The sequence below is a fragment of the Haemaphysalis longicornis genome, unplaced genomic scaffold (genome assembly GCF_048455015.1).
Source record: "Haemaphysalis longicornis isolate Haplotype H1 unplaced genomic scaffold, Haemaphysalis longicornis Haplotype H1 scaffold_1, whole genome shotgun sequence".
NCBI classification, from domain to species: Eukaryota; Metazoa; Arthropoda; class Arachnida; order Ixodida; family Ixodidae; genus Haemaphysalis; species Haemaphysalis longicornis.
The window spans coordinates 411400048-411472136 of record NW_027526203.1 but is presented as its reverse complement, the minus strand read 5'-3'; the positions used below and the strand labels follow the sequence as shown (position 1 = coordinate 411472136).

The window sequence follows — 72089 nt, the reverse complement described above, 5'->3', positions numbered from 1 at the left end:
AGCCACGGAAGCTACGAATGGAATGGAATGCGCCAGAATTCTGGCGTTGATAACGCTTGCTCGTCACGCACCGATCTTGCTGACAAGCCACATTATGCTAATACTGGATGCGATGTAACCAGAGCTCCCTCATTTAACTCACACAAGCTATCGCAGATCCCCGATCTCCCCGATGAAAGCCGAACAAGCCACAAATGGATGAGCGCTTGCGAACAGAAATAGCTTGCAATTTGTCGCAAGGCAACCGATTACCGTAAGTTAAAAAGAAATTGATTGTTTTCTGCTGAAAAGAACGACCCCAAACCACGCGAAGACGGACGCTGCCGCTCGCTTTCCGATGCTCCCTCGCGCTGCGTCGACGCCGATATCTGGCGAGCGTAGACATCGGCGTCGCTCGAGTTTCAGCTCGCGTCGCCATGCATTTCTGGCGACGCGACGTCGACGCGAGAAAACGCTGAACGTACGCTGCATGTTTAAGCCGAGTGAAACCGAATACACCGACGTACTTAAAAAAGTTTCGCGGATACATCCGACGTATCTTTAAAAAATCTTGCGGGTACGTCCGACGTATCTTTAAGAAATTTTGCGGGTACGTCCGACGTATCTTTAAGAAATGCTGCGGGTACGTCCGACGTACCTTTAGACACAGCGTTTCTTCTTCGCTTCTCCAAACGCGTCAGTGAATACACTGCGAGGAAAAACCAACTAAAATGGGAAAAGCTTTATGTGGTTTTAAATCGCCTTAAAATGCGAGGTGTAATACTGCGAAAAGCAATTCTTATCTTGCGGCTGCTATTTTCAGTGAGTTATATCTGGCGCACTGTGTTTGCAAGCATGCTTATAAGTGTTCTGAGGGTAAGATATGTTTCCTCATGAAAAAGCATGCGTCTCTGACTGCGCATTCTTTTGTATCCCCACGGTGCTATTTGCGTAGGTCCATGGAAACGTGAGACAGGGGGTGGAATTAAAAGAGATCACATCGACTACACCTTGCCGTTTCTTTTGGAAGCGGTTGTAAACCTGACTTTAGTTTCTTTCTTATTCCGCAGCTGTGACTCCTGGCAATTCTTTTCGACATTTCTTACTTCTAAAGTGCGTTAAGTTGCTGCACTGGTTACTCCTTGTGTTGTCAAAGCAGCTGTTACTGACAAAACGTGAGCAACATTATGGATTAGTTTCGTTAACCATGTTAAGTTATCACTTTTATCTTTTATGAAGTCCTAATGAATTATAGTTGCGCAGACTTTTTAATGATGTTACGGAAATGCATTGTACCTGAGATGGTTTCGTGACATCTTCTCTTTACCTTGTGGATTTTCACTGTTCAAAGTTTGGGGAAGAACGTTGAGTGTGTAGCGTAAACCTGTTGTGGCATGAGCACCCACCGTTCGACACGGTTAGTGTGTTGGCACGAGCTTACGACAGGTCACTGCAAATCAACTTAGTTTTAAAAATGACAATCCGTTAAAACGTTCTCCAGTCAGCATCTGAAAAGGAGGGAATTCCTATTACAAGTGCGTAAGCTGTAAATGCTGGTTTGAAGTTGGGAGGGCCTCTCTTGCAATGAGGGGTGTCAACGCTCATTGAGCTCACACTGGTAGTCAACTGCAACTTCGTGCAGACCGCAACAGCCTTGTCTATAACGCTCGAGCGGCGTGCCGCGGGCTGCACCGGCGACGCCTATCGGTGGCACCGATGCGACATCGGGTTCGAGATAGCGTGTCTGTGCGCGTGCGCGGCCACCCTGACATGATAGTGACACATGATAATTCGCGGCCACCCTGACATGATAGTGACACAACCTAAGTTACTTTGATTCAAGGTATTTGACTCTGATTCCACTTGATTCGCATTGATTCCTAGCTGCTTTGTCTTCGTAATTCACTTCGGTCCTTCTAAATTTAGTTGGGTTCATGTTAATTTATTTTATGTAACCTAATTCACTACTTTATTCACTATTACTTGCGTTGAATACTCACAATTTAATTCGCTTCGTATTCATTTTTAATACACTTGGTTTCAACTTAGCACACGTTGACATCTCCCAGTGAAGTTTGATTAATGTTTATTAACTCAAGTTACCTTGATTCACTCAGAAATCCACCTAATTTTATCCGTTTTTAACTCGCACTCATTCTTGTTATTTCCCGTGTCTTCTTAATTAACTTTTGTTCCGGTTATTTAACTCTGATGTCTCTTAATTCACTAGTATTTTTCTTAATTCGCTTTTTCATCCTCCTTAATTCGCAGTGCCATCGCCTAATTCTAAATCTTTCTTGGGTTCGGTCTAACGTCCTCTAATTCGCTGGAGTCGTCCAGGGGCTTTTTTATACGACGCCTGATGACTGGCGGTTTTCGCTCAATGGCTGTGAAGGTCGACCGAATGTGAAGGTCGACCGAATACGTTGATCACATTGATCCATTTTATCATATAATAAAGTTATCAATATAACAATGGTGTGCTCCAGCAGCTCTTTTCCGTCTATGCGAGATACGCAACATCATCCCGCACGACACTCCGCTCACTCTCCGTTCATTGCGCCCATTGACCTCAAAGCATGACCAGTTGAACGATAAAAGCCGCTCTAGGAAATCCAACCGTCGCCGCCGTCGACCAACTACCAAACCGGCGCATAAACTCGCAGCCCGCAACGCGCCATTACACGCAGCAGTTTTACAGAACCATGACGCGGCAGTTTCTTCCGAGCGGAGACGCACGACAGCAACAGTGACGCAGCAGCGACGCGCGCCTCACGAGCGGTGCCGCCGACAGCGCTCCGGGCGGCCAAAGCATCCTCTGTAACATCGGCGGCTAAAACCGCCGACAAAGACAAGCTGATCATGTCAATATAGTATTCTAGCACACTATAATGTCAGGGTGGCCGCGCTCGCGCACAGACACGCTATCTCGAACCCGATGTCGCATCGGTGCCACCGATAGGCGTCGCCGGTGCAGCCCGCGGCACGCCGCTCGAGTGTTATAGACAAGGCTGTTGCGGTCTGTACAACCAAAACGTGATTAGTTTGTGTTCGAGAACGTGTTTTCTACAAATATAACTATCTGCTTTGCGAAGCAGGTATGTAAAATGACACCTGACGTGAAGAGTCGCAAGTGACTGAGCTGAGGCTAGTACCCACGGGCTATTTCCCTGGCACAATTAAACCGGCATGCATGACGGCTTTAACGAACAAAGGAAGACAGCTTTCCTTACGAGCACTTAACTGAGTTGTATGTTCCCGTGAAATGTGTCCGGGGAGTAATCTGCGCTGTGTCTTTCGTGCCAGCGCCGACCCCCAAGGCCAAGCGCCAGAGAAACCTCCTGGACCTGAGGTACGTTCCCTGTCATTGCCCGTTGGAGATTCAGCCGCTTTCTCTTACCACTGCAAGCAATACGCATTTATCATACAATGCGACGCACGAGTCGTTCCATAATTATTCTGTCCAGGCAAACGCATGTGCCGTCGACAGTAATTGGTCCCCCACAACCATACCACCAAAACCAGCGATTGCTGGTTAGGGAGGGAAAGTATTTGGTGTGGTAACCACAATAATGATGGTGAAGGCGGTTTTTTTTTACACTAAAGTATTTTATTCCGGAATACACAAACATTTCACTGACGTCATCAGTGATGGAAGTGGCATTTTACTTCTTGGAGTAGCTGTTGGAGTGGGCAAAATTCCAGTTTGGAGCAGTCATAAGCCACTTTGGAGCAGATGCCAAAATACGCTCTTCAATACAGTTATAAGGGTGGATATAATTCATAAGGAAACCGTTAAAGTTTCCAATATTCATTACGCACCATACTGCATGTAAAAACCAACGATCAAATGCAGTAGGCACATCATTTCAAAAATTCCGAACAGGATCTCTGTTGCCTTCAACTATCGGATAAAAATACTTGAGGTACATCACTAAACTGTCCTAGTTTGAAGACATACATTTCCACTTGCAGCCAAAAACTAAAACAGGGTAAACACAATTAGAGCAAAAGCCACAAGACCACAGTCATCTTTACGTCACGTTTTAAAAAAATTGCACATTTTAACTTCCGGGTTTGTCTGTATATGTAGTTCGGGTATACCACAACAACGGAGTTGCACCAATGCAGCATGCAATAGAAAATGGTTGCAGAAAAACGTCTTGAAAAATATAAAGCCGAATAATACTAATTCTACAATGTTAACAACACTAGTACACGCCACAAAGAGCCGTTCATATCTTCTTTGTGACAAACATGGCAATGCCCCAGGGCGGCCGTAAAGCCATAAAAAAAAAGCCATGGAAGATCACAGATAAAGAAGGCCATGTCTATAGATGCGCAGACACATCGCAGCAAACTCAGTTTATAAGCGGGTTTGACTTGGATGTTTAAAGTAAGGTGATACTGAAGACAAGTTTATTTTCAGTTTCGGTTTTGCACGAGAGAGTTAGAAGGGCTACCACACGCTTATGCCCCTTCGGCGCACATTTGGAGCAAAAATCCCTTAAAATGACAATTGGGAGCAGCATGGAGCAGCAGTTTCGTCTTGGAGCAATTTGGAACAATTGGAGCAGCAATTCCATCACTGCATCATATCCGTCACGGAAATGACGCCAGTACTACGAAGCAAGAGGCCTGTAAAGGGTGCAGCCCTGCACACAGGGTCTTCTTGCGGGGAAGCAACCTTTAGAACCAAAGAGTACGTTATACTTAAAGTTTTTTTTTTTCGAGTTTATATTTCAACCCGAAAGTGTTTTATGCCGGGATACACCAAGATTTCACCGACGTCATATCCGTCACAAAAATGACGCCAGTACACCCTTGCCGAAGCGACCCGCCAGCAGGACGTCGCTCGCCAAGCACACCCACAAGACAGCCGCCGACCCACAAATCATGCTCAGCTGCAGATTTCGCTGCCCATTTAACTTTCGTCTTTTACCGATTCCTATGACAGAGGAATCAGCCACAATTTTTTTGCCTATTTATGCGGTGCATATTGTTACAAGACGACGACGAGAATGCGATCAACCGGCGCAGCCAGCGCCGGTTCTGCCCAGCTACTTGTTCCTCGTTGATCGCATCCTCGTCGTCGTCTTGTAACAATATCAACAAAGTTCCTACCGGGATATTAAGGGCTGAAGTTAAAACTCAGCTATGCCGTGTTAGAGGAGTAGTGATTAATTCAGACCAACCGGGGATACTTAGCGTGGGCTGCGACGCTGAACAGGCGGGCCTTAAGAGCCCCACTGGGTGAAAAGCCGTCGTCGTTGTTGCTGTTCTATACGGTATAGAAAATAGCTGCCGCTGTAAGGAGTAAATTATAAAACACATTTGAGTTCGTATGGAATTTCAACCCGTATCTTCAGAGGAGGATCCTCGTGCTGCGCTAACACAGCACATTTCCGGCGCCGAAATAGAGCTTAGCTAAGTTCGCGCGCGTGACAAGTGAACGTGATTGCGCGTGAGTAGAATAGGTGCATGCCAGCCACGGAGAATTCTGTGTGAAGTGTCACCAGTCTGCCGGTCGAAGTAATTCGCGCTAAAAGGCGAAAAGCGAAAAAAGAGGCGCAAATGCGACGTAGCAGTAACGAGGTATTTTGTATCACCAGGCTTTTGCCTTCATAGCCCGTAAGCTGACTTAAGTGCCCCGAGGAATCATTTGTTTGTCGCCTGCATCCTACAGAGGAACAGCCGCCGCTGCCGGTAATCGAACACGCAATCCCGAACTCAGTAGCGTGCATGCCTTAGCCACTGAACCACCATGGCACACGACAGGGCATACCGCGGCTGCCTTGGGTAACAAGCTGCCCTGCCAGTCGAATGTTCCTGGCAGATCATAGACACTCGATTCACGATTGTGAGTTAAAAAAGCTTTCCTTCGTATGAGGTTGTGGGAGCTGCAATATAGTCACACACAAATACACCAGAAAGTGGAGAACACTGCCGCCTGCATATATAGCTCAATTGGTAGTGTATCGGACGCGTTACGCGAAGCTTGTGGGTTGAGATGTCATCCAAGGCGCCCATTTTTCTACCTTTTCTTTGCCTAATATTTTAAAATTATTATTTTAAGACGAAAAATATATTTTCTTCCCCAATACGTTTCCTTGTGGCCTTGACTGCTGGCATGCACGTACACAAACGCAGGGCGAATCATATTTCCCAACCGCCACAAAATTATCAAAGCTACAGCAGCTACCCGACTGCCTGGTTTGTAGGTAGGTTTTGAGACTAGGAGAACGTTGTTTGCTATACAAAACGCATTTCCGAAATGATGCCTTACAAGACACTCAGAAATTAACTTTTGGGGAGATTAGTTGCAGTAATTCATTATCTCCCGCCAGGAAAATAGAGGTAATTAATAACCGTAACCAACCCACATAAAAAATTCCCGTCTGTCTTTTGGTTAGAGATACATCCATCCCTAAGTGTTCACTCAAGAAGATTGATCTCCCACGTCATATTTTAGAACTGACGTTGGCACTCCGCAATATGACATAGTAAGCTGGTGCGTTCGAGAATGCTGCAGGGCAATTTATGTCCTGACTCATGCCTCTCCGCTCCCTCCAGTCGAGGAAGGCCCTCCTAGGCAGCCTACATGCGCCGCGCCTTAGTCAAACGACGAAGGCGCGGCGCATGTAGGCTCCCTAGGCCCTCCGTCGAGGCAGGTCCCTCTACCGGAGGGACCTGCCTCTACGGAGGGCCTGCCTCGACCGGAGATTGTTGTCAATCATTTCATCACATTCGGCTGTCTTCCATGGCAAACTGCGAGAGTGCGCTAGAGCCACTAAATAAGCTACCCTTATTTAGTGGCTCTAGTGGCTCTGATCTACAGGATTTCCCGCTCAATATAATCCAAACGCCAGTGAATATAATCCCAGCGCCAGTGAATATAATCCAGGCGCCAACCAATATAATCCAGGCGCCAACCAATATAATCCAAGACCCACGCAGTGCACAACACATGACAGCGCTTGGTAATTTAGTTGGCAACCAATACCATTCGGGCGCAGTGTATTTTCATCCAAGTTAGATGAACTAGGTTTCGTGACCAGTTTAACCAGACGACCTAAGAACTGCGCAATAAAACAGTCACGTGACTATCCAGCACTCTCCCTAACTACTATAGTGAATACGAGGATGGTGTTATGGGTATGAATTATCGGATTTAAATTGCTCGCTTAACTCGAAATTTTAGGGGAAACTGCCACAATGCCTAACTCTCGAAACCCAATACGGGCACGTTCGGTTTAATTAATTACCCAATATAGCTACTTAATTGATTATTCGTTAGTCATTGATTTGGATAAAAGTCAAATTGATGTAACCAGGGCTTGTGAAGTACCAAAATAATGGTCTCCATAAGGGGAATCACGTGGGAGAAATAAAAAATTGCTTCCTGCTTATGGTCATGAGATAGTCACGTTAGTCATAGATTGCATTAAGTGTCAGAGTAATGCCACTAGGGCTTGTGAGGTATCAAATTAAACGTCTCGATAAGTGGTATCACGTGAGACAAATAAAAAATAGCTTCCCGGTTGTAGACATGAGAGTCACGTGAGCCCTAGATTGGGTTAAAATTCAAAGTGATGGCACTAGGGCTTGTGAGGTATCAAATCAAAGGTCTCGATGAGAGGAATTCTGTGAGAAAATTAAAAATTCCTTCCAGGTTAAAGTCATGATAACAGTCACGTGAGTCATAGATTGGGTTAAAAGTCAAAGATATGTCACTATGGCTTATAAGGTATCAAATTAAAGGGCTCGATGAGCGGAATCACGTTGTACAAATTAAAATTTGCTTGCTGGTTATAGTCATGGGATAGTTAAGTGACTCACAAATTGGGTTAAAAGTCAATGTGACGTCACTGTGGCTTGTGAGGTACCAAATTAAAGGTCTGGATGAGGGGAATCACGTGGGACAATTTAAAAATGTCTTCCTAGTTATAGTCATGATAATAGTCACGTGATTCACAAAATGGGTTAAAAGTCAAATTGACGCCAGTAGGGCTTGTGGGGGATCAAATTAAAGGTCTCGATGAGGGGAATGACGTAATACAAATTAAAAATCTCGTCCTGGTTATAGTCATGAGATAGTCTCGCGAGTCATAAATTGCGTTAAAAGTCAATGTGAGGCAACTAGGGCTAGTGGGGTGTCAAAATAAAGGTCTCGATTACAGGAATCACGTGACACAAATTAACAATTGCTTCCTGGTTATAGTCATGAGATAGTCACGTGAGTCAGATTGGGTTAAAAGACAACTTGATGTCGCTAGGGCTTGTGAGGTATCAAATTAAAGGTCTCAGTGAGGAGAATATCGTGGGAGAATTTAAAAATTGCTTCCTGGTTATAGTCATGACATGGTCATGTTAGTCGTAAATTACGTTAAAAGTCAATATGTGGCTTGTGGGGTATCAAAATAAAGGTCTCGAATGAGGGGAGTCACCTGGGAAAAAATAAAAATTGCTTCCTGGTTATAGTCATGAGATAGTCGCGTGAGTCATAGATAATGTTAAAAGTCAATATAATGCCACGAGGGCTTGTGAGGTATCAAAATAAAGGTCTCGATGAGAGGAATCCCGTGAGGAAATTAAAAATACCTTCCTGGTTAAAGTCATGATAATAGTCACGTGAGTCATAGATTGGGTTAAAAGTGAAAGATATGTCACGATGGCTTATGAGGTATCAAATTAAAGAGCTCGATGAGCAGATTCACGTAGTACAAATTAAAAATTACTTCCTGCTTGTAGTCATGAGATAGTTACGTGAGTCATAAATTGGGTTAAATGTCAATATGACGCCGCTAGGGCTTGTGAGGTATCAAATTAAAGGTCTCGAGGAGGGGAATCTCGTAGTACAAATTAAAAATCTCGTCCTGGTTATAGTCATGAGATAGTCACGTGAGTAATAAATTGCGTTAAAAGTCAATATGAGGCAACTAGGGCGTGTGGGGTGTCAAAATAAAGGTCTCGATGAGAGGACTCACGTGACACAAATTAAAAATTGCTTCCTGGTTATAGTCATGAGATAGTCACGTGAGTCAGATTGGGTTAAAAGTCAACTTGATGTCGCTACGGCTTGTGCGGTATCAAATTAAAGGTCTCGATGAGGAGAATGTCGTGGAACAATTTAAAAATTTGCTTCCTGGTTATAGTCATGAGATGGTCACATTAGTCGTAAATTACGTTAAAAGTCAATATCTGGCGACGAGGGCTTTTGGGGTATCAAAATAAAGGTCTCGATGAGGGGAGTCACCTGGGACAAAATGAAAATTGCTTCCTGGAAAATTGCTTTCAACACACCGTCAGCCTCAAGAAAGAGGCTGATGGTGTGTTGAAAAACTTGTTAATTGGATTTTAATGATGTCGCGGGACTCCTACGGATGATTAATCAGTCACGTGACTTACCATGACGTTTATTTTTCACGAGCAAAAGCATCTTAGGTATCAAATGATCGCCATTCATTTGCTTGTTTGCGGTATGTGCAAAAACTTGTCTTAGCAAACATTATTCCCAAAGATGTCGCATGTTTTCCATGCATCATGATTTAGTGACGTGACTCACCATGAGGGTAATTACATCACGAGAATTGGCATGATGGTTATGAAAAAAACACTGTTGAATTGCTTGTTTACGTGATGCGGAAAAACTTATTGTAATAGTGAACATGCCTCCTTTTGATGGCGCATGATTCCTATAAATCATGAATTGGTCAGGTGACTTACTATGAGGTTTATTACACGACGAGTATTGGCATCATGGGTGTCAATAAACGCTGTTTAATTCCTTGTATTTGAGATGTGTACGAGAATCTTGTCATGGTGAATGTGATTCCTTATGATGACGTATGACTCCAATGGATCATGAATTATTCACGTGACTTACGATGAAGTGTATTACATCCCCAGTACTGGCATCATGGGTGTCAATAAACGCTGTTTAATTCCTTGTATTTGAGATGTGTACGAGAATCTTGTCATGGTGAATGTGATTCCTTATGATGACGTATGACTCCAATGGATCATGAATTATTCACGGGACTTACGATGAAGTGTATTACATCCCCAGTACTGGCATAATGGGTGTCAAATAAACGCTGTTGTATTACTTGCTTTACTGATGTGCAGAAAAAGCCTCTTATTGTGAACATGTTACCTTAGAACTCGTATCACACCTATTTATCATGAATTATTTATGCGAGTGGTAAGGTTTATTATACCACGATTAATCACATCATAGGTATGAAATAAATACAGTTGGACAGCTGCTTACGTGATGTCAATTTTTTTTTCTTGTGGTGCACGTGATTACGGATTATATGGCATGGTTCCTAATTATCATAAATATGTAATGTGACATACCATGAGGCTTACTAAGTCACGCATACTGTCACCGTATATATCCAAGAAAACGCCATTGAATCGTTCTTCACGTCATTTGTGAATACATGCTTTTGTGAATACGTGGGTTATTGCAGGCACATCCATTTGAAAGTACAAAGAGGGGCCTGGTTTCGCGAATGTAGTACGCTTCATGATACACTGTCATGACAAACACCGATGTGTTATTATTTAGGATATATATATATATATATATATATATATATATATATATATATATATATATATATATATATATATATATATATATATATATATATATATATATATATATATATATATATATATATATATATATATATATATATATATATATATATATATATATATAGTAAGCCATGGTAAGGTGTATATATATATAGTAAGGTGTAGTAAGCCATGACGGAACTGTCATGAAGAGTACTACACCGATGTGTTTTCAGCCTTCGCGAAACCAGGCCTTTCTTTGTGCTTTTAAATTGAAGTGCCTGCAATCAGGCACTATAGCAAAACGCGTGTATTCACAAATCACGTAATGGCGTTTTCTTGGATATATACGGTGAGAGTACGCATGACGTCATAAGCCTCATGGTATTTCACATTACATATTTATGATAATTAGGAACGATGTCATATCATCCGTAATCACGTGCAAAACAAGAAAAACATTTTGACATCATGTAAGCAGCAATTCAACGGCATTTATTTTTTACCTATGATGTGATTACTCGTGGCATAATAAACCTTATAACTCGCATAAATATTTCATGATCAATAGGTGTGATGCGAGTTCTAAAGTAGCATGTTAACAATAACAGGCTTTTTCCTCACATAACGAAAGCAAGCAATTCAACAGCGTTTATTTGACCCCCATTATGCCAGTACTGGTGATGTAATACACATCATAGTAAGTCACGTGACTAATTCATGATCCATTGGAGTCATACGTCATCATAAGGAATCATATTCACTATGTCAAGATTCTCATACACATCTCGAATAGAAGGAATAAAACAGCGTTTATTTGACACCCAAGATGCCAATACTCGTCGTGTAATAAACCTCATAGTAAGTCACGTGACCAATTCATCATTTATAGGAGTCATGCGCAATCAAAAGGAGACATGTTCACTATGACAATAAGTTTTTCCGCATCACATAAACAAGCAATTCAACACGGTTCTTTTCATACCCATGATGCCAATACTCGTGATGTAATTAACCTCATGGTGAGTCACGTGACTAAATCATGACGCATGAAAATCATGCGACATCTTTGGGAATAATGTTTGCAAAGAGAAATTGTTTTGCACATACCGCAAACAAGCAAATGAATGGCGATCATTTGATACCGATGATGCTTTTACTCGTGAAAAATAAACGTCATGGTAAGTCACGTGACTGATTAATCATCCGTAGGAGTCACGCCACATCATTAGAAATACAATTAACAATTTTTCAACACACCATCAGCCTCTTTCTCGCTTATGTAACTTTCTTTTTACATTCGGGCGGACGATAACGAGCTCTGAGGCATCACTTTGACATTTAACCCAATCTATAACTCACGAGACTATCTGATCCCTAAACAGGAAGCAATATTTAGTTTGTCTCACGCAATTCTCTCATAGAGACATTAAATTTTATACCGCACAAGCCTTAGCGGCATCATTTTGACATTTAACCCAATTTATGATTCGTGTGACTATCTCACGACCATAACCAGGAAGCACTTTTTTATGTGTTCTAAGTCTTTCCCCTCATCGTGACCTTCAATTTGATAGCTAAAAAGCCTAGTGGCATCACTGAGTTTTAACCCAATTTGTGACTCACGTGACCATCTCATGAATATAACTAGGAAGCAATTTTTAAATTGTCCCACGTGATTTACCCTCATCGAGGCCTTTAATTTGATACGTCACAAGCCCTAGTGGCATCACATTGACGTTTAACATAATCTATGACTCATGTGACTATTTCAATGGTTATAACGAGGAAGCAATTTTTAATTTTTCCCGCGCGATTCCCCTCATCGAGACCCTTATTTTGATACCTCACAAGCCCTAGTGGCATCATATTGACTTTTAACCTAATCTGTGACTCACGCGACTAGCTAATGACTATAACCAGGAAGCAATTTTTTATTTGTCCCATGTGACTCCCCTCATCGAGACCTTTATTTTGATACCCCACAAGGCCAGTGGCCACATATTGACTTATAACTTAATTTGTGAGTCACGTAACTATCCCATGACTATAACTAGAAAGCAATTTTTTAATTGTCCCACACGATTCTCCTCATCGAGACCTTTAATTTGATACCTCACAAGCCCTAGCGACATCAAGTTGACTTTTAACCCAATCTGACTCACGTGACTATCTCATGACTATAATCAGGAAGCAATATTTAATTTGCCCCACGTGACTCCCCTCATCGAGACCTTTAATTTGATACCTCACAAGCCATAGCGGCGTCATATTGAAATTTAAACCAATTTTTGACTCACGTAACAATCTCATGACTACAACCAGGAAGCAATTTCTAATTTGTGCCACGTGATTCCCCTCATCAAGACCTTTATTTTGATACCCCACAAGCGAAATTGGCCTCACGTGGACTTTTAACGTAATATGTGACTCACGTGACCATCTCATGACTATAACTAGGAAGCAATTTTTAAATTGTCCCACGCGACTCTCGTCATCGAGACCTTTAATTTGATACCTCACAAGGCCCAGCGGGATCAAGTTGACTTTTAACCCAATCTATGACTCACATGACTGTCTCATGACTATAACTGGGAAGCAATTTTTAATTTGTCCCAAGTGACTCCCCTCATCGAGACCTTTAATTTCATACCACACAAGCCCTAGTGCCTTCATATTGACTTTTAATGTAATCTATGACTCACGTGACTATCTCATGACTATAACCAGGAAGCGATTTTTAATTTGTACTACGTGATTCCCCTCATCGAGACCTTTCATTTGATTCCTCACAAGCCCTAGTGGCGTCTCTTTAACTTTTAACCCATTTTGTGAATCACGTGACTATTATCATGACTGTACCTAGGAAGAAATTTTTAAATTGTCCCACGTGATTCCCCTCATCCAGACCTTTAATTTGGTACCTCACAAGCCACAGTGACATCACATTGACTTTTAACCCAATTTGTGAGTCACGTAACTATCTCGTGACTATAACCAGGAACAAATTTTAATTTGTGCCACGTGATTCCGCTCATCCAGCCCTTTAATTTGATACCTCATAAGCCATAGTGACATATATTTGACTTTTAACCCAATCTATGACTCACGTGACCCTCTCATGACTACAACCGGGAAGCTATTTTTTATTTGTCCTACGTGATACCACTTATCGAGACGTTTAATTTGATACCTCACAAGCCCTAGTGGCAATATTCTGACATTTAACCCAATCTAGACTAACGTGACTATCTCATGACCATAAGCAGGAAGCAATTTTTTATTTCTCCCACGTGATTCCCCTTATCGAGACCATTATTTTGGTACTTCACAAGCCCTGGTTGCATCAATTTGACTTTTATCCAGATCAATGACTAACGAATAATCAATTAAGTAGCTATATTAGGTAAATAATTAAACCTGAACGTGCCCGTATTGGGTTTCGAGAGTTAGGCATTGTGGCAGTTTCCCCTAAAATTTCGAGTTAAGCGAGCAATCTAAATCCGATAATTCATACCCATGACACCATCGTCGCATTCACATAGTAATTAGGCGAGATTGCTGGATAGTCACGTGACTGTTTTATTGCGCAGTTCTTAGGTCGTCTGGTCAAACTGGTCACGTAACCTAGTTAATCTAACTTGGATGAAAATACATTGCGCCCAGATGGTATTGGTTTCCAACTAAATTACAAAGCGCTGTCATGTGGTGTGCACTGTGTGGGTCCTGGATTATATTGGTTGGCGCCTGGATTATATTCACTGGCGCTGGGATTATATTCACTGGCGTTTGGATTATATTGAGCGGGAAATCCTGTAGTGGCTGTAGGTGCGCTAGAGCCCTAAATAAGCTACGCTGATCTAGTGGCTCTAGGGTGGGCTTCTCCCCGCTCATAGCGCCAGCGTGAGTCGAGCGCGGGTGTGGTGGTTCCTATAGCCACTAAATAAGCCATTAAATAAAGAAAAGCCTTTACTTAGTGACACTAGTGGTTCTGAAGCAGCGCTAGCATTCTGTGATTTCGGTGGCTAGTTCCTGCTTGTAGTACGTCAGCCTCTAACGCAGCTTCCGCACGGCCGCAGGGAAAGCATTCGGCGCCGTTTTGTGTCTACGCCCGGGGTGGTGTCTGCACCGTCGTCACCCAAGCCCCAGGACTGAACATCGGCGCACGCCAGGAGGTCGGCGGAAAAGGCAGCGTGCGCCAAGGAGCCCTGTTTGTGTTGTGCGACTCGGGGCCGCGCTCTGCTCTGCGGACAAAGGACGCAGGACGGGGAAGGCGGGGGACCATTGTGGCGGGGAGGGTTGTTCGAAGTGGGTGGGGGGCGGGGTGGGATGCACTACTGGCACTTTGCGGCAAAGGGTCGTTTATGCTTACTAATAAAGCATTGCTGGCACTTTGTGCGGCGATTCGTGATGTACGTGGCTGTTGGAATGAGTGCGTTTTCGCGCGAGAAATGTCTCATTTGAAAGCGATTTTCCGTGCTAATAGTTACACCCGTTTTAGAGTCTGTGGGGGCTACTTCAGTCCTTTCATCTCTCGATGCAGGTACAAATAGCTGACACAAATTTCATTACGCAGAATTACTTTACACGCGCCTTTTCGTACCGTAATAACAAAGATGCTTTAACCTGCAGCGGAGTGCATACAGCTGCCTGCCCATCAATCAATTGCGGCGTATTCAGAATTATTGGACCAAGCATAAACTAGCAGCCTTAATTTAAACCAAGCATGCTCCTGATAACGTAGATGGATAAAAATACACATGAGGGCCGTAACCTAGCGAAAATCGGTGTCCTGGAACCATACGCAGTGATTGATAATGCTTGGTGATTTACATGTACTTTATCCTTCGTGGTTTTATGATGCCATGCTTCATAATTTCGACGGGACTTCCACACTTCTTAAAGGGCTATGTAGACAAAATACAAGTTTGTTTTATTCGAAAGATTTGGTGCTTTATAGTACCCCCATCGATTGTCCGGCACGAAACGATGATTTATTCACAGTAAAATTAAATATTTAAGCCATAATTTTGATTCTCCCGCTGAATCGTTGTTTCGTGGCGTCTGCGATGAAGTACTGAAGCGAACGTAAGTATGCGGACTAAGGCTGCAGCGAATGGCGGAACGCCACGTTCGCTGTCAGTCCTCCTAGATGGCGCCACCATACCGTTCGAAACCACTGTCCACCCTCGCTTTGTTTTTGACCTTATTTGTGCCTAGCTAATCTTTGTTACGGTTGATAGTATTCTTTTCGTGAAACATTGGGTGTGCTCGACAGAGTCACAGACGACAATAGCGAGTTTTAGGTGACCGTCTTTCTCGGTCCGCTCCGCTCCGATAGCAAGCGGGAGCGCCATTGCGCATGCGTGGCGCGCTTGGCCGTGAACGGCATTGGCTCCGGTCGCACTGAGCGGGCAGCCGATACCGGAGCGGCCCGTCGAAAACGGTTAGCTAAAACTCCCTAATGTCGCTTATGTCAGTTGGCCAGTGTAAGCTAAACGCGCCGGACTTGCATTTATAACCGCCACAGTGCGCACAGTATGCACCGGTACTTCTACGTTTAGTGTGCTTTCATAACTTTCCCACCATTCTTACTGCTATAAAAAGAATATGCATTACATTTAAGTGCAACTAGCTCGTTGTGCAAGCTTATAAACCCTGTTTAATTTGCGTTGCATTTTGCCAGCCGCCGCCAATCCCACAGCGGACCATAATACGACATGGGCTCTAGTGCCGGAAATGAGCTAGTGGGTAGCATGACCATTCTCTTTGCTCCAATCTATATAGCTTATTTGAGTGAAGTTTGCGTTAAAAGTGGTGTTAGTGTTACTCTAACAAATGACACCAATGACCCAAATTTACATTTTGCTTGCATGGTCCCTTTAGGCGTAATTGTCGGGCACACAAAAATATCCCACTGACGCTTTTTCTACAAAACAAACGGCATTTTCAGAACATTTTCCCCCATAATTGCTGAATTCCGCGTACATGAACGTCGGCATTCCTCGCTTTATCAGAGTTTTAGATGCGACTGCATCTCATTCACTCGCTTTGTCCCTCCATACGGCGTTGTTGTCCGTCCACACCCCTCCCCCTACACTATAAAAAAAATAATAGTTAGCGGCGCCCGGTTTCGATCCCACGACCCTGTGGGCGGAACGCGAGGTACATGGTGCTCTTCCCACTGCGCCACAAAACCGAGACAGAATCAAATGCTACGAACGCGCCTTATATCCTTGACTCATTCAAACTACGTCAAGATGCTACTGATACAACGCATGATGGGGCAATGATTAACACTTGCAATAAAAGAAAAGCAGCTCCCACTTACAGCAACAATTATGGAGTAAAGGTCGTTGCGACAGCGAAGCCCCAAGCATACCACTTAGAGAGATTGACCAAGATTGGCCAATAAAACATAATAATAATCATAAAACATAATAATCATACGCGTTCCCGACACGTTTCACGCGATTTCAGAATCAATCCAACGGAAACACCAAGTGAACCCCACGATGCGTCGCATCTACACAGGGTTCCCCTCGCGGGGAGGTGGGCGCAATTTTTTTTATGGCTTGTTTTTGACAAGTGTGGCTGAACATAACACCGGGTCAAGAAAAGTTCTGCAGGAGTTCAGAGAATTATCTGCTAATTCGTAGCATTCTTATGCCGCTTGTCTTGAGTGCGAGTTTTTTCCAGCCAAATGTTTTGGTTTTTCTAAATCCTGTCCCACCAATTATCGTTATTTACGCTATTATAACGATTAGAAGTAGAACTTTCGCGACATCTGCATTATTGTGGAAATGCAGGGTGTTACACGGTTCGCCAATTTCCCTATTTTTTATATTTCTTATTTTTTAGTGTTTCAAATTTTCTTTCCACCAATTATCTCATTTACGCTAATATAACGATTATGAATGAATGTTTAAATGAATGTTTATTTTTATTTCACAAGCAAGTTTATGGCCAGGACAAATAGGGAAAAAGTTGCAATCATGCAACTTCACGGGCCCTACAAATCCATTTACAGTTGGAGACAGCAGCGTATACGCATAAACAATACAATAAAAAATTCCTTATTATTCCTTGTGGATTGCTGTTGTTGTGTATCCTATTAACGCAGCATGTTCACCCCCGATGCGTCGCATCTACCCCATGGTTCCCCTCGCGGGAAGATGGTGCAAATTTTTAACCGAGCGCAAGCTGCGCGCTAACGCACAGCTGGCACGGCGACGGGAGCGAGCGCAGCCGAGCGCAAGCTGCGCGCTGACCGCGCTGACGCACAGATGGCGCTGCGGTGAGAGCGGCAGAGCGCGCAGCTGCCGCGGCGAGGAGAATGGGGGAGGGATGCGGACTACGCCGCGACAACGACGCGGGACAGGGCGAGTTGAAGAGATGCGTTGCATCTAAAAAGAAAAATGAAAAAAAGAGAGTATGCACTTCTATACAAAAGGAGGCACAGAAATAACGTTGAAGAAAAAAAAGAACTAGAAGGGGTAACACAGATAAATGAAGGGGAGGGGGGGGGGGCGGCTGCAGGGGTGCAGAACAGAAATCACTGCACTACGCATTCTTATGTAGCATTAGAGAAATAATCCCGATAAATTATATACAAGCGTTCAAAAACCTTCCGGGTTTCACAATGCATGGCATTCAATACAAACAACTCTAAATTGTAAGAAAAAAAAGATGAGTTTACACATGTGGCGGTGTAACACTGGAATGCAAAAAAGGCTGGTTAGTTTCGTAACGCCAGGTGGTTAATTGTGCTAGCATCTGAACACGTTACATCAATTCCATTGAGTAGCAGACTGTTCAGTAATTTCAGAAGGTTGTAAGAAAGCATTTGCATGGCATAATTAGTGCGTCGGTGCGGGACATACCAATGTTCTGGTTTTCTTGTGGTATAGCTCGGAACATTTACTTTCAGGTTTGCTAGACTAACAATAAAACCTTTACTGCTTCTTATTTCCTTGCGGTAAGTGAGCGCAAGGCGGCTGACAAAGTGGTGCTGTACTTGGACTACACCGAGATCACTGAACAGGGGTGCTGTGGCGGCATTATACGGGGCGTTGCAAATGTGGAACTTCCGCAAAATCTGTATTATTATGGAAGTGCCATGCATTATACGTTTTGCCGCTTTCCGTAATTTTTAATACTTTTCTTATTTTTTTAGATTTTTTTTTTTTAAATTTCGTCCGACCAATTATCTCCATTTACGTTATTTTGACGATTACATTTCCAAGGAGCGAGCGAGCGAAGGAGCGAGCGACCCCAATAAGTTGCTCGGGTTCTCTTTTTATAGCATCCCATTTGTACGAGGTTCAGACTGTGCGTCTCGTAGCCTTAACCTTCATCGCGACCGCCGGAACGGTGTGCTCGAGTCAGTTGTGGCACCGCAATAAGGGCACCGAAACCATGGAGTTGCTGGGTACGACCGGTCTTCATCGAGCGGCCGTGCGGTGAGTGACGGCGGTATTTCCCCAAAGGTTGTCACCTCCGCTGCAGAACTGCCGCGAGAAGGGGAGAAATTATTTATCGAGGCTGCAACGGTAGGCGACCAACCGCTTGTTCCGGAGATGCCACCGCTTTTTTTGCGAGTTGCCGATGCCTGTGACGCCGGCAACACAGCGACTGTCCCGGCACATGAGTTGGTTTGGTGCGTGTTACAAAGGAGGATGCATGCCAGAACCGACCTCCATCGCCTCCGTCATGTAGTGGTGGCGTGGTGAATGATGAACGAGCGGCGAGCAGGAGAGCTGCCTCTGTTCTTATATAACGACGAATTATATAACGACGAAGAGCCGAGAGCAAAACTTAACTTGTTTAATGCATGACAAGAAGAGAGCAGCGATGATACAGGAGGCAGCCCGCGGCCGTGCTTACATGACTCGGACAGAGTAACGTCTTGCTCCGAGGTCCAAGATGTACTGACTCGGCTCGCCGAAGAGCGAGAATTTATATCCATAAGTCCAACGGTCAACAAGGCATTCAACACACTGCGCATGGTAAGAAAAGTACAAATATACAAAAAACACATCCTTTCTAGATGCAGTTATCGAATGTCCTTAGAATCAGCGGCGATGTCTCCAGAAGCATGAGCATTCTTCGCCGAAGAGAAACCGCGCATGACGACCGCCGCTGGCACGAGTCACCGGCCTCAAGCGCACGCTGCTTAAAACCTGCGCACAGAGGGGCGGGCTCTACCGCCACACACGAAACTATACCGCAGTGCACCAAACATGTATCACAGGCGCAGGGTGTAACGGCGAAGCACTTCGCGCTTAATCGTAACATGGCGGTTTCCCCGTGAACTGCCACATTGCAGGGCGCACGTTTTCCCACCGGTCTTTTCCGTTCTAGATTTGTTGATTTTGGGAAGATGGGTTACACGGTGGGCGCGTACGCGCTGGTGTTTACCAGCTGCACAGTTGTCACTTACGGCGCTTGAAAGAGAGAGGTTATTCACTGAAGCTGCACTTACGGCAGGTCAGCCGCCTATTCAGAAGATGCCATCGGTGCCTTTAAAATTTGCCAATGTCTGCGGCGTTGGGTATGCGCTGACATGTCTTGGGTTAGGGCGGCTCCCCTGTTACACGCCGGATTGCTCCCCGCCGGACTCCTCTCCGCCGGATTTTTCACCGCGTTTCTAGGAACCACGTGTTTGCGTGCGAGTGCGAGATTTGTCGGATAAACTCTCAAGGGCCCCAAGTGCCCGTAAGAACGTGCTGCCTCGTGGTTTCAGTTCTTTATCTTTATTTTCAACGTAAATAAACCGCGAAGTCTGTTTACGGCTCCTGTCTCGTCCATACTTAACAGGACCCCACAGTCACAAAGCAGTCCACCTCTACGCTTGGGTGCGACGAGCAGTTCGAAATTCCCTGTCCAGCGAGGCGCACTAGAGCCTTTTTGCCCGTGACTATGCGGGGAAAAGGAACCCGTTACTTCATCTTGCATCTTCATATTGCCATGGGCTCGTCCCCATCGATCCTTCCTACTTTGACTATCAATTGAACTGATGGCCAGCACCTATCTACGGGTATGCACCTTTGTGGTGAGCAGACCCATATGCTGGAGGCGTATGCTGGAGGTGTGGAGACGAAAACGCACACCTTGAGGAACAACAACGATAATAACAATGTTGGTCTGCGTGCCATTCCTGAGACATCGCAACTGCCTTAGCTGCCATTACTATCCCGTTTATAATTGTAAATACGCATTGCGAATGCATCCCTGTCGTTACCACGCCACATATTCTGGTGAGGTGTTGGCCACCGGTGGTTCAATGCATAGCCAAAGTATCAAGGAGCCAAGGGGACGAGCCCGCGACATCACCCCCGGCGGCAGGAGCAACGTCCTGGTGCTGAGGACGGAACAAGCTGAGGGCTGAGCTTAGTCGCGGAATAAGTGGGCTTCAGGCGAGACACATGGACCAGCTGCGACGTTGGGCGCGCGGTTGACGGCGAGGGCGTGACTGGAACAACAGGAGTAACCAGGCGAATGATGCGGTAAGGGCCTGTAAAGCGGGACAGTAGCTTTTCGGATAGCCCAGCATGTCGTGAAGGTGTCCACAGGAGGACCAGGGCACCGGGTGTGCTTCCCACCTAAGCTAAGGCAGCTTCACGGCTAAGGCGGCTGCGATGTCTCAGGAACATCGCAGCTGCCTTAGCTGCCACTTCTACCCCGTTTATAATTGTAAATACGCCTTTCGAATACATCCTCTTCGTTGATGCGTCCTAACCTAATCAAATCGTTTAACCACAGGAATATCACCAAATCCTTCCGAGTGCCGGCGCGTGCTCACTCCATTCACGTGAAGAAGGTGTCCAGCCCTAATTGACACCGGTCCGTCATATTTAATCGTGTCAACGACATCCGAATTTAGCGTTCCTATGAAACCTTTTAGTTCTTACTTGTGAAGAGTATAGCATTTATATGCAAGTCATTGCATGTTTTCGCGCGCTTCCTTTAATTTCGTAATCATTCCATTGAGTGTTGCTTGCTTTGCTTGAAATTTTCCGGGTTATCACGGTATCGAAAATAAATTCGTTTACTTGATGCTTGTGTCCTTCATCTAGGCGATGAACCAGCGATATTCATTTCATTAATTACCCATTGCTGCACGCATCGACATGTCTTTGAGCTAAGACAGGCGTTACTGAAACGTGCCACATATCGGACGTCGGCTGCATAGGTATAAGCTTGGGCGAAAAACTTTATCAACAGCAGTCAATATCTACATACGGTCTCGCATAGGCACTTAGAGCACTTGAGGGCTCATCGAGGCTTCAGTACGAGCCCGTGGAAGCCCTTTTACGTGGCCTGTAGATTACACAGTTTCTGATAAAGCTAATTACCAGAGCGGACATTGTAAGCACCAAGATCAAGGGGTAGGACCACGGGCGTAGCATGGGGGGAGGGGGTGCGTGTCAGAACATCCCCGCAATTTTATGAGCGGTGCATACCCCCCTCTTTTCGGCCTTTAGTTAAAATAAAATGAACAGTGAAAATCTCTCATCACGAGCCCGTGAATATGAAATTATGGCGTAATTTTATTATTCCCTTGAACTCCCTAACACTTCTGCTGTTGCATTGTGAATTTTTTCTCTCTCAGTGGGTTTGTGACCCTTTATTTATTGTGATGAGGGAGAGGGTCCTGGCCGCGCCGCATTGTCAATGTCACACGAGCGCCGCGCATGGCGCCGCGCCATGTACTGACTACTGACTCGCACGGTTCTGTTCTGTAAGAGGTCTTCGCCGCAAATCATTGAAGCTCTGCACGAAAGTCCGACGGCGAGTTGCGTTGTGCGCCGATGAAGCCTGCGCTCCGCGTCAACACGCACACCACAGCCGATTCGTAGTAGGGCCTACTGGGTTATAACCTCCCCACCGAATAAACTTAACATACGATAACTAAGCTCGCTCGACGCCTACCTATAACGACAGCTCGTTCAAAAGAAAGCCGATAAATAAGCTTGTTGTGGCGGATATTATTTGTTTAGTCTCTACAACTACTTTAGGAGCTATTTCATTCAGTATGCAGCAGGTACATGAGGCCCACCTCATGTACCTGCATGTAAACAAAAGGAAGATGGAACGCCGCTATAATGAAACATAGAGCACTGTAGGGCTACAACAAATACAAGGTGGTAAGGAGATTCTGGAAGGGGGTCATGGTACCAGAATTGACTTTCGGAAATTCGGTTCCGTACATGAAACCAGAGACCCAAGCGGGCCTGGAAGTAAATCAGAGGGCGATAGGTAGGCTAGCCCTAGGGGCCCATAGCAAAACTACGAATGAAGCGGTACAGGGGGATATGGGCTGGTCGTCCTTTGAGTCAAGGGAGGCGCCGAGCAAGATAAAATGTGAGGAGGGACTACGTGACATGGAGGAGAAAAAATGGGTCGCGAGAATGTTTAGGTACCTGTATATGAGGAGCATGGGCACGCGGTGGAGACGAGGACCAGACAGCTGGCCAAGCGGTACGGAAATTCAGCAGGAGAAGGTGGGGTATACACAACAGTTAAAAAGCAGGTAAAAGCAGCAGAGACGACGAATTGGGTACAGAGAATGGAAGTGAAAAAAAAAAAAAAAAAAAACCTGGAGACTTATAGAATAGAGAAAGTGGAAATCAGGAAGGAGGGTTTCTATGGCAATACGCGAGGTAGTGCATTGCTTTTTGAAGCACGGGTGGGTGTCAGAACATGGGCATACACGGCTAACTACAGGCAACAGGACGACACTTGTGTATGCTGCGGCAGGGATCGGGAAACCGTAGAGCATATTGTCAAAGACTGCACAGAGATATTCCCGGGGCGGGACGATGGGGAGGCGACGTTGACGAAGGCTTTGGGATTTGGTGTGAGGGGGAGCCTCAACTTCATTGCCATAGAGGTGACGAAGAGGCGGCTGGAGTGGTGGTAAAAGAGAAGTAGGGAAGAGAGTGGGACGCAGGATGAGTAATATACCGAATTAAAATTTCGAACAGAAGGGGGGGGGGGGGGGAGGTAAACAGCAAGGGTGCAAGGGCAGGAAGGGGGGGGGGGGGGGGGAGTGATGGGAGTTTAAAACCGAGGGGGGGGGGGGGGGGGAGGCTAGCCCATTAGGTTAGTGAAGGGTAGGGCAAATAAGTAGAATAACGTAGCAAACTTCGAGCTGTCATTCATGCCGAGTTGAAACGTGGTCAAACACATAACAGGTGTTCAGTGTCCTCTCATACACCGCAAAAGGGACACAGAGGTGCTGTCACAGGACTAATTTTGTTAAGAAAGCGTTTGGTATAAGCTACTTTGAGGCGCAGGCGATGTATGCAGTCAAACCCGGTTATAGCGAACTGCAATATGCGCTACGATTAGTTCGATATATCCAATAGTTCGATATAGCAGAACCCGCATATAGCGAGTTCACTTTAGCGAGTTCGCAATACGCGGGAATCCCCCCGCCATCCCCGTATGCAGAAACGAACAAAATAGTATGTCATTACCATGCACAAAACAATCGATTTAATGCAAATAATAAAGCTACTCTCCGCCTTAACTGACTACTTCCAAAAAAGCGGTGATTTTTGTTTCCCCTTTCATTTTGGCAGCGTCAACTAACACGGCATTCTTTATACGAGACATTGTTTGCACCAGTTCGTGTCCGTGTCCTTCAATATCGAAGAAATATGTATTGGCGGAGGACATCGACATGCCGGAAGCACTTCATTAAGCGTTGGACGGCTTTCACTCGCGACACCCTCTGCCTCCTCGGTGCTTTTCATCAGCATTAGTGCTGCTGACGGTGCCCGCGTCCGAGGGGCTTACAGTGACGGCAACGTCGTCGTCGACACTCAGGAAATCTTCGAAGGACACTCCGTTCGGCACAGCATAGGAAAAGTTGGCGCACTGCCGTCTTGGTCCGGACTCACTGACTGGGCGGGTTACGTTGTGAGTCCCGCGTGTCAGAAACAGTTACAGAAAGTGTCGGGCGTCATGTCGCTCCATACGAGGCGCAATGTCTCAGTCGCGGCCTTTGGTGAGTGGTCGCGGCCAATCAACATCTCAATCGCCGCTCCGAGACCATGCATTTTGGCGGCCATTCTGGGCACGCCGAGTTCGATATATCAGATGCGAACTTCGTTATAAGGAATATGTTTCGCGTGTTTTTGCGTAGCTGATTTATTTTTGTTCGATATATAGCATAATTCGTTCTATCCCGGTCCGTTGTAGTCGGGTTTGACTGTAGCACACTCTGTTTGCCTGGATAAACCGTGAGGTATACACGAAACGTACAATGCGGGTTGACAGTGTAAAGAGGGGCGTACTGCAGGTCCGGCGTGCGCCAGTGCTGCAATTGCATGCCCCATCCGAGAGTTGTGACTATTCCGTTGATGTCCTCCTTGGATAAAGGGAGTTGTGCTGCTGAGCTTGTGAGTCAACAACAGGGTGTGCTGGGTCAGTAGAGCAGAAAGAAGAGTTGGTGTATCGTGTGTTTGGTCGAATGTCGTATGTGGAGTGCCACAACGAGGAAAAATGTGCAAGAAAACAGGTATGATGAGACGCTAGCGCTCCACATGGGGTGGAGGAGCAGGGAGGGTTTTCATTTTTTTATATTTTGAGTTCACATCAATTTTTGCAAACTAAACTGCGTCTTTCTAGTTGTTAGTCGGTGTGCTTGTCTTTTTCTGTCTCTGCATCTGGATAACTTCCTCGTACAGCTAAACCGCGATGTAATGAACTGCGAAAATTCGAAATTTACTTCGTTCGCGTTTTATTGAGACCCCGTTTCGGCACTTGCGTCTCCTAAAATCTATTTCTACAACTAAAATTTCGTGCCTGAATCTCCATGAAACTTCGTTACATTGAAATTTGGATAAACGGGACTTCGTTACACAGAGGGTGAAAATACATGGTGTGCATACACTTGACGTTACAAAAAAAATCCGTGGTTCGTTACATCAAGGGTTTCGTTACATTGAAGTTCGTTACATCGAGGTTTAAATGTATTTCTTTCGTTCCACCTTTTAGTCGTTTCCGACTAAAGCGATATCGCGGGTTTTTCCTCTAATGTTTCGGGACTCTGTACACGCTCTGTACGTTTCTGAGCTTCGTGCAAGAAACCAAAACTTTTCAAGCTATGAAAACAAAATCTAGTGACACTTCCTGTAATAAAATCACATCTTAATACACAAGCGTCAAATATGACGACACAACGACAGGGTGGCACGTCTGGGAGAAGTGATAACCTTCATGTAGGTAAAAAGAGTGGTTTCGCTGCAAGAACTGTCTGCAGATTCTGTTTTCACACTTGAAAATATCCTCACAATAGGGAGGCAACGCTAAAGTTTGCCGGGTGAGGGCAGCGCTGATTCTATCATGAAGCAGCAGCTTTGTCCTTTCCTGGGAGTCGGAGGGGTTCCCGCCGCGCTTTCTACGTGCTGGGTTGAGTGGCTCGTGCAGCCGGTGGCCTCTTTGTTCACATTCGTGAGCAGGGGGCAGGGGTGCCTCGGGTGGTGCGGGAAGACAGAAATGAATTGGGGAGTGCAGCAGTGTGCACATGCGGTTGTCAGACGCGGCCGGGCGGGTCGGCGGGCATCTCCCTCGGTTCGCAAGTGCAGATAGTGCAGCTCCCGCAGTAATTTCGCGATGTCTTTGGTGGTAAAACTGAAAGCCAAGGCAAACCCCCAATATTGGTGCGAGGTCGGCTGCCACAATAGTAACAAGAATGCGAGAGAGAAGAATTCATCCATGAAATTCCACAGACTCCCTGGAGCAAAAGCGCACCAAAAGGAAAGACGGCAAGCATGCATCACTCCGGCTCAAAAGGTAAAATAGGCTGGACATTTCCCATCTTTCAAAATGCGAACTAGTGTTCTAAAATTATTCCGAGTCCTCCCTCCATTTTCTTAAAACATGCATGCTGCCGATGATTGTTTCTCTCTATAATAAATGAACTTGAGAGTTGTTTAACTGGTGCCGCTCGATAACGTCCGTATATGGCACAATAGGTTCACACTTTGCATGGATGAAAGAAGATAGTTTCTACCAATCTGCCTTGCTGTATTAGCTGCATTCATTCTTAATATTGTAACGTGTTCTGGCGGGGATTAAAACGAGTTGACAGCTGTTTGTTTGTTTTCCCTCCATTTAATAATACTAGCACACAAAAAAGTTATTCACCACATTCTGCGTATTAATAGTAATTAAAAGTCATGCACCCCAAGCTGTTCTGTCGTTTCTGCGAACTGCGACTCTAACCCATAGTTGTACTTCAGATGCTCAAACTCTGTGACGAACGTTGCGAACAAAAATTTCTTCAAAGACAAGCAAAACGGAAATCCGGCTTTGTAAGTGCACCCCTTTAGTAGCGTGTGCCTTTTTAATGCGTCTTTTATATGAGACAGCTAATTATTTTAAGGGTCAGAAATAATACATTCACCAGAATCGGTCATGTTTTAGTCACACTTGTTACAAGCCTCAATGTTTCTTCAGTCCATAAAATCTGGACGTTCGAAGCGCGAACACGTGAAGAAATTAGCAAACAAGAGAAAAATGCGCTGTGACAAAGTGAACAGCTGTCACCCGGCTGACGGGAAGAACGCAGCCGACGACCACCCAAGAGCACGTTTCATCCTGTGAAACTGCCGGGCACTCGGCCTGTCAAGCGGCGTGTAGCAGACGACGCGTCTAGACGACAATACAAGTGCCGGCAAAAATGAACTCAGTAGCTACTCAACGTGCAAATTGAACTTGCTGGGCACGTGCTAACGCATATGCTTTCATAATCCGAAAGAAAATTTTACCAGGATCTCACTTTAGCACGAGAAATGCAGCACGCGCGCAGCATAAAAAGCACGTGCCAAAGCGGCGGCGGGAGGAGACTGCTGCGAACTCCGGTGATCGTTCGGTAGCCTGTATCCTATTATATCCTAGGGTATAATAACAGAGCGTTCGCCCATTTTTATTTAAGCCAGTCTCGCAAAAAAAACGGTGGGTTCTAAGGACATTATGTAGTGGGGCTCTTCGATTTACAGTCTTGGACTGCAAACCCAAGAAGCAGTCAGGCATTAGTTTCTCACATATATCCCTATGGTGTGGAGAATCCTTGAACTACCTACTGCCTATCAGAATTGAGTTTTAGACGGTAAATCAAAAAGCCCCAGTGTTTTTTTTGGAGCCCATAGCACACAAGGTGCAACTATTTTTCAATAAAATTAGCTGGAAACATAGGTACGCACATAATCTGAAACTTTTAATGGTAGGTTGTGAGAAAAGCATTTCACTTCAAATTATGCAAAATGGTGTGCGCAGGGTAAGCTTATGAGGTGAAGATTTGCCTGAAGCCTGGCAAAAGTTGACACCATCCTGTTCTCGCATGAAAAATAGAAACCTTTATGTCGGCTATAGGTTGTATGCAGTGGCGTGGCACACATGCGGGCAACCATGCGCGTGCGCCGCCATGCTGTTGCCCAAGTGTCTGTGTTGCCAAAGCAACGCCACAGTGGTTATGTCAGGCTCCACAAGATGGCAGTACTTGTCCATGCTTGCGCCCAATAAAGCACAGCAAGACATCAGCGGGCTGTTTGAGGTTCCAAATTGGGCCCTAGCAAACACGAAGTAATACCTCGACGCCAAATACTGTTACGTGCAGCACCCTACAATCTGCCTTGATTGATTGTAGGGTTTAATGCGCCAACGAAACGCAGGTGACGAGGCGTGGCGTAGTGAAGGGCTCCGGATTAATTTTGACCACCTGGGGATCTTTAACGTGTGCCGAACTCTCGTACACACGGGCGTTTTTGCTTTTCGCCTCTATCAGAGCACCCTACAATCTACTTGTGAGACAAGGTTGAAATCGTCGCACGACTAGGTAGAGTGGTAAACACTTCGGAGCTTATGTACGCGTGCAACTACATCGTGATAGACCAAGTCTCGCATTTGCTATTATAGTAAAAGCCAATCACCCCTTCAAGGTCTGTCACCTGTTCAAGGACAACAATAGAAATATTGTTGCCGAAAATTTTGCCACGTGGAAGCCGAATTTAAGCGATTTGTTCAAAGGCTGCATGCGATCCGCCAGCGCTTGCGCTGGCTGGGCAGTGCGTGCACGGCACAGCCCGGGAGACGGCCTTACATGCACTAGCTGCTACGCTACCATCGTATCTAAATCAGCGTACGCGTGAAACATTTCTTCAAAACCGTTATTTGGTCTTTGTACTCAACCCCGCATTAGAGGGCACTCGTGGTGACATTCGTGGCCGCAGGCAACTGCAGCATCGGCCTCTTGCGCGCTGTGTCGCTTTTGTTCGCAGCTGCAGCTTCATTCTCAGGGGATGTGAAGTGCTCGAGGGCAAGTAGAGCGCCACCACATAATCTGAGTGTGATTAATAATGTATCTGTTGAAACCACCGTCGAGAATCATGGTGAAACGCGGCAGATGATGCCTGCTAGCGTTTTTTTTTTCTGCGAGATACGGGCGAAAAGCGCATGCGCAGGCACAGTGGGCACTGTCATGGCGGTTTTCAGTGGTGTCAAGGAAAAAAATCCCCCGCTAAACTTTTCAGTGCATACCATCTATACTGCGATGGGGAGAGATCACCAACAGACTGCAGCAACATGGCGATGCAGTGCGTGAGAGGTCTCACGCAATGGGCACCTCACACAGTCACTGAACATGCCTATGTAGACACGGCTTCATCAATGAGCACTTGTATGTATGTAATGTGAGAAAGTTTATTTTGTGTATCTTACAAATAAACAACATTCGTTGCTTGCAGTTGGTTTTCATTGTAAAAAATTGAACAAAGTGTATGTTCCCCATTACTTTGAAGGATCACTTGACTTTTAAATGCCGTATTTTGGCAGGTTTTACATCCACCATTGATGCTTGTAAAAGTAGAAAATCCTTTGTCAATGTTCATTGCAAAGGTGAGGTGCCTATGCAGCGAGTATCACACAGTATGCTGAACCCAACACCAAGACACCATTAACTCGGCCCCCTTTTAGTGTTTCTCGGCATTTCATTGCTGCATTGTTAAGGATTATGCTTAAACCATGCCAATTTGATGTTCTGCTGTTAGTAACTTATTTCTGTTCTGAGCTTTCTTTGGCTCACACACAGCATATGTATCATGCACTTATGCATAATGAGCAGTTTAATTCAGTTAGACCATCGGTGTGGTGAGCACCAGAACATCAAAACTCGTTCATTCCACGTGCACACAAATGCAAGGCAGCCCTGATGGGAAAAGTGTTCATGGTGCTGATAAAAAATTTAGGCCTGCCAGTTGTTAAAAACGAAAGCAGCCAATAAACGCACAGTGAAAAATCTTTATTACAACAAAAATGACTTTGATGCACTCACAACAGCATGACTGGTTCGATGAGTTCTGTCCACAGCAGTTCAACCTGAAATGTGATAAATGTCTTTTTTATTACTTCTCTGCACACTAGTTTCAGATATTGAATATTCCACCAAGAGTAGCCACCGAGCGAATTAAAAACCCCAATAAAAAAATTGACGAGGCGTTTAAGTCTGCTAACGTGCTTTGAAGATAAAAGCATTACAGCTTCTCTGGCAATACTTATTAAAAGGGTTCAAATTTTTTCTTCAATTTCGCTTCTTTGTCATTTCGTGTAAACTTCTTCGACAGGCAGATTTCGACAGGTAAACTTCTTCGCCAGCGCAACACATACTAGGCTAACTCTTGTCTTGCTGCTGGCAACGTGCTCAAGAAGTGCGGTGGTAACACACTTGGATCCGCCTCTAGGGACCTGGGTTCAATTCCCATACAAACAGAATTTTGGCTTTTACTCTTCACGGCAGCAGCCATTTTCTGTACTGGACAACAACGACAATGACAGTTTTTCGCACAATGGGAAACTGAAGGCTTTCGCTTTCAAAAAAGGTGGTGAAAACAAGGTTACAGCAGACGCATGCTTTAACCGTTTCTTTACTGCGGGAAATTGACCGATTTTTAGGCGTCTAAGAAAACATTCTTTTGTGCTAAACACATTGGCTAGGCACACAGTGCAGCAACGTAAAATGCAGATGATTCAACACCCTTTTCAACAACACCAGTTTTTAAATTGTTTTCATAGACAATGAATGCGAAAAAAATTGCCAAAATCAAACTTCACGTCCAGTTGTCATAGAAATTGACAAAAAAGAAGCTGTGTATAACAAACCACTGATAGTACAAAAAATTTCGAACACGCATTTTGTAGGGAAACATTTCAAAAACAGGTCCTAAAAAAAACATTGACTTGCGCATAACAGTTTGTCAGATATAAAAAAAAATGTTAGCACGCACGGTGCCCGCACAATGTGGTGAAGCCCAACCTCCATTTCAAAGTGCACAATTTTGGGTGGTTCACTAGAAAGAAATTTAGCGTTTGTCATTATCAGAGGCACGAATTTGCCCCACGTGATGTTAAACCCCTCTCAAATGACTGACTTTGCATTTACGGCCAGCACAGTATTATGGACAAACACGCGATGTGGAGAAGTCATGGAGTTGAAAACAAAACTCGGCAGTTGATGCTTGTTGACGTTCAGCGTCAGTTATCTCTCAGAACATAAAATTGCGATTTATTATCATCTTCTGACTCGCTATTTTAGCCCTGCTGGCAGGCATGAGGTGCGATGCACTAGAATCGCGCCTGCAAGCTTTCACTGAGTAGCTGTTGCGCGATGAAAAGTTCAGCACTACGAGCCTCCTGGACTGCAGTGCCACCTAACATTTTCGAAAAGAAACAATAGCAAACTTGTTGAAGACTCAGTCTCAATTCTACTAACAAGCAACACCAGACCTCCGGAGATACCCTCATATGGGAAAGAAACTGACCGGTGAACGGCTGGAGGTGTGTAAGGCCTGTTTCAAGCATTCTCTTTGTTTGAACTGATATCCAATGGCAGGGTGTTATCTTTTGACTTGCATCTGAAGTTCTTATCGCAGACATTTGATTAGGGTGGGATAAAATCACAAGCAGCATGCTTTTTTCGAGGATCAGTAGCAGGCGATGAAGGCGCCATGGCAGATCGTCTTGAAGTTGGGTAACTGCGTAGTGTGTAGTAGGGCCAAATATGAATTTCATGATGCAAAAACAAAACCAAAACTGTTGTAAACTGGTTGCGAATGTTTCTGTGGTAAGTAGAACTACAACACGACCTAGAACAATGTGCAGAAAGTCAATAAAACTGCCTAAAATCATAAAATAACTGCAGACAGACACTGCTTGGTATTTTCAGCCGATTTCAATTATTATAACTGTCAGAGTGCAAACCTGACGACTGAAAATCATCGTCTCATTCACCATTTGTGCCCTGATAACAGAAATCAAACACTGATGCAGAGTAATTATGAGCGGCAGGCACGCCTTCTTCTGTGGTGGCTGTGACGTACGACAACCACGCCCCATTTACCCACTCAGGTTATGCAAACGCGTGTCAAAAATCACGCTTTTGCTGCAAGAATGAAAACAAAACTGGTTTTGAAATGGCATTTTCTGAGTGTACCCCAAATACCTCTCCTTGTTTTAGAAAGGCCTGGAACGCTATGAAAAGGGGCTCCCAAGTTATTGTTCAAACTGAACGATTTTGAATACCGTAAAAACCCGCGTATAATACGAGGTTTTTTTTCCAAATTTTACTATGTAAAATTTGTGCCTCGTATTACTGTATTTACTCGCATAATCCTCGCACTTTTTTTTCGGAAAAGTCAATGCGAAGATAGGGGTGCGAGAATTATGCGGGAAAAAAAAAATCCGGTGTACAGTGTTGCCAATTTGCCTTCTGCCAGTCCCGCTAAATGTAGCAATCGTTTTTTGTATATGTAAGCTCAGTGTTGCCAACAGCAGCTATTTCTTTTTATTTTATTATTTACAACGTAAACAGTCTCCCGTCGATCACCGATCATGAAACTGCCGCCTTTGCTTTCTGGCGCGCGCCCTATCTCGTCGTCGTCATGTGCGTGCCCTACTCCAGTAACGCAAGTTGAAGTCGGTGACGCCGAAGTGCCTGCCTGCGGCGCAGTTGCCGTGTTCGATCGCATACTCTATCGCTTTCAATTTGAAAGTGGCAGTGTAGCTGGCGTTCTTCCCCATGGCGAAGCGGCACCAAGCACAAAACAAAGAGATCAAAAAGTTCTCAAAATGGCAGCGAGCTATCTGCCACTGACGCGAAAGCGGCGAGTGACTCACTGACTGCTGCTGCTCAACGACGGGACCACGGCGGCGACACGACGACACGACAGCGGGCTGTGCGAACGCCGTCTAGTTGCGCACACGCGAAACCGGCTCAAGGACAGTGTGAGTAGCGTGTTAGGGCGCCTGTTAAGGAGTAGCCATGCAGGTTGTTAGGGGCCCATGCAGGTTGTTAGGAACGGAGAGGCGGCGGGGGAGGGCGCCCGTTGGCGAGCGCGTGCACCATGCGGGTTTCGCGAGCAGGCAACTTTCGCCGCTGCAAAGTTGGGGGTGCGAGGATTATGCGAGGAACCGAAAAATCCAAGTTTTGGGGCTCACATTAGGGGTGCGAGGATTACGCGAGTGCGAGGATTACGCGAGTAAATACGGTATATGTAGATTCCAAAGTTTTCAGCCGAAAATTTGCACTTTCGGTTTCGGTTTCAGCGGAGGGTGGGCCATCTTGCGGTGGCGTTAGCTGGCTGCTGCTTCTCTCAGCCGGCGCCATTTTGATTGTTTTGACCACGCAAAAGATCAGCACGTTCACCGCAAGTCTATCACGATGTCGGGTGCACGAAGGCAGTATTCAGCAGCAATTAAAAGAAAAGTTATTTTATGTGCCGAGACCACCAGGAATTGCGCCGCAGGACGGCAGTTCGGCGTCACCGAAGGCAGCATTCGCTGGTGGAGAAAGCAACTAGTGCTTGACTGGATAAAGTCTGTGCGGTGTCGCGGCCTGGAGCACTGTTGGGGGGTTCCCGTCAGTGCTCATGTTGGCCGCGTTTCGCTGCCACCTGGCCGATTCCGTGAAGAAGTTGTTGCGCGAACCCCGCATTGAACTCATTGTCATTCCAGCAGGAATGACATCCCAGCTGCAACCGCTAGACGTTTGCATCAACAAGCCTTTCAAAGACTGCATCAGGTCCTGCTAACAAGAGGGGATGAGGTCAGGAGACTCATAAGTGACAGCTATGGGATGGCTGACGCGGGCTTCTCCAGCGGTGCTTTGTGGGTGGATCGCGGATACGTGGGCCAGCATCCCAGAGGAGCTCGTCAGTCGCTCTTTTAAGAAATGCGGCATCTCGAACGCCCTTGATGGCACTGAGAACCACTTTCTGTGGGAAGACATTTCCAACAAGGCGACTTCAGGAAACAGCGGCAGCGAACCTGACGATGATTGAACGGACGTTGGGAAACAGTGCCAGCGAAAACTGACAATGACTGAATGGTAACTGCAGTGCAAATAAATGTTTTCTGTGCTCTTTACCTTGTATTATATGCGGATGAAAACTTTTTTTCTGATTTTGCTGTCCCCGAATTACACCTTGTATTATACGCGGGTCCGTATTATATGCGGGTTTTTACGGTAGGTGCGGTAACGAAAGAGTTAAGCTAGGGTGCCTTGATGCCAGCGCCGCCGTACAGGATGGAGACACCCTTTGAACGGCCCCGTGCCGCCACTATTGGGTCAAAGTGCTGAAATCACTGTTCTGTTCGTTTCCCACAAGACCCAACAACCAGTGGTGAGACAGCTGAATCAGATTTGGGAGCAATTTTTGGAGCAGCGAAATCTCGATTTTGGAGCAGAAGAACCTTGATTTGGAGCAGAACAACATTTATTATGTCACCTTAGGAGCCTAAAAAATCAAAATTTAGGCAACTCCGGGGAGAAAAGTGCACTTATTAATCGGTTTTGAACGTACATAACACTGAAACAGCCTCTCAATAAAGTTTTTCCACTACACTACCTTCACAAACCACTTTTAAATTTTAGGCTCATGCATAGATAGCGTGGAGTGCCCTTGCAAATATCGAATTGAAAAAACAAGCAATCGTAAGGCATTTTTGTTATCATGTGAATGCCGAAATTATCATTTTGTAATCCCAGACTCGCCTTAACACAAGTGCAGAGTCACGGCAAAGGTTGTGCAAAGCGAGGTGACAGTCGTCCCATCCCGCCAGCCCTCCCATTTCTATCCTCAAGGTGCACATTCACTACGATCGTAATTTGAGTAATGTTAGTATGTTTAGCCACTCCCTTTTGGCATTAAATTTCACTCCAGATAGATGAACCATTATTACTAGCATGCAATTATAGCCTGTCCCACTATCATACACTGCTTGAACATTTTAAGAAAGAAGAAAACGTGGTGCAAACTAGACGTGGACTTCGTCCACGTCTAGTTTGCGCTACGTTTTTTTCTCTCTTAAAGTATGTACCAACCAGCTCCGCAACAAGTTTTGTTTGCTTGAACATTTTCGGCGATGTAGCCATGCGCCGCCACTTCTGCAGTGTCGATGACCCATTCCCGCCGTTCATAAGGTCGCTGTCAAAGGCAGCAATAAGTCAGCATTTTATAACACTGCCATGAGTCCGAAATTTCACTTCAAGCACGCACCGCGCCTCACACTCAAGGCCGAAACATAGTGAATTCGCGGACATCACGTTGTTTTTGATGAACTCCCGTCTTTCCAGTCGCGCAACTTCCCGCAGCAGATCAAAAGACTAAATGTAAACCCAGCCACCCTCATAATCCAAACCACGGTAGAAATCGGCGAAGAGCGCTCTGCCTGAACCAGGAGGAACTGCTTCGCCCGGCGGCCATGTTTCCGAGTATTTACCACACCAAGATGGCGGCACCCAGTAATGTCCATGGAGTTAATACTACTGTAATGTCGTTCGGTAGCGTCGGAGGCGATGTCCGGAGAAACGGCGCTCGCTCCGAAAATATGTTTTTTGATCAATTTGCACAACTAAATTGTCACCTCAGTGTACATAAGTATTTTTTCTACAGGATTTTTTTGCAATGGTTTTCGATTGGAAAACTTTAAAAACTCGGAGAATATAACATGTGCAACCTACCCGACATTGCGATGTTCGAAAAAACTATCTCAGGACAATTTTATGCCGTTTTTTATTGAATTATCAATCAATTCTGTCTTTACAAGCAGCATCACCTTGGAGGTGGTCGAAAATATGCAGCCAGTAAGCATTTTTCCCCACTGAAACTGACGAGAGTGTTTAAATCCTTGGAGCAGTTTGGCGCAAGAAAACAAATTTGTATCAAAACTGCGCAATATGCGCAGCTGTCTCACCCCTGAACAACGCGAAACAGATAAGCTGATTCAAGCTTCGCCAGTAAACTGCGTTGCGGCAATGATTTTAGCGTGGTTTTGATACAATTACTTGCTTCGGCGGTGAGCGAGTGACCCAAAATGGCAGCGCCAGCGTATATGTGTCTCCGCTCTGTACGGCGGACGAGCGAATCGAGGCACCCTAAGTTAAGCTGAAAGACAGTTCCCTGTATACAGTGGTGCCACTGATGAACGGTGATTTGGAGCAATTTTTGTATCAGTAAATTATTAATTTTGGAGCAATTTGGAGCACCTAAATGTCAGTTTTGGAGCACCTTGGAGCAACTAAACATCAACTGCTAGATGTGTCCAAAGCATCTCTCAGCACTAAAAATTGACCAGTATCGTCCAGTAATTGATGTGGAGGTCGCCATTGAATGGGCTTCAAGGTGATTTTCACACATGCGATCACAAATGGACGACAAAGCTGAAGAATAATGGTCTCCTTGTCCCTACCAGGGAAAGTCTTTTTAAGAAGTCACTGAAAACGCTTCATAGTTGGCAGGCTCGAACATGCATTAAAAATAGCTTTCACAGTCAGCTCTCCCAATAGCCCAAGAATAGCCAAATAGCCAATAAAGAAAATTTCTACAACCAAAAAAAAAAGTAGCCAAATTAGGCTCTTTATAGCCCAACCTGGCATTCCTGGGGAAATGGGATTTTTTTTCCACTTATTTCGAAACAGTCGCTAGAAGTCGCCATAAGTTTGATGCAATTAAATCCCCTAAGTATCCACGCAATCGCAAAAATGCAACAAAACATAATTTGCAGGGTATTTAGTTACTTTCTGGTGTGGATAAAAGACAACCTGCAACACGATAATGAATTTGAAAGGCTTCGACAAACCTGCCTAGCAAAAAAACAACGCGCCTCTTTTCTAGTTTATTAATTGTTGAGGCAAGCCCTCGTGTTTTACTTTTTCATTTTATTAGATGCAGGCGCTTGCTATCAGTCCTCGTGCGCATTTCCACGCTAGCTGGAAATGTGCACGAGAAACGCGCATGGAGCTTTTGCATGCGATTCGTGCGCGTCGGCGTTGCGCGTGCGGTTTTTTCACGCCCGCGTCGACGATTCCACGCACGCGGCAGTTTCTGCCACGCTCAGAAAATGAGGCGCGTCGCGCGCGGCAGTGGGAGGAGCCTGGCGACTTGCCCCAATGGGGAGGCGCATGCCTCATGGCGGCGGTTTTGAAGCGCTCGAGACAGCCTGGTCACGGCCGGCTGGCTCCGTCGGCGGTTTTTAGGCTTACCACCCCGGCAGGTATTGCATGGACGCTTTCACTAGCGATGCGGATGATGTTTTAAAGTACCGATTTCGGCCACATTATAAGCTCCTTTACCACACAAGCAACTTCGTGCGTGCCTTGAGCGATGTTTTAGAGAGCGCTTACCCCACACCACTCCGTGGCCGAAGCCGCCGCCATGTTGCCGCGCCGCGCGCAGCGTATGGGTGCTTACGCGGCGCGTTTTCGCGAGCAGAAAACGCTCCATGAGGTTCATGCTTTTGATGGACTGGCCGTTCTTCACAGCCCGCTTCACTTGCGGCAGTCCCCTCCGCGAGCCCAACAAGCGAAGCGAGAGCTTGCAGCCGAGCGCGTCACGCATGCCGCGAAACGGCGCTCCCATTGGCTCCCGGAGCGGAGAGGGCCGGCAATAAACGCCACCTAAAACTACCTATTGTTTATAGCAGGAATTATTGGAAACTACAGCAAGAAGGAAAGTTTTTAACCGCGGTACGCCAGCGCTGCAATGACATGCTAGACGAAAACACTGTATCGGCGGTACAGTGACGGCGCCAACCAAACTCGCCGCGGCAAACACGATGACGGGTGCTAGGGAGTTCAAGTTATCAACCCGAATTAGTTATACATGTCTAGAGACCACTGTGAAGTAGTGCTTGTAACAGGCTGCACGCGATTTGCGCAACACAAATTTTGGCGCACTTTTGGCGCACTTGCTTGCAAAATCGTGGTTTTTGTATCAGGATGGCGCAGGATACCTCATTTGGCGCAAATTGGCGCATTTGGCGCAGGAGTGGCAGCACTGTACAGTATATGATTCTTGCACAGTAAGCCCAACGGAAAGTTTGTCTTGAGTTCAATGTTGCACATTCCTGTATGTGCCGCTACCAATGCCAGCACAACCAACATATTGACCACATCAGTAAGTACTTTAAGCTTACGTACATAACTAAACATTGCATAGTGAACACGAAGGAAGGTGCGCAATAATACGGCCCTTACAGTATCAAATACATCGCATGCAAGCATTGCATAATAGCTAGGTAATTTGTTGTTTTTACTATATTATAAGTAAATAGCTTCTTTTTGTGCCCTTAAATAGTTATGCTTGCAGAAAGTGCTAACCAGTGAATAAAAGCAGAAATTGTGTTGCTTCCATTTCTTTGAAATAGCAGGAAACGTTTGCTCAGAATAGGCATCTATGAGGAAGTGCTTTTTGAGAAGCAACCAGAAGAAAGATGAAGTGTGCATGCCGTTGTCGGCGAAAATCACGTCACAAAAGTAAAAAAGGATAAGAACAGGGCGGACGCGGAAGGGACATGGAAAGTCGGAGACGGGAGGAATGAGGTGATTGACGAGTTTTTGGCTGGACACCAACGCACAGGTGACCTCAACGCCAAGCCACATCCTCCTTCTGGCCTTGCAGATCCTCAACGACGTCTCTACAGCTTCAGAAATGCAGCATCAATCGGCAAGCACACAAGCGACAATGCCGCTTCATCACTCGGCCACAACCGCGCACACAGCCAGTGCACTATCCCAGCAACCACCGCATGTGAGCTTGAACTTTTGTAGGTTAGGCTTTTTTATAGTGACTGTTCCAATTACATTAGGTTTCGATTTCATTTGTGCGTAGCATTTCGACTGGCATACCCGCAAATTTTTCCGCCATTTTTTTTTTCTTTTGCGGGGCTACCATGGCTGCCAGACCAGGAATGCCCTCCCCGCTAAAAGAGCGGCTGCAGATGGTCGCCAGTTTATGTGACACCTTCGCCTCGTGTATCAAGGTTTCTCTCTCTCTCTTTTTTTTTTTTCTCTTTGTTCGCTTCCTCCCTTCTCCAGCCATCCCTTCCTCTCCCTTTCTTCCTGTCGTCCCGTCGCCGCCGATTCCTCTCTGCCCGACTCGCCGCGTGTAATACGTGCGCGTTTGAGGCCTGTGTGCGCGCGGCATTCGTTGTGTTTATTGCTTTGTTTTTTTTTGCTTTGTTTTCATCACATTCGCGGGTACAAAAAAGATTCGTGCGCGCCAGTTCCAGCAGCGGCTGTGTTGATTAGCTCGCATCATACATTCGCGGGTACTACAAATGTATTGGGGCCCGTAAAGGCCGCGGATCTGTCAGTCCACTCCGGTTTCAAACCCCTGCGCGCTCGCGCCATGGCTCGGGCTCAGGCCCGGGTTCATTCTTTTTTTTTTCGCTTCGTCTCCAGGGGAGGTTGCGCGCTCTAAATGGCCATAAATGTCTATTTTCAATTCCTCTTTCAATATTGGCGCCTATGTGAACACTATTTTGTCTCGAGTTTCTCTTTCGAAGCTAGACCTCGGCCATGAGGTGAGCCGTAGTTGAAGCCTGCGGATTAATTCTGACCACTATGAGATCTTTGACGCACGCCAAAATCTCAACACACAGGAGTTTTTCGCTTTTCGTTTTCATCTGATGGCCACCACGGCCGGAATCGAACCCTTGACCTCGGACTGATCAGTATCACGTAGAGCCACTAACAGCGCCTTAGCCGTTGCGCCACCGCACCGGGGTTGCACAAGCACCAAGAAGTGCCTTACTTACATAAACACACACGGCAAAATAATTATGTGCCGATACAAAAGCGGAGTCTGAAAAACTAAGAAGCATATCAGGGCATTAGAGCCTATTTTGATAAATAATACTTGGACCTTCTGTGGAGACCAAGAGGAAATTTTAAAAATATACTCCAAATTTTCTCAAATGAAAAGGCTGAGAAAAACATTTTCGATAAAACGGCTTCGATAAAACGTCCATCAATAAAACGGGTTTGATGAAACGGCGTTGGATAAAACGGCACTCGATAAACTGTCTGGACCCTCTGCAAAAGCCAGTGAAGCCACATGAATTTTCTTCAAAATCCGCAAGGAAAGGCCAGAAAGCCATGTACTATGCCTTTCAGAAAAAGAGAACCCTTTATTTCAAGCCTGTGAATCACCCGTCCCCAAGTAAAGAGTTGTTTTGTGTCATCATTGAGGGGTTTTATCGAACGCCGTTTTATCGAACGCCGTTTTATCGAAAATGTTTTTCCCAGCCTTTTGATTTAAGAAAATCTGCAGTATATTTTTTTAGTTTCCTCTATGTCTCCACAGCGGGTCCTTATTATTTACCAAAATTTGAAGTATTTATAGTAGGCGCCTTTTTTTTCCTGCATGCTTTTTTAATGCTTTTGGGATGTGCAAAGTTTCTCTCCGTCAATTTTTTGTTCGGTTCATTGTGCAGGTGTAACTGCTATAACGAATCTCCGTCTAAGTCCTCCGTCTGATCCGCAGCATAACAATACCCTGATATCCTTCTTAGTTTTTTGTTCTCAGGTTTTGTATTGGCACATAATTACTTCGCGGCACGTGTTTATGCAAGTAAGGCTCTTCTAGGCTCTTGTGCAACCCCGCCGCAGTGGCGCAAGGGCTAAGGCACTGTTAGTGGCTCTACGCTGTGCTGCTGAGCTCAAGGTCGCAGGTTCCATCTCGGCCGCAGTAGCTGCTTTTCAGATGAAGGCGAAAAGCGAAAGTCCCCCGTGTTGAGATTTTGGCGCACGTCAAAGATCCCTAAGTGGTCAAACTTAATCCGGAGCCCTCAACTACGGCGCACCTCATAGCCGAGGTCTTGCTTCGCCGCATTAAACCCCAAAATCAATCAAATCGGCGCTTGTGCATCCAAATGTCATAACTCTATACCAGACAGCTAGTAAAAGCCCGTGCCAATTTCTGCATTTCTAGCTCGTTATCGGCACGGTGTTTATCGGTATAAAGCCTTGTCCTACTGTTCTCAACTGCTTAATTAAAACTAAAGAGCAAAAAATTGGCTCCAATCCATTCTCCGCCGTGAAGGTGGTTGGACCGCAAAGCTGTAAACGACACTTACAACGATTACACACGCGACGTCACTTGAATTCACAGCCGTGGCTCCACAAAGAGTAAAAACCAGAGACGCTGACAGCCAGATCACGTGATGATGAGGGTTGGCCCAAGGTGTATATTTGGCAATACCAATCCAAATACACCGAAAGAACAATATTGTGCACGGGGTTATGGTTTGTAATATAGTGGCAAATACTTTAATACAAAAATTGGGATGTACACTTGCCCAATTTTTTGCCAATATCACGGGAGCGTCAACCGTTCGGTCAACCAGCGCCGCATGATGGAGTGATACAGCAAACTCGGCGGGAGTAGCCGCATGCGCACTAAGCAAAGGCCGCTGCTGCCGTCATCTGCTAGGTTGTTCCAAGAGCAAAGGACCGCCCCTGATTTTTGTTATTCGCTTATCACACTGCTTAGCCACACTCGAAATCTTTCTTCAAGACCAGTTTCCTGGTGCCAACAGAAAACAGTAATCAGCGTTGCCGAACAAACCTTGCGCTGAACGAACCTTGCGTTCGGCAACGCGGATAACTGTTTTCAGTTGGCGCAACGTGCCTGGGCTTGAAGAAAAATTTCGAGTATGGCTAAGCAGTGTGATAAGCGAATAACGAAAATCGGGGGTGGCCCTCTGCTCTTGGAACAGCCTAGCAGATGACGAGAGCAGCGGCCTTTGCTTAGTGCACATGCGACTACTCTCGCCGAGTTTGTCGTCTCGCTACATCATACGGCGCTGATCGATGGGACGGTCAACGCTCCCGTGATATTGCTACAAAATTGGGCGGGTGTACATGCTTGAGAGCTATCAATGAACGTGCAAAAAATTAAAAAGCCATAAAATAAACATGCCCGAAAACAACGAAATGGAGGGAAAGACGCGTCAACACATACATGAAGGTTGCTGCACATACTGCATGGTCGAAACAATGTTGAATGAAACAAGCTGCAGATTAGGTTAGTGCAAAGGCCAGTTAAACAAAATAAACACTGAAAATTACAGTGAAAGCAGAAAGACTGTACTTTCGATGAAACGGACGAAGGCAGTTCGAGAAAATGACATTCGATAAAGCGGCATTCGATAAAACGGGCATTTCTTCCATAAAACGGCGTTCGATAAACTGTCTGGGAACCATCATTGAGTACACCTTCGAATTAATAATACAGTAAAATCTTGATGATACGAATCTCGCGGGACCGCGAAAAATATTTGTATCATCCGAAATTCGTATGAACCAATACAGACCAAAAAATGTAGCGCTGAAAAAAAGTTTTCGTGTATTTCTTTTTTTACTTTCGCCTGAAGAAATTCGTGATTTTCTTCTGCATTTTTTTATCCCCACGTCGCAAAGCAGACCTTTCTGGAGTGCGTAACGCTTCACGCTCGTCACCTCACTCGCGGTGCCCAAGCTCGCTACATGCCGTAAGTCAAGCGTGAACCACATGGTGCGTTTTTGCACGCGATTCGCACACCTCGGCTTTGCGTGCACTGTATTTTCACGCCTGTATCGATGATTTCGCGCCCGCGGTAGCTCCTACCTCAACCAGAAAATGACGCACGACGTGCGCGGCAGGATGGAGGAGCCCGACGACTTGCGAAGCGCTTGAGACAGCCGGCTTAGCTCCGCCGGAGATGGTTAGGCTTAGCACCCCGGCAGATATTTCATGGGCGCTTTCACTAGCGCCGTGGATGATGTTTTATAGTACCATTTTCGCAAGCATAATCAGCTCCTTTACCGCACAAGCAACTTAGCGTCTGCCTTGAGTGGCATTTTAAAGAGCGGTTAGGAGCAGTTGCTCGAGCGGTCTCGCCACTTTGCGGCCGCAGCCGGCCACGCCGCAAGAAGCGTGCGGGGTTTCGCGGCGGTGTCAGCAAGCAGAAAACAACGGCCCGGCCATTTCTAGAGAAAGAGCGACAAAGAGGGGAGAGAGAGCTGTCACTCGCTCGTTCGGCAGTCGGGCCCCTCGTCGGCTCGTTCGTATCATCCGCCGGGCCGCACAGGTCCGTTCGGAACAGCCGAAATTTTTCCCATTGCTAACAATGCAATTTCGCCGGGACTTTTCAGAAATTCATATCATCCCGAAATTCGTATCATCAAGATTACACTGTAGTATTTATAACAGAATGTTATGAGCGGAGTCTGGACAGCTTATCGAATGCCGTTTTATCGACGGACGTTTTATCGAAAATGTTTTTCTCAACCTTTTCATGTAAGAAAATTTGCAGTACATTTTTTACTTTCCTCTATGCTATGTAATTAAAAACCTTGTCTCCACAACCGGTAATTATTGTTTATCTAAATTTGTATTTAAAGTAGCCCCCTTTTATTTCCTGTGTGCGTTTCATGTTCTTGCTATGCGCGAAGTTTCTCTCCACAAGTTTTTTGTTCTGGTCATTGCGCATCCGGACCTTCAGGTCCGGCTAATTGACAGGACTGAGGAGGTCGCTGGTGAGTGGAGGCCACTGGCTACAAGCGCGACCTGAATGGCATTAACCGAAATAAAGTTTTTCTGTCTATCTGTCTGCTCCGTCTCCCTCTAGTCCCTAATCTGATCCACAGCATACCACATCATTGTAGAGTATAGTGCCGTGAATTGCTCTTAGTTTTGCATACTCGGCTTTTGTATCGGCACATAAATAACCATTTTGCCGCGTTTGTTTATGTCAGTACGGCACTTCTTGGCATGGGTTCGATATCGGCCGAGGTGGCCGGTTTTCAGACGAAATCAAAAAGCGATAACCCGAGTATGTTGAGATTTAGGCACGCGTCAAAGATCCCCAGGTGGTCAAAATTAATCCGGAGCCCTAGCTACAGCGCACTTCATAGCCATGTGTGGCTTCGGCACTTTAAACCCCAAAACCAATTAAATCAGAACTTGTCCGTCCAATTGGACAGGCAGTAAAAGCCTCCTCCAATTTTGGCATTTCTAAGTCTAGGTCACGTGTGTAATATTATAATACAAAAACTTGGAATATACAAGCTTCACAGCTATCACTTAACACACAAAAAATAAAAAAATCCATAAAAATAAAGGTGCCCGAAAACAATGAAAAGGCGGGAAGGACGCGTCAACATACATATGCAAGTTCTTGCACATAAAGCACGGCCGTGAGAATGCCGAATGAGACTAGCTGCAGATTAGGTTTACGCAAAGGCCAGTTAAACAATATAAACACTGCAAATGGCAGTGAAAGCAACACCACCACACCTGCAATAAAACGGGCGTAGGCAGGATGACATTCGATTAGGTAAAAATGGCATTCGATCAAACGGCATCCGATAAAACGGGCATTTTTTCGATTAAACGGCGTTCGATAAAATGCCTGGGAACCGTTATGAGCGCATACCGAGTAGCCCGTTTCTCAACGCTGAAACCAAACATTCGGCGAGCGTTTTCTTACAGCCCCAAGAAATGGAATCTGTTCATCGCGAAATATTCCCAAAATTTTTGTCGCACGCACGTATCAGATTAGTTTTTCGGTAGAGTGCGTGCGTTACGTGTTAATGTTAATGTTAACGTATAACTCATGCATTCAAGTGCATTATGTGTGCGTTATGCTCCAGCAAGTGCTAGCTTTGTGAAAGCCATGCCATCGACAATGGAAGAAAACTTGGCGAGGCATTCATGTGCATGTGCTGGTGGCTCTCCAGGTGCCAGGTGCCAGGGGACCCTATCACCGTTTCAGTTGAAAATTGCAGCCAAGGCTATACGGGCAGAACTCATGCCCTGTAGCCTCATTTCCTCTTCGAGAAGAAAGCATGAGGGAAGCATGGTGGGATGAAGGGGGGGCAGTGTGACGGAGGATGACACCGAGGGCAGGGTGCGGTCTGAAGCAGTACTGTGGCTTGAGAGGAGTGTCGGAGAATGAGTGCCATTTCCGTGAGTCATTAGAACTGCCGAGGGGAAAGCCACAACGCCTACACTTCACAGAAAACAGGGCGCTGAAAGAGCAAACACGTGCTGGCGCACAACCCATAACTCACCCACACTACAGACTCCAAATTTCTTGGGGCCGTCATTATTTTTGTGCATGTGCAGTGTGCTACAAGGCCCCGTTTTTTTTTTTTTGCTCTCGATACTACTAGACGTTCCCCCCCCTCCCCCCAGATGTTTTCTCTTCCCACTCAGCGAGGTCCGGCCTTAGTTCCAGGAGAGCGGAGAGCGGTGACAGGCAGTGTTCCCAGTCATTCGGACGCCTGATCTACCCCCTCCTTCCTGTTTTGATCTTTGCTTTTTATGAGCTCACCTGCTGCACTTAGCACGAGTTCACGCTCCCGCAACACTACGGCGAAATGAACAAAGCGTGTTAGGCACCAGTCTTCTAAACCTTGCAGCAAAAGAAGAGGCGTGATACTAGCTAAGTATTGCCTATTTTCGGCGAAAAGCAAAATTTTTTAAGCTGCAAGGTGCAAAAATTCGAGGTACAAAATATTGATTAGTGCTAATTAACATCAAGCGATCTCAAACTGCACCCAGAAGAGAAACTTGAGACAACGTAGTGTTCACATAGGTGCCGATATTGAAATAGGCATTAAAAATAGGCAAAAATAAGCGAGAAAAAAAAAAAGAAAGAAAAGACGAGCTTGCTCGCGGCGCAAGTCCGCAGGGGTTTGCAACCAGAGCGGACTGACAGATCCGCGAGAGATTTTTTATCTTGAACCAGTACCTGCGCAAACCACAAGGGAAAAAATAAACAGCAGCCCTCTCTTGTCGCAGCCCTCTCTTGTCGCCGCGGCCTTTACGGGCCCTAATACGTTTGTAGTACCCACGAATGTATGATGCAAGCTAATCAACACAGCCGCTGCTGGAACCGGCGCGCATGAATCTTTTTTGTACCTCGGAATGTGACGAAAACAAAGCAAAAAAAAAAAAAAAAAAAAAAAAGCAATGAACACAGCGAATGCCGCGTGCATGCAGGCCTCAAACGCGAGTGTATTACACGCCGAGTCGGGCAGAGAAAAACCGGCGGCGAAGGGATGACAGGAAGAAAGGGAGAGGGAAAGATGGCTGGAGGAGGGAGGAAGCAAACGAAGAGAGAGAAAAAAAAAAAAGAAAGAAAAACCTTGGGTCCTCTAGGCGAAGGTGTCACATGAACTGGCAACCATCTGCAGCCGCTCTTTTAGCGGGGAGGGCATTCCTGGTCTGACAACCATGGTAGCCCCGCAAAAGAAAAAAGAAAAAAAAGAAATGGCGGAAAAATTTGCGGGTACGCCAGTCAAAATGCTACCCATTTGTGTATTTTGTTTTACATCTGCCTTGTCAATATATTTTTTTGTTGTTATGTATTGTCTCATTAATATAGTTGGTTTGTGTCCGACGTCAACACGCCTCGCTCTCTCTCTGCCGGGCCGACTTAACTGCCCCCGCCACAAAAACAACTCGCATTGCAGCGACCTTATTGGTGGCTAATACGGAGGGGGGAAAATGTCTCACGCTAAGTCGCATGTCTTGGTACCTACCTCTTCATGCTTTGGAGGCAGATCTCCTTCAGTCTCTCCAAGTCCACGACTCCCTCTGTAGGCTGTTGGAAAGCAAATTTCATTTCCTTATGAATTTCACATTGAGCTAAGCATTGAAAGCATTACAATTCAGTGGCATGAAATTATAAAAAAGAAAAAAAAAACCCTGCGAAGCCTCAAATTTCAAGTACTGCAGGACCTTGAGCTGTGCTTCGAAAACATTCTGCAAATGGCCAATATGTAGCTAATAATCCTCTGTGATTGAGAAAGTACTATAAGTCTGCAAAATAAAGAAAAGTTTGAAAATGCCAAAGGTAATGAAGTCACGTTCTATATGTACTGTAGCGATCGAGATAGACAACAGGGCATCGAAGCCTCACATGCTGTATCGCAAGTGTATTTCGTACGGCTCGTGGAATCACCCCAAAGCGGCCAGCAACCATTTCCATGATCACAGAGCTCCTGAGAAGCCAAGCAAGCCTCTTTCCTCAGAACACGGGGTCAAACGCCGACGAAATGCCCAGACTACTACAAAACAACGAAAACAGACGCGCCCATCTGGTGAGCCTGGCAGTCAAAGGTTGGGGCTTTCTTTGTGTCCTTCGCCATGACCGGAGCGTGGGCCCACTTTTGCAGACCCCAGAGAACCCCGGACCAATGGCCTGGAGATGAACCTGGAGACGGCCTGGACACGAAACAATCACAGCCTGTGCTGCAATTGGTTAGTGTGTTCCCAGTGAACGGCCCCGGAGGGCTCAATGCCAGAGGCCCTGGTTAGACGGTGCCTGCGCTGTGATTGGTTCGTGCGGTTACAGCCAGAGACCTCATAGAAGGACCTGAAACCCTATTCAAGGCCATGCAGGCCCATTCTTTGGGATTCAACCCTACACTCAGACCATGTAACACCCCCTGTATATAAACCTTCTTTCTTCTCACCACCCTTAGCCCTCAATCCTGGTCCGATGCGGTGAACCCAGAGTCCCCGGACCCCCAGCTATGACAACTGAACGGCGAGCGGTGGGATCAGTGCAGCGCAGCAGAGTCATTCAGTGCGGGTGAGTACCTAGCTTTTTTTATATGAGGCATCAAGTCTTTAGCCAAGGTTTTTGCTAAAACCAATAGCGTGTTTTCAACTGCCCAGAGATTTTGTGGTTGAAATCACTACTCATAAGAAAGCAGCACTGATCATGGATCTGAACAAGCGGATGATGAGCTTGAGGAATGCTGGAGTATAAAAGAGAGGTGAAATGAAGCCAAGTTGCTCCAAAAGAGACAGCATGAACAGGAGCGGCTCAAGTGAGGGCAAGGGGAGAAACGCTTAGCAGAGGAGTGAGAGGAGAGACAGCGAGCAAGGGGAACGGGAGGATAGGCGCCAAGCAGAGGAGCAGGCGTTTCAGCTAAAGAAAATGGAGCTGGGAGAGTCGTCAAGGCAGCTTCGAGCAGGGAGCGAGGAGAGTACACGCAGTGAGGCGAGCGCCGAATCCATGAAGATGAAATATCTCATGCAACCTTGCAGAGTTTGGGAGGACATAGGACTTTTTCTCGTCAACTCTGAGAGGACCTGCGAAAAGATAAACTGTGCGCGCAGCACATTGCCCCAGCGCCTGCTGACACTTTTATCGTGCAAGGCGGCTGATGTAGTGGCGAGACTAATGGCAGAGCAGGGTAGAAAATACGAGGCCGTAAAGAAGGCACTGCTTGACAGGTTTCGCCTTTCTGCTGAGGCATTTTGGCAGAGATTTCGTGGTGCATTGGTTCTGGTGGGTGAGTCATTTATGGAGTATGGTTCCAAGCTCAAGGCGGATTTGACTGAGTGGTTGAAAGATTGATTGATTGATTGATTGAGGGGTTTAACGTGCCGACGCAATGCAGGCGATGAGGCGTGCCGTAGTGGAGGGCTCCGGATTAATTTTGACCACCTGGGGATCTTTATCGTGCGGCGAAATCTCGTACACACGGGCGTTTTTGCTTTTCGCCTCCATCAGAAAAGCGGCCGCGGCGGCCGGGAATCGAACCCGTGACCTCGTGCTCAGGAGTGGTTGAAAGGAGCTCAGGCATATGAAAACCATGACAAAGTCGTTGAGGCAGTGGGGCTAGAGCAATTCTACAAAGGCTTGTCTCATGCGATGACATTTTAGATTCAGGATAGAAACCCTGCAACTGTGGGCAAAGCTGCTCAACTAGCAGAAGAATACGCCTCCCGCTGGAAGCGTCAGGCTAGTGACCACGAACGTTTCAAAAAGCCATCAGGCACAGCCCAACCGTATGTTCGTAAGCAGGATGGGAGTCACAATCCGGAGCCTAAAAGAGTCCCCAACCAACACAGTGCTGAGCGGGCTTGGAAAGCAGGCGATAGCAGGTGGACCTAAAAGGCGGAAGCAGAGTTTGTGCGCAACGATCAAAGGAGAAGGTTTGAAGCTCAACAGCCTTTGGTTTGCTACAACTGCAGAGAACCAGAGCACATAGCTGTGGTTCACAAGAAACACAGGGTGGTCTTTTCGTATGTCAGCGACTGCGAAGAAAACAAGAAGCTTCTGGCCCCTTATTTGCACGGGTTGACAGTGAACGAGAAACCCTGCCACGTTCTCAGGGATTCCGCGGCTACAATAGATGTCATTCACCCGAAACCTCGTAAAAATGGAAGATTACACGGGGAAATGTTCCTGGATTACACAAGTCATGGTGGCACGAAGTGTTTGCTTGCCGGTGGCGAAAGTAGCGATAGAAGGTCCCTTCGGGAGGCTGGAGACAGAGGCGGTGGTGTCGAAGAACCTCCCTCTACTGTACCCCTATTTGTTTACTAACAAATCGGACCAACTCCTGCGAGAGAGAGAGGCTTCAGCTCCTGCGAGGGAACAGCGATGGTGCTGACGCGCGCAAAGGCACGCGAAATAGCCGCGACGCTCGAGAACGAGGCATCAGGGGACAAGAACATCCCAGCAGGGGGGAAAAAGCATAAACATCCCACCAACAGTGAAGGAAGAGAGGGTTCAGAGCCGGGAGGAGCCCGAGAATGACCAGACAGCAGTTAAGACTGCCCAACTGTGGACGGGTGATCGCGGCGAAGGGAGGGTGGCCGTCAATGGGGCTGTGTACAGAGGAAACGCAGAGGAATGCTTTCTCGAAAGAAAGGAGGGACGGGCGTGCATGTATCCACTGAGGTCCGCTGCATTTCAACACCTGCATGGCGTCAGCTCGGTTACGTTTCTTGAGGAGCAGAGGGCAGACAAGAGTGTAAGATGCCTGGATTCAATCCAGGAAAGGGGGTGACACAAAAAAATGTCACTTTTTTCGAGAAAGACGGCGTGTTTTGTCGCCACTACCAAGACAGGCGGAGAAGATCGTTTAAGCAGTTAGTGGTGCCAATGAAATATAGAACAGATATTCTGCACATGGCCTATGACAATTCGTGGTTGGGGCATCTGGGAGTCAAAAAGACGAAAGCAAGACTCCTCCAGGAATTTTACTGGCCGGGCTGCTTCCGCAATGTGGAGCATTTTGTGATGTCATGCAATGCATGCCAGCGCATGGGAAAATCGTCTGACAAGTGGAAGGCACCACTGAAACTAGTTCAGCTAATCACTGAACCGTTTCAGCGTGTAGTCATCGACTTGGTAGGGCCGCTTCCCACCACAGCTTCAGAACACAAGTATGTGTTGACAATGCTCTGTCCAGCGACAAAGTTTCCTGAGGCTGTTCCCCTTAAGGAGCTTAGTTCTACGGAGGTGGTGGACGTTCTGAGAATTTTTTCACGCGTAGGTTTCCCCACAAAACCACAGAGTGATCAGGGCAGCATTTTTCGAGCGCTCTCACTACCACTTTCTTGGAGAAGTGCGGCATAAAGGTCGTACACAGCTCGGTATACCATCCACAGACAAACAGCGTAGATCGCTGGCATTCAATGCTGAAGCGGATGCTAAGGGCTTTATGTCATGAGCACTCTATCGACTGGGAGCATTGCCGCCCAGCGGTGACATTTGCATTGCGCACAATGCTCACAATGCTGCACGAGTCTATCGGGTTTAGCCTTGCGGAGCTGGTGTACGGCCACGAACTGCAATCGCCATTCCTTATGCTTCGCGACAACTGGATGAGGGAGCACCAGGAGACAACTGATGAGTACGTGCTGTATTTGCTCAAAAGAATGAGCATAGCGTGTGAGGTGGCAGAGGCTTGCACGAGTGCCACACAAGCAAAATCCAAGCTTTATTACGACCAAACAGTCCAGAAGCACTTGTTTAAAGAAAACGGCAAGGTCATGCTACTACGGCCTAGCAAGGCAAACAAGCTGATAGCTCCGTGGGAAAGTCCAGCGGAGTTTCTGAAGAAATTGTCAGATACCAACTACGTGGTTTGATTGGGAGCATGAAAAAGGAATGCGAGAGAGAGAGAGAGAGCAAAAACTTGTATCCACAAAATTTTGGGCTTCCATTGTGTTCTGGGGAGTAGTTTTAGGGTTGTTTTCTTCTTTGTTATAAAAATTAGCTTTTTATAGAGGACAGTTTGCTCTGTTACTGACCCAATGGCTCTAGAGTGGGCCACATACTTATCACGCTGTATGGCTTTGTGTGCGTTTGTGTTATCATGTAAAATGGTGTAGCATTATACGCCAGAGCTGCCCAAACAAGCGGAAGGCCGAGGAACATGGTCTGCAGTGGCAAACGCCATTCGACTACAGCCGACGCTTCGAGTGACCAGGTCCGGCTGCTAGCCCTCAGGTCAAGTTTCCTGGTGGAGGAGGAAGCTGCCGCTACCAAGACCAGACAATAAAACATCGGAGCCTCATGTGCTGCATCACAAGTGTATTTCGTATGGCTTGTGGAATCGCCCTAAAGCGGCCAGCAACCCTTCCCACGGTTGCGGAGGTCCTGAGAAGCCAAGCAAGCCTCTTTCCTCGAAACACGGGGCTAAACACCAACGAAATGCCCAGACTACTGCAACAACGAAAAGGAATGCGCCCATCTGGCGTGCCTGGCAGTCCAGGTCGGCACCCTCTCCGCGTCCTTCACCATGACTGGAGAGTGGGCCCACTTTTGCAGACCCCACAGAACCCCGGACCGATGGCCTGGAAACATGGAGCCTGCACTGTGGTTGGTTCATGTGTTCCCAGTGAACAGCCCCGGAGGGCCCAATGGCAGAGGCCCTGCTTACATGGTGCCTGTGCTGTGATTGGTCCATGCAGTTCCAGCCAGAGACCCTGTAGAAGGACCTGAAACTCTATTCAAGGTCATGCAGGCCCATTGTTTGGGACTCAACCCTGTACTTAGACCATGTAACACCACCTGTATATAAATTTTCTTTCTTCTCCTTGTCACCCTGACCCCTCAATCCTGGTCCGATGCCGTGAACCCCGAGTCTCCGGACCCCCGACTATGACAGTACCCAAGCTCTGTCTGGTGAACCACTATTAAAAATAAATGAGCAATGGAAAAGCAAGGAGAGTTATTATCCCTCCCCAGATAGGGAAGTTCTGGGACAATTAAGGGCAGACTGAAGTGGATTGTAAACATGTTCCAATTACCTTGCTACATGAATGTCTAAAATGTGGGACGATCTTCCGGGGCTTCTTTTCTATGCTGAGTGACACACATTTCTTCACAAGAAAATAGTGCTCAAAAGTAAAGCTCTCACTGTGCTTGTAGAGCTCACTGTGCTTGTATGATTTGGTGATATCAACTCTGTCAACTCCTGAACTTCGGAATTTAAGGAGACTGCAAGTGCGCTCGCCGTATATAAATTGCATGTCACAAAAAAACAACAAAAAAAAAAAAAGAAAACCTATTTTAATCTCAAGCCAGGTGAAAATTTAAGTTTTGGAGACTGGGGTAGCACCAAATGGCATTGCAAACCCCTGTGGCGTCCCTTTGGTATTTTGCAGGGTGCTCAACATTGTCACCTGATGCTTCCTCTGCTTTGGAGTATTACCGAAAAACCTCAGAGCATCTGCTGAATAGTGAAATAAATGGTTACATGTGTTAAACTGCCCAACATTTATAGACCCACACAAGATTCAGCTAGCGTCGCAGTGGTAGGCGTTGCAAAAAATGATTCCCAGGCAAAGTCGATAGGGCAGAAGGAAGACGAAAAACAGAGTCCCCCAATATAATAATGATAACAATAAAAGGGCAAGAGCAAGCAAAGAATACAACAGACACAACCCAACCAGTGTGGGAGGCGCAGTGCCACAGGGATGAAGGAAAGAAATGAAGAGCTGACAAAGGTCTCTGCTCACTGTTTCTGGCTTCCGCATCCTTGAGCTCTATGCGTATCATGCCGTTGACGCTGCTGTAACGCACCACCTTGCCTTCCTGCAAGGGTGAAGCAAGGGAGAGAGGGGAGAGAAAAGCCTTTTGCAACTGTGCAGCAATGTCCGCATGCTTCGGCAATAAGCTACTCATTTATTTATTCGACACACATTTGTTTGGGAGAATACATTAACACTTTCGTGACTGTGCCTATTCCCACCAATAGTACGTTATTGATGGATGCAAACTAAAATTTTGGAGCTCTCCGAGTGCTTCTGGACAGCTAACGCCATCCCAAGGGTAAAAGAGGAAAAATTTCATCAGTTTCGCTTTCGAGTTTCTTTTCTCTGCCGCGGGGGGATTTTTAAATCTCCTTTGCTGTCGGGTGCATGTGGTTTCGGTTGCGGCACCGATGCTGCTTGCCAATGCTCCACGGCATGGCAAATCTGAGCTGTGATCTCCGGATGATGGTAGCAGCACAGACAGGTAAAACGACGTTGATTCATCAGACTTCAGTACGGACGGCGAAAGTGCGTCAAACAACCCAAAACACCAGCAGGTATCCGCCAGTAAGTTTTGCTTTCTTCTCGGGAAGCTCTATCGGTGCCGCGCGTTGATGTAAACATATACGGCCTGTTCTAAAGGTCACAGCTCTTACCTGCAGGGTGTCTACTTTGTTTGGGTGGGACTTCCTGGCACCGGTTGCACAGTGAAGCCAACTTTTGTTTCACCGCGTCGAGGAACTGCTTCGCACGGTGGCATGAGAGGCACTAGTGCTTCTATTTTTGTATGTATGCAAACAACTTTTGTACTTACAGAGCTTATATTTGCAGTATTATTCTAAAAGGCCCTTGCATTCCAATTGTTTATTTCAATTTTTTTTGTTTACCCCGTGCATAAAGCATTGATATTTTCATCAATACTTTTTCTTTTACTTACTTTTTGTTTTGATGACTTTTTTCTACAATATTCTATAAAAATCCATTGTTTGAAATTAATACTACTAGTAGGGCCTGTCCTTCCTATATCATTTCATACCTTACACTTTAGCATCAATCATTTTCTGTAGCAGGAAAAAATATGTCCTGGACTACCCAAAAACAACCCATTTTTCCAGTCACGAACATTTAAGCAAAGGAAAAGACTGAAACAAAAAATTACGATATCAATGCTTAATAGAAAGACAACTGTCACTCATGTTCCAAACCAGTGATTCATGTGTAGTACTGGCACGAAGCCTAGGCTACCCCACTGCCTTTTTTCGTTAACTGCCTAGAACCGGCACCCTTCAAATAATAGCTTAACCCACATGATGCAGACCAGTGTAGAAGCAGCATCACCATTTGCCTTTCGCGCCGCTATCAGCACCATAGGTGCACGCCACCATCATTGTCAGTGGTGCATGGCCTTCAGCTTGAGCTGTGCTACACGCCAGATCATAACAAACATGACCATGCACCTGGGCTTAGCAGGTCGCAAACACTCCCAGTTCCAGCCCAACTTATGCACCTGCAATAAATGTAGGAGGCCACATCGACCGAGTTAACAGCCCATTCCTACAACTTGGTAACCCGGACGTGAAACCAGCAGCAATGATTGGTGGTTACTTGAAAGGGTCACAAAAAGCTTTGTTTGTTAAAACTGTTGCGGTGCCTCCACGTTTTGTTGTATCTTTTCATTAAATTCATTCCACTCACCCCTTTTTAATTTCTTTCGAAGGAAGTAGATGTATAAATGCAGCTCCATTCTGTACCTATTTGCAAAAGTGAAACGACTCCAAAGGCTTTGAAGCCTAACTCACCACATAACCCACACACAAACCTAAATCCGGTTGGCAACTTCGGGGAAAGCGATTGGGATCACTCATTACAAAAAGGGCGGTGTCAATATCAACATAACCATCTTAGAAAGCACATAATTGCATCAGAGGAATACCTTGTAGTCGGACACGGTGGCACGATAGTAGTAGTCAAGGTCCAATACCTGCGTACACACACACAAAAAAAAATATAAAGAAGGAAGTGGTGGTGATGGGAATCACTTCGATGCTTTTCAGGATAAAAGAATGACGAACAGCCTAAATGCAACTGGGACAGACAATTAATAATTAAGCATTGCCTCCGTATGGCTTAAATGTGTCAGCTCACTCAAAACGGGATTCTGTGCATTATTTCCTCAATACAGTAGAATCTCAATGGTACAGATCTCGCAGAACCGCGAAAAATATTCGTATCATTCAAAACAAAACTCATATGAAGCATGAGCCAACACAGACCAAAAAAAACTGAGCACTAAAAAAAGTTTTCGTTTATTTTTTTTGCTTACTTTCGCGTGAAGAAATCCGTGATTTTTTTATGCTTTTTTTAACCTCCATGTCGCTGAGCAGTCCTTTCCGGAGCGCGTAAAACTTCGCACTCGTCTTCTCACTTGTGGTGCCTGAGCTCACTACACACCTAACAATCAAGGCGTGAACCGCATGGCGCGTTTTTGCACGCGATTCATGCCCGTCGGCGTTGCACATGCGATTTTTTCACACCCGCGTCGACGATTTTGTGCCTGCGGCAGTGGGAGGAGCCTGACGAGTTGCGCTAATGGGGAGGCGCGCGCCTCATGGCAGCAGTTTCGAAGCGCTCGAGACAGCCGGCTGGCTCCGCCAGAGATGTTTAGGCTTACCACGCCAGCAGATATTTCATGGGCGCTTTCACTAGCGGTGCGGATTATGTTTTATAGTACCATTTTAGTATAGTACCGTTTTATAGTACCGCTATACTATCAGTTTCTTTACTGCACAAGCAACTTCACGTGTGCCTTGAGCGGCATTTTAAAGGGCGGTTAGAAGTGGTCGCTCGAGCGCCCCGCACCACTTCGTGGCCGAAGCCACCACAAGGTTGCCGCCGCTGGCCGCGCTGCGCGCTGCATGCGGGTGGTTCTGTGGCAGCATCAGCGCGCCTGTGGCGTGTGCGGCGCATTTTCATGATAAGAAAACAACAGCCTGGGCATTCCTAGAGAAAGAGTGACAAAGAGGGGAGAGAGAGCCCGTACGTCGCCGTCGCTTGCTCGCTCAGAAGTTGGGCGCCTCTCCGGCTCGTTCGTATGATCCAGCGGGCCGCGAAGGTCCGTTCGTAGCAGCTGAAATTTTGCCCAATGCAATTTCGCCAAGACTTCTCAGAAATTCGACCTTCCAAAATTCGTATCACCCAGAATCGTATCATCGAGATTCCACCGTATATGCCACAGCACACTTGCACCGGGTTTTATGTTTAACTCCGGCATGGAAAACTTCTTAGCATGTGCCTAAAAAAGATGCTCAGCAAATAACAGAATGAATGACTGCATTCAGGTGGCGAGTGTTTGTTTAGTGTATGCTACTAAAACATTATCACGCTCATTAGTGGAAAGACATCAGATTCTAATTAACAAAAAAATTCCCCATAGAAAAATTCACTTTAACTCTTACCGTACGAAACCACACAGTGAGCAACCATATTCGCATCAACTGCCAAAATTGCTGCTGCTACTGCTTAATATTTGTTAATTAAGCCAAACTATAAAGGAAAAAATAAATTTGCTGAAATTATTCGTAATTTATTGACAAAACATGGTAGTAGTGACTGTGTGGGGTTTCAGCTTAGAGCCTCAAAGGCAAGGGATGCTCTAGGGGTGATGCCAGGAGACAAATGGCGTTACAGTTGAGGCCACTGCTCAAGAAGTAGTGCTTAAGAGGAATGCTGCTAAAGTTGTCAGTTGTCATAACTAGAAATCGGAATTTAGTCAAATGCCTATTTTGCTCCTTGCTTGCCTATCACCCCATTTTGATACTATATGAGCATAAATTAGAGATTAAGAAGAGCTTTTATGGTGTTTTTGTTGTTCATATAAACGCCTATTTTCAAAATCAGCCCCTTTGTGAACCCTACTCAGCCTCAAGTTTCGCATTCGAGCCTAGTTTAAGGTTGTTATTTATGTTACCAGGCAGCATTGACTGTTCGGAACTCTATGGGGTTCAACCAAAACCTCTAGTTCAGCCAACTGCCAGAAAACAGCCTCTAGCAGCAATCGAATGGGACCTTGCAGCCGTAGAATGGGACGCTCATTTCAGTGACGAGAGGCACAATTCTGAATACAAAAATCTGGAGATGGTGGTAGTTTTCTGTTGTTTCCACAATTTTCACAGTCATTCTTAGATTATTTTCCACGTGCTTTCCAAACAGATTTCTTCAAACATGTGCAGCCCCATCCTCGTTTCAAGGAGCATACTTAAATCCAACACTATATTCAACGCAACGGTTGGGCACTGAATACGCCTACATTGGCAGGTCATTCCTATATTGAAGGACCAAAGGTGAATCATCCCTATGCAGCTGCATTTCCTTACATCTTAAAATTCCCACGGTTGATGGGCTCAAAAACATGCTTTTCCGTCATAAATCTGTTCAGCTTCTCGACACCTTTTGGAAAATTCTCTTTAAATGTGGGGGAAGTGTATTTGGCAGTGTTGGGACATCTCGCCTGAACAATTTGGACATTATCATCGTACATGAGAAAATTGCAAGAGAGTTACTTAACAGTCCTTAAGTAAGAGCATGTCAATCTTTTGATAAATCTTCTTTTTCTTGCATTTATTATTTAGGTCTGTTTTTGTTGTGTCGTAACTAAATTACATCAGGCAGACATAAAGTAGTGCCAGAGTCTTTCAATGTTTTTTACTGGTGACGAAACTTTGGAGTCGGTTTCACATGGGGACAGCACGTAGCACGTACCGCAAGCGGCTGTGATGTTTTCCCAGTCTTGGCATGCGAGTGCTGACTGCGTTTCATTGCTTCACTCTGAATTAGCTGAAAATTGTTTCCCTAGTCGTCCTATATCATAAGCACACACCTCCTGCCTTTCATAAGCATTTCTTTTTTTTTTTTCCCCCAATTTGCCTCTACTTACTCCTGCCGCAGCTGTTGACTGCACCGACATCCTCGGACTTTAGTGCATCATCATGTTTAAGGATTGCTAAAGAAATTTGCACTGTTTTTTTTTTATGCAGAAGCTATAGCCATTATAAAAATGGGAGCTCTGTATTCAGGGGCTGATACTTGATAATGGAATTAAAAATGCAAATACACACTGTTCAGAGTACACAATTAAATAATTTAATTGCGCTACAATCAGTCATGTGCACGTTACCAGCCAAAAGTAACAGTGTTACAGTTACAGTTTCCTGAGCCAAAAAAGTAACTCTGTTACAGTTACAGTTGCAGAGTTTCCAAAAGTAACTTGTTACGGTTACAGTTACTGTGAAAAAGTAACGTTGTACCTTTTCCGTTATTGCGTATAACACTAGAATGCTACGTATTTCAGCTGCAACTTTTTACTAACTAGTCAAATTTGAGTATTCCGGAAGGATTTGATTAAAATGATTTGTTGACTGCAGTGTCAACTGCGTTCTAGTTCATTATTGAAGAGGTCATGAAGACAACTTTGTGCCTTACTCGAAAGATTCAGCAGCTCATACCGCGCAATGAATTCGTTTACGTTGTTGCCATTACCTAGGAATTAGTGTTTAAAGGTGTCAATGTCAGATTACCCACTTGCTGCACCATTATATGACTTGGTAAAAGCCAAAAAAGAACAGCCAAAAATGGGCAGAAGGTACTCTGTGCTGCAGTTAAGAAACTGTTAGCTTGTAACCAGAGATCAAAAAAAATTAAAGTGTTTCAGCTTGTCATTAGCCTACCTGCCTAGCAGGACAGTCCCGAACTTTGTTCTTTCCTCAGGCAATGGAAGCGACTAGAATTGGATGACTTGAGTTCAAAAGAAAAAGTTGGAGCGCAGAAGAAAAATGAAGAGCAGAATTAATTCATAATTTTTGTTCTTTCAAAATGAATCCCACTGTTGCAATAGCTACTCAGGAGATGCCGCATGTCACCGCAGTTAGCAAAGCCACTTTCAGCTCCAGCCTCCGATTCATGCTGATTTCTCTTATTTAGCTGTAGATATTTACTAATTGTCTTATTGCCGCAAAATATTGCTATTTATTTGAAACATAATCGAGAACTGAAATCCCACAAAGATATTTGAATATTCCAACAATTTGGGCAGTATCAGCCAAGCACACAGGGTTGACAAATTGTGTGACAAGTTATGTGCAGAAAAACAGCAGCTGAGCCACCACCTTCTGTTTTCCTCAATATATGACATATTTGATTCAAGTGCACATGAAAATTAGCTTGAGTGTACTGCCTCAGACACGACCTTTGATTGTAGCAAAATTGTACGTTGTCTTCATAGTCCTTTTAAAACAGGTAGTCTATGCATCCATGCAAAAAGAAAAAAGAAGTCTATAAAAGTATTTGCGCTTATGGCGGCTGCCTTGAAACGAAATTGTTAAAAAAAAAAACTCAACTAATGCGACGTTTTGGTGCAGAGCTTAAACCACAGAGCCTGGTGAGTAGTTCCCAGTTCCATTGCTGCCACCTCACCTTGAAGGCGATGACGGCTCCCACTTCGGGAGGAGACTTGAGGCGTGGGTAGCAAGAGTAGTCCTTGCCCTTGGGTGGGTCGTCTTCGGTCTTGGTTGCTGGTGCTGCCTCCTCGAAACTTTCTTTAAAATCCTGGTGAAAATGAGAGGAGTCAAAAGCAAAAAAAAAGCAGCCATCTTGCTTGATGGTGGTGGAACATGCATCATCAAGCAAAATTTAGCTATCTTCTTATTACGTGACCACCCAGCCCAATTTAATGAGTGTAGGGTCATGCAATGGGGCAATGTAGGGTTCACAGCAAACATATTTGTGGATAATTTCAAGCCTGTCTGAAGGCAATAACCTGAATGTAATTTGATGGATTCCACTTGCTACGGTGGCCCTTCAAACTTCAGTTAATGATGCGTATATACAATTCAGGTAAGCTGGAAGTGACACTTCCTGGTGTGTCTTGAGTCTTGGTAAGAATATAAAGCCAATTGCTAACTCAGTATTAAACAAAAATCGGTGGAAAAAATAATAAAAGATGCAGGACCATGCAACATCTAACTGAGCATAATTAGAAAAATGGCCATACTGCATTTCCTGCTTTATATTTTCTGCACTCCAAACATAAAGACATTTACTAATGCTTTACTATACAGCAGACTCCTGTTAAGATGTACTCCGTTAAGCCGAATTCTCGGATATGCCGAACAACTGGGTATGTTTGTTTGGTTTTCCAGACTCAATGCAAAAAAAAAAAAAAAAAAAAAAAAAAAAAAGAAAATCCCTTAGGACGAACCGCCTCACATGTGCCAAACTTTCGCAGTGACCGCCACCGCTGCCGCTTGGTGGGGCATTCATGCGACTGAAGAGAAAGAAAAAAGAAAGATAGAAAGAAAGAAAGGAAAGAAATAAAAGAAAAAAAATAGAAAAAAGAAAGAAAAGGCGGCATCGGTGCGAAGTGAATCTACGTCCCTGTGCCACAGAACGGGAAGAGGGAGAGAGGCCAGAAAGAAAGACCTGCAGATAAAGCTGCCTTCTCCACCACTACTCCCTTAAGCCGATGGTAAAGCAAAAGGAGCGAAGAAAAGGAGAGGAGAAAAAAATAACTTCAAAGAACACAATGAAGGAGACTCTCCTATTTGTGAACACACAAACTCCTGACCAATGCCATCCCTCAGCGGGAGCATGTGAGCAAACGTCATTGCCACCTACCGCGCCACCACCACCCCAGCTGTTGGCCAAGGAGTCAGCGAGTAAACTTTTAGTATTCGCCTCGCAAGGAGACCTACCTGCCATGTGTTCTGTTAAGAAGAACTTTTGATAAGATAAACAAGTTTGCATGGTACCTTTAAGTTCATCTTAACTCCTGTTAAGATGAACTTGAAGATGATATTATATATATAATATATATTGCATGCAACTGGTCCACAAGAAACCCTCTAGAACTAGCGCCAATGCGTGGATCAATATTGCCAGCGTTTCTGAGTGCCTCAAGGAAGCTGCCCAAGATGAAACAATTCTCAAAGGCACCTAAAAAGTTCCAAAAAAATACAGGGTATTTAGGGATTCCACAGCACATTTCGAGCTACGAGTGCAGTGCTGCTGCTTGATGGTAACTCAGTTTGCGGTTATCGACACTGAACTTTGTGGCACCACTTTACACCTCTCCACCCAGGCTCTTGCTCAGAATCTGTGACTGAGTTCCAGCCTTACAGGGCTAGAGTGTCTCATTGAAAATTTCCATATTTTCTGAAGAAAAAAAAAAACATCCAGTTTGCACTTGTTTGAAAATATTTCCTAGGGAGACAAGAGGGACTGATGCCTGCATGCATTTTAAAAGCTTGAAACGTTTTTTTCTTTTCTTCAAGTTACCTTGAAAGACCTCTTGAGAAGCAGATAACAAGATGACATCAATCAGAGTTTTCACCCAAACGACGTCATTCCAGCCTATTCAGCATTCCACGTTTTCCCCTTCCCAGTGCATTTTAAATCCTTACCCGAACTAAAATTGGAGAAAAAAAACCAGCCAGCCTAACAAAGTGGTTCTTGTGAAATAAACGTTCCCTATTACTTTGCTATGCTTCAACATCTATTGCGGCTTATTTTCAATGTCATCAGCAATGTGCTATATCTCACCACCTTTTGAGCATTGGATTGCTCCACAGCATCTTCGTCTGGAGGATTTTCGAATGGAAGCTGGACTGTGGAGTCAGCAGGTACCGGCCTTCCTCCGCTGTTTGCACGTCCGTGTTGCGCCACTGCCTCCGCCTCCTCTTGCATGGACCGAGCCGAAGTTGTCACCAACCCGGCTTTCCAGCACGGTTCAAGCTCCACCCATTCCCATTCCTCCACCTCTTCTGAGCCAGAACTGATAACTATGTGTTTCTCCTGGGCTTGTGTCTCACGAACTTCCTCTGTCACCTCCACATCTGCCTCAGGCTTTTTTTTCTTAGGATGCTGCTTGCACTTCTTCGTGGAATCTTCCACCACAATGTCATCTGTAAGTTCGACCGAAATGTCTGGAGAGCTGTGGCTCTGCGAAATATCAGTGTGGACATTGTGGAATGTGTGAGTGACTTGAGGCCATTCGGTAGTTTCCAAAGACGGGTCTGCCTCCTCATCCAGCACGAACGCAGTGATATCAGCACTGCCCTCAGAAGCCCGTTTCTTTTGCTTTTTTGTGACTGGAGATTCGTCTTGAACTGCTCTCAAGCTGCCGTCACCACAAAATGCAGGATCTCGTGGCCCCTTGCGTCTGCTGACGACTCTGAGGAAATGAAAACAGTAAATAGGGTAAAAGTAAAACATTTTTGTTGCAGAACAAATGCTTTGTTTGGCATCAAGAGAACTAACGACATGTTTGGGAATGCAGCCTCAAGGCGAACTGAATCCAAATTTCACCTCAGCCAAATTTATTTTGAATGTAAAGTACATACCACCAAACTAACTGTGCCATGACTGGTAGCCTCGTGAAAGGTGTTAATTAGAAACGTTTAAAATAGCTGCGTCACAGACGACGATGCACCTGCCACCGGAACGCACAAACTGACATAAAGCAAAAGTGACATTGCAGCCGGCCAGTTGCTTGGTACTCTGGACAGCCAAGAGAACCGGTTGAGCTAGGGCTCCTGCTGGCTGGCCACTCACTCGCCGGCTGCAATGTCACTTCAGCTTAGCCGTAATGGCCGCACTCTTCTCAACTTCAGCTTTAAAGTCGCCACATTTTGATGGTTGTTTGCACTGTGCACACATGCATTTCAGCTTCATATTTTGTATCTCGCAGTCTTTGTAGGGAGGCTGCAAGGGAATAAGGTTTCCAAGAGTCGAAATTTTGAGTGCAGTTGGTCTTTAATGCCCGGCAACACTATAAACTTGAGGCTACCTTTTCTTTTTGCCACTTAACTGTGTTGCTTTTCGCGCATACCTCAATAAAATATGCACAACAATACCTTCCTTATCCCACAGCAGAAGGTTTAAACTAGACGGGATTGAAGAAGGCTAGCTTCCGAGGGAAAAAGTGGTAATGGCGAGTACTGCCTAGAACTTCTACAGACAGCTTATGCAGAAACGTCAGCGCAACCACAGAGCCGACAACTGAATTCTTTGCCCCCGCACGAAAGAGAGAAGGGCCAGTGATTGAAACCAGAACGGCTGGAATAAAAGCGTTAATTTGTGCAACACCGACTTAGCTTCCGAATCCCTAACTTAGCCGACAAAAAGGTGTCCGCAATGAGTTTCGGACAACCAAAGCCAAAGCGAGCATCTTATCGCAGCTCTTCCTCACAGTACTCTAGAAGAGAAAATGATCTTCCATGCACATTGATCATGCCAGTGCGGGCGGCATTCAATCGAACACGGTTAGAATCCTGCACATACCTTACGATATCCTTGTCCACCAAAATCTGTATGGGCTCCTGGGGCGACAACCAAGCATCTTCGAAGTAGAGCTCGCACTTCTTAAGGCCGTACTTAGCCCTTATAAACCTCGACAGTTCCTTTATCGTTGTCGTCGTTGACTGGTCTACAGCTATCCACAGCAGGTCGTGGGCATTGGGGCGCGGAAACGCGCACCGCAAGTCCAACTTCAATCGTAAGACGTTATCGCTCACCGCCATATTTATCACTCTTTGCTCCTTGAATTTTGGTTTGCAGAACTCGATAGGCGCTAGCCAGCTAAAAATGTATCATAAATACGATTGGTTGCTTTTATATTATGTACCAATGTTTCTATTTAATATTTGACGTGAATTACACTTTACATACGAGTTTGCGCAGCGCGGGAACCCGTCCCATTTTTGCTTGGCATGGCTCGGCGCCAGGCTCAAAAATTGTCTGTGTGGCTGACAGAACCGTAATTGTTGTTCTTAAAAGACTATTCAAAGTTTTTTTTTTTATTGTACAAATGTATAAGTAATTTAAAATGTTTTTCGTAGAAATATTTGAAAGCGTCATGCTACCCAGCTTCCCCACTTTTGCGGTTGGCTAAGCAATGGCTGAGCAGCTTGTAAACAACTGAGAGTATGCGATGTGTCAGGAAGGCCTTTGGTATCTCCCTTCTTGTGAATATATTCGCGTTTTTCCAGGCTATGCGCACTTTTTGAATCCTCAATCATTCTGAAAATGCGGCACCAAGTTTTGTATATCCTCCCTTCTTTTAAAGATTCACTGTTCAAGAGGAAGCTAGCACTCAGAGACGAGTAGGGTAACATTACGCACAACATGGACGAAATAATAGAAGTAGCAGAATGATTCTACGCTGTACGCTAGTGACGTTAGACAAGGGGAAAGTACTGAGCGTACAAGCTTGGCTTTTGATGTCCCACTAATGACTAAAGACTCCGAGAGGAAGTAGAAAGGGCTTTCAAGAGCATGAGAAGAGGAAAATTAAGCATGCAGGTGACGACGGCATAACGTGGCCAAAGCCCAGGCGGACTTCAAAGACCCCTTACACACCATGGACACGCCTTAGCAGCGTGGGACGCCAGAACACTACCAGTACTTCCCGATTACCCAGTCCCCATTGCATCCTGGCGGCGACCAGCACTTGATACCTCTACGCACAGCAAATACATTATTGCGGCAGCGGCGAATCCGACGCCTCCAAAGGGATCGCCTTCAGAACGAATTGGACATTTTCACGGACGCAAGCGTAAACCATCACGCCGCGGGCCTTGCTTGGACATGCCCTGAGCACTACCATACTTGGCAGATAACTTTCCAGCCTCGATGCGGAGCTGTGCGTTGTCAGCTGTCGCCTTTGATTGTGGCCCACCTCTACCGCCCTCCATATACGCATCCTCACAAACACTTACGAGGCCCTCATAGCTTTCCGATCATGTATACGATTCCGCTACCCGTCTCTCTCTTTTAAAAATGGAGGAGATACAAAGCTTGGTGCCCCATTTCCAGAATTATTAAGGATTCAAAAACTGTCCACAGCCTGGGAAAACGCGAATATTATTGTGATTCATAAGAAGGGAAATACCGAAGACCTTCCTGACTCGAGCGTTTCATTTCCATGATGTACGTATGCACGAATGTCGTTCGTTTTCCTTCTGTTAATACAGCTCGGTCTGTTATTCTCGAAACTTTCATGTTCTCACTTTTCGCATGCAGTTAGTTCCTTCGTTTTCTGAGTTAGTTTCCCAGTTTGTTTCCTACATGCTGCTGTTACTGTGATTCAGGGCCGTACCCAGAATTTTTTTTCGGGGGAGGGGGGGGGGGGGGGGGTTATGAATTTGCCAGTTCGGGGGGAATCGGCTCGGAAGCCCCGGGTTGCAGCAGACGCAGCCTTTTGGGAAGGGGGTAGTTTTGCTGAAAGCAACAGTAAGTATTGTTTACGTGCTGCCTGGAAAAGATTTCGGGAGGGGTTCGAACCCCCAAACCCCCCCTCTGGGTACGGCCCTGCTGTGATTGCCGTTGTTAGGTTCTCGTCGTAATTAGAAGAACGAACTTAGGGGCTATTTTAAATTCCTGCGTCCTAGCTCTGACTGGCTCCATGCTGTCTCTTCTGAGATTCAGCCTTACTTTGCAACTAACCATCCTATGATCGCTGCTCCGAATTTTGCCTAGCACCTCCACGTCCTTCACAATACCTGGCTTGTCACTTAAAATAAAGTCAATTTCATTTTTTTGTTTTATCATTGGGGATTTTCCATGTCCATTTGCTAGTCTTGCATTTGCAGAAGAATGTGTTCTTTACCTGCATGTTATTTCTCTCTGCAAATCCCATCAGTGTATCTCCTCGACTGTTGCGACGCCGCGGCTTATTCCGAAGTTTCCAACGGCCTTCTTCATTGCTGATTCGACATCCTCGTAGCTGTTCTGTATCGCTTGTTTAGCTTGATAACAACGACCGCAATTCTTTCGTTAATGCTGAATAATTCCTCCACGTTTGCTGCTATTTCCCTGTGGATTAAAAAATCCCACCCCGTTCTCTTTCTAATATGCTTGCTTGTCAGCTCCATGAAGATTTCTCCTGCTCTGGCCCCCACAGCCATCTTCAGCGATGGCTGTTGGGGCCCCACCACCGCTGTCTTCTGGACTTCCTCCGGGAAACGGGTGCCAACTTGTACCTGTAGGACCTTATGCCAAAGGGCATACTATCGCAATTAAAAAAAAAAGATCCGCTATGGGCCTGCCCGCAGGCGGCTATACCCGCGCGCAGAATCACTCGGGCGGAGCAATGGGAGACCGTGTTGCTCAGCCACGACCCAGCGGATCAAGTTTGGGCCGTCCAGCTGGCCGAAGGCGCTGCTAGAGCCCAAGGGCTCTTGGCCGACGCCTAGGATCACCAGCCTCTCCCAATAAAGTTATTTCTCTCTCTCTCTCTCTCTCTCCGCTTAACTCTATAACCTCCCACTCAATGTCCGAGACTCCTCCAATAGTACAGCTGAGCTTTCCTCGCTAGACAGGGTTTGCGCGTTCATTCAAGTTCCAAAGACGGCCTGTGACCTGTCCGGACCCAGGGATTCGTAGCACACTCTGCTGTATCGCTGGCCTGACTGCCGCCGTGGTCGGGTGCTTTACAGCTGCTGGGTGCTGAGGGCCGAGAGTTGAATTGGTCAGCATGGGAGGTGGCGCAACTGCTACACCAGGGTGGTCAGGTCCGTCAGACCCTTCAAAAAAAAAGTCGAAATGAATATTTCGCCTATGGTAACGATTGTCGCGCGCCTCCCCTGCACGGGACAACTAGGAGAACGGCGTAAAGAAGAAAAGAGCACAGAATCGGCATCCGAAGCGGGGTTCTGCCGCCGGGATGTATGCTCTGCCCTCATGCGCTGCATTGAAAATTCCAAACGATTCTCTTTATGATTGCGATTGGTCACCCTCGCTCTGATTTTCCAGTTTTTTTTTTCAAAACTCTTTCCAACCGGTCTAAATTATCTTTCCTAAGCGTCTCGTGATTAGATAAGAATTCCATTCATTTTAACCATCCTCTGTTGATTGGCCGATCCCCTGATTGGGTATGTGCCATATCTAAAGGCGCAACAACAACAACAACATCGGCCATGGCCACTATCTGCCGGTTCTTCTGGCCGGCCGCTGCCCAGGAGTTGAAGAAAAGGATACGGGAACGACGTGGAGGCATCTCCGCCGCCTCGATCATCACCTCTCTCTTATACAAGGCCACGGGGAGCTGCGCCGCGGTCACGTCACGCCCAACTCAACTCCATTTCACGCGCAGGCCCAACGCCCAGCCAAGCTCAGGCCCAACTCCCAGTCAAGCCCAGGCCCAACACCCAGTCAAGCCCAGGCCCAACGCCCGGCTACGCCTAGCTACGCGATGCCATCGTCGCCGCGGTCGCCTCGGGAAAGCTCCTACCGACCAGCGCGCTTCTCACCCTTTCCCGAGGAACCCCCATTTCAACATCCCAATGTGCGGACATTAGAGGATATACGTCCACCCAGACCCTGACGACCACCAACCCACCTCTGAGGAGCCGCGGATGGTCTGCACCGCAGATGAAAACTCCAACCCTGGTGTCGGTGACTCGTTGCTCTTTGGACAACCCGTCAGCGCAAGTGAACGCTTCGCGGACTGTACACATGCCGCCGGAGCAGCTCGTATAAGCGCCCCGGACACCTGTTGGACGAAAAGTAACGTCGTAAAAACAAGGACTAGCAGCGGCAGGATGAAATAAGGTGGCATCGCAGTTGCCTTTTCGCTCCCGCGAAGGGAAATTTTGTTTTTCTTTAAACCGAAATTACATTAGCAATGATATATTACTGCATTTATGTATGTATGTATGTATGTATGTATGTATGTATGTATGTATGTATGTATGTATGTATGTGTGTGTATGTATGTATGTATGTATGTATGTATGTATGTATGTATGTATGTATGTATGTATGTATTGTTCTTAGGAAAAGGAAGATCCAACAACAGGCGTAAATTGACTCGCCTAGGGGGCGGACACCGGAACGCCTGCTGGTGTAGGGGGGGATAGGGAGAAAAGAATACATAGGAATAGGAGGATAGGGGAGGAGGTTGACATTACAATGTATATAACACACACAATGGTAAATATAAAACACAAAAGAAAAAAAAGAGGAATAAGAAAAAAAAAGGAGTTACACATTGAGAAAATTAACATTACAGAGAAACATACAGATATAGACAACACATGAATCTACAAAGGACAATGTTTAGCACACATGTAAAAGGGGACACACACACACACACACACACACACACACACACACACACACACACACACACACACACACACACACACACACACACACACACACACACACACACACGCACACACACACACGCTCACACAAGTACAGAAGCTGCTTCCGCAGCAGCACTCCACCACAATCTGGGCAATTAGGTAGAGTTGTAGTGGAGTGCGCTGTGCAGCCCCGAGGCCCGCAGGTATGTACACAGGGCCTGGAGCACTTTGTCTCGCTCCCTAGCACTGCCCGAGGGCCAAAGCAGCTCCTCAAGTTGCCGCACTCCGTGAAGCACAACTAGCAGCTCTGCCCGCCCTGCCGCAAACTTGGGGCACTCGTATAGTACGTGCGGCAGGGACTGCACGGGCGCTCGGCAGTGAGTGCAGGCGGGGCTGGTCGCCCGTCCCAGACGGTGCTTCCACTCCGCCGTCCACACGTCCCCCACGCGGAGGCGCAGGATGGCCGAGCGCAGTCGTTGAGGCAGGCGTGAGGCCCGCACAGGCGGGGCCCCCTCCGACACACAGCCGCGTGTCCGGATGCCTGGTCCGGATGTGTCGCTAAATGAGCAGGCGGGCGTCGTCCGCTGCCGCCTGAGCCACCATGTCCGACGGAGGCAGCGCGTGTGCCCCGGCGGCCAGCTCGTCCGCCCGCTCGTTGCCATCCAGACCAATGTGGGCGGGGACCCACTGCAGGCACAGTTGAGTGCCCCGGTCCGCCAGCTGTGCCGCCTTCTCCCGGATGCCCCGCACCAACTGGGAGTGCGAGTCTCCGTCCTGAAGACGGACGAGGGCCACTCGGGAGTCGCACAGCAGGGCGCAGTGCTAGGGCAAGGACTCCATCTCCAGCAGCAGGTCCATGCCCAGTCCGACCCCCACAAGCTCAGCCGTGCCCGAAGAAGAGGCATAGGACAGCCGCGCCTGTCGGGTGGCCTCTCCCAGCACGGCGGCCGCTGCGGCCGACCCCTGCTGCTGCCGCACCGAGCCATCCGTGTAAACTAGGGCGTGGCCGTCTAGTTCACCCCCAGACGACACTCCGAGCCAGCTGCAGTTGCCCGCAGTGGGGCGTCCGCCGCTTGCTGCGCAGCCCCGGAATGTCCAACCACACATCAGCTTCCAGAACAGGAGCGGGGCCTCCAGGTCCCGCGTCCCACCTCCTCGTAGAGCATCAGCATGCGCCCCATGCGCGAGTGGTGGTGGCTCCTCAGCCGCCCCAGAAGCGGACCGCCCCCCTCGGCGCGTCGCAGCCGGTCAATCTGTCCAAGTGCCCGCAGGTCAGCTGTCATCTCTATAGGGTCCACGCCCCCGTCTCGATCAGCGTCTTCTCGCACGGCGAGCTCTGGGGCAGGCCGAGGCAAGCGCGGACCCCTTGTGGTGGTCTCCCTCCAGCTGCCGCCAGGTGGGTTTCCGCAGGGTCACCAGTGGGAGCGCGTACATAAGGAGACCCACCGCCGAGATACTGTAGAGCCGGAGGGCCGTCCGCTGCGAGCAGCCACTGTACCGGGCCACCATCTTTTGCACTGCCGTGGTGGCCAGCTGCGCCCTGGCTCGGAGCTCCTTGGCCGCCTGCCGGAAGTTCAGTCGGTGGTCCAGGGTGAGCCCCAGGTACCGCACCCTGGTACTCCACTGGAGCTCCTCGCCATCGATGGTCAGGCGCCGGGTCCATCCACGGGTAGCGGCGTCCGGATGCACCAGCATGGCGTCTGTCTTTGTCGCCGACAGCTGCAGGCCGACGCCCGTCAGCTTGGCGCGGACTGCATCCATGGCCGCCTGCAGTTGCCGTACAATGGCTCGGCCCTGACCCTTGGGCCCCAGCACCCACAGGGCGATGTCGTCGGCGCACACCGAAATGTACACTCGGTGGCCTCCTCCTCTGGGCAGGCAGCCTGGCAGGGCTGCCATCACCAGGTTGAAGAGGAAGGGGCTGATGATGGAGCCCTGTGGGGTGCCCACGTCCACCGGCCGGGGGGCCGACAGGGCGTCCCCCACCTGCACCTGCGCTGTGCGGCCCGTCAGGAACGCCTCGACGAAGCCCCGCAGCTTGCCCGCAATGCCAGCCTCCTCCATGGCCAGGGAGATGGCATGACGCTGCAGGTTGTCGAAGGCGCCCTTCACGTCCAGCAGCACCAGGGCTGCCACCTGCTTTGTGATGGGGGCGTTGTTGAGGGGGTGGTGCACCTCCCCCGTCCCAGCAACAGCAGCAGCGGGCCCTGAAAACATCGTCGTATGGGTGACGTTCTCCTTGAAGATTCTGAAGAATTTTGTGCTACTTTGGAATCAGCTTCGTATAACGCAAACGTACGGTGTCATACCGAAAACGTGCGTCAGCAATAATCAAAAGGACTTTTCTGTCTGATTTCAGCAGCCGTTTGTTTCTCACTTTCATACTATGATGCCTCAGTGGGTTCTTTAGGAAACTACTTGCATTCAGTCTTTCTAAGCAAACGCAGGAGGTGGGAAATAGAAATTTCCAGCAACCATTCTCTCCGTGCATTAGCGACGTTACCCAATATAAATGCCGGCTATTGACCGGCTTCTGTTCGCTTGCAGCAATGAACGCATTCGGTAGCAGTTGTGAAGAAAATCGCAGAATAAGAGGGAGGTGAGCAGATAACGCACAGGCGCAAATTGTAATGGAACTAACAGTGGACTTCTTCCAGGCACGAGGAAAAGAGTGGAAGCGTAGTTAAATGCCAACATTAGGTCTTGTGCGCTGCTAAGCCCAAGGACGCTGGTACGATACCCGGCCGCGGCGGCCGCTTTTCAGTCGGAGGCGGAAAGCAAAAACGCCCGTGTGTCGAGGTTTCGGCGCACGTTAAAGATCCCCAGGTGGACAAAATTATTCCGGAGCCCTCACTCTTAATAGGAAAGGTCGTAAAAGGGTAGTAACGGCCGTATTTACTAACTCCTTATGAACTTACCCCGCGGTCCGGTACGTAGACTCTGCCACTAGCAACTGCATGGCTAGAAAATTAACTGGGTGTAGGAAGTAGTATACATTAGGTGTGCTATTACAGAAGGCCCGAGATTGAGCAGAACTCAGGAGACACGACCTCTAACGACGCCAACTTAAGGGTTATAATGTTTCGAGGTGGAATTCAAGCGCTTTAAAAATGCGATTCATGCTATTTGCTGATTACTGAGGTGACGTAACCGGTCCAGGGCAGCGCGCTCCAAGAAGGTGTGGCAGGGAGTGGCGCTCTTTTTTTGTGCGTTCTCTCGCTACACTGTTGCACTGGTGGCTACGGGCTATGGTTACGGGGTACAAGTAAATCCAAATACTTTACTTTATCGCGCTGTTATTTTGTTAATCTCTATTTGACTACAAAGTTAATTTATTTGAATTATTTAAAGCGTTCATATGAGCTCTCCGTTTGAAATTTTTTGTCTTAAGAAGCAGTTTCTGCCCATTTCTGCCGTCGGTGGCAGACAATGCAATCACGTGACGGAGGCCGACCGGCAAAAAAAGAAAGCGGGTGATGGAAGCGCGCCACATTCAAAATAATTGCTGGTCGGGGTTACGTTATGGAAACCCTTCGTGTGCTTTTCGATGCAAAATTTTTTGGGGGAACTTAAGTCTGCTTACGTGTTTTTAAAGCGAAAGCTTGGCGATAATTATTAATAGAGAGTTTTAGTATAGCGGAAATAACCATTTTAGAGCGCCCATAGCGTTAGCGGGTACGCTAAACGTCGCGTAACGAGGCGCTATACGTTTGCGATTGCGGCGCACAAACGTTAACGCCACAGCTAAAACGCTATACTAAAACTCTCTAATGACTTCTTTACTGATACGTTGAACTTGCGTCTTTGTCCTCGCTTGCATTTCTTTGTCATTTGGCGCGAATTACTTCGACTGGCTTCTTTTCTGCTACATATGTGTTAGTGTCAGTTTCTTCTCTTTCATTTCTCAATGAACTACGCCAGCAAGCGGACTGGCACTCGCCACAGCCTCCCTAGAATCGGGGTTCTGCGAGGCTGGTGTGCACCTGTTCTGCTCCGGTGCCATTACACTCAGGTGTCACGCGACACGCACTATTCTGCAACTTTTAGTTTACAATTTCACGGAGTGATGAATTGTGCGAACCGGGAACATTAGCTCCTCAAAGTTCCAAATGCGGGTCAATCCCCCGTGTGGGCATGCGCTACGAAGGAAGGAAGAACAACAACGCCAATCACTTTACAGATATGTTTGCTTTACCTGCCGCGGTGGCTCAGTGTCTAAGGCGTTGTGCTGCTGGTGTTGGTGTTACTGCTTGGCAGA

General features: G+C 46.5%; 1 protein-coding gene and 1 pseudogene across 5 annotated transcripts in view; one reads left to right on the top strand and one right to left on the bottom strand.

Moving 5' to 3' along the window:
- The window catches only part of LOC144161479 (protein kinase C-like 3), a 91077-nt pseudogene extending 76239 nt beyond the window's left edge, over nt 1–14838 (top strand). The window contains exons 13-14 of the transcript XR_013320478.1: nt 3286–3331; nt 14646–14838. The product of XR_013320478.1 is annotated as a protein kinase C-like 3 (transcript). The remainder of the gene's footprint in view (nt 1–3285; nt 3332–14645) is intronic.
- A 15019-nt stretch (nt 14839–29857) lies between these two features.
- On the bottom strand, nt 29858–63485 carry LOC144155503 (uncharacterized). 4 transcript variants are annotated; one of them, XM_077686993.1, is made up of 8 exons: nt 63024–63485; nt 61284–61914; nt 59160–59291; nt 55732–55818; nt 54625–54672; nt 52677–52752; nt 46445–46506; nt 29858–29955 (listed from the first exon to the last, which is right to left on the bottom strand). In XM_077686993.1, exons 1-8 carry the CDS (start codon nt 63260–63262, stop codon nt 29908–29910), a joined length of 1323 nt encoding a protein of 440 aa, XP_077543119.1. In that variant the 5' UTR covers nt 63263–63485; the 3' UTR covers nt 29858–29907. The 4 variants fall into 4 exon arrangements, with proteins under 4 accessions (XP_077543119.1, XP_077543118.1, XP_077543120.1 ...); XM_077686992.1 differs by lacking the exon at nt 29858–29955 and adding an exon at nt 31429–31607; XM_077686994.1 differs by lacking the exon at nt 29858–29955 and adding an exon at nt 31430–31607 and having other exon boundaries at nt 61287–61914.
- Nucleotides 63486–72089: the final 8604 nt, after the last annotated feature.

What these genes read in the sequence shown, in the direction of transcription:
- LOC144155503 (XM_077686992.1), bottom strand. Translation starts at nt 63,262, where the DNA reads ATGGCGGTGAGCGATAACGTCTTACGATTGAAGTTGGACTTGCGGTGC. An exon ending in GTGGACAAGGATATCGTAAG is followed by an intron (nt 61,915 to 63,023) that starts GTATGTGCAGGA and finishes TCATTTCCTCAG; the next exon opens with AGTCGTCAGCAGACGCAAGG. An exon ending in CCACCGTGTCCGACTACAAG is followed by an intron (nt 52,753 to 54,624) that starts GTATTCCTCTGA and finishes TCACCCTTGCAG; the next exon opens with GAAGGCAAGGTGGTGCGTTA.